Source organism: Hemiscyllium ocellatum, chromosome 18 (assembly GCF_020745735.1).
Source record: "Hemiscyllium ocellatum isolate sHemOce1 chromosome 18, sHemOce1.pat.X.cur, whole genome shotgun sequence".
Classification (NCBI taxonomy): domain Eukaryota; kingdom Metazoa; phylum Chordata; class Chondrichthyes; order Orectolobiformes; family Hemiscylliidae; genus Hemiscyllium; species Hemiscyllium ocellatum.
This window is the reverse complement of record NC_083418.1, coordinates 14,077,058-14,149,146: the sequence shown is the minus strand read 5'-3', so window position 1 is coordinate 14,149,146 and position 72,089 is coordinate 14,077,058. Positions and strand designations below refer to the sequence as shown.

General features: G+C 46.3%; 1 protein-coding gene across 1 annotated transcript; it reads left to right on the top strand.

Annotated features, from left to right (window-relative positions):
* The first annotated feature begins 39,188 nt into the window (after window positions 1-39,188).
* LOC132824346 (CD151 antigen-like) lies at window positions 39,189-67,261 on the top strand. Its single transcript, XM_060838706.1, has 8 exons — window positions 39,189-39,318; window positions 49,652-49,753; window positions 50,347-50,538; window positions 57,039-57,113; window positions 60,803-60,907; window positions 62,939-63,097; window positions 65,023-65,109; window positions 65,775-67,261. Exons 2-8 carry the CDS (start codon window positions 49,670-49,672, stop codon window positions 65,835-65,837), a joined length of 765 nt encoding a protein of 254 aa, XP_060694689.1. The 5' UTR covers window positions 39,189-39,318; window positions 49,652-49,669; the 3' UTR covers window positions 65,838-67,261.
* The last annotated feature ends 4,828 nt before the right edge of the window (window positions 67,262-72,089 follow it).

Sequence of the window (72,089 nt, the reverse complement as noted above, 5' to 3'; positions counted from 1 at the left end):
AACGTACACCGCACCGTGATTACAATCCTCTCACTGTCATAATACAAAGCGTACAGTGTGCTGTGATTACAATCCTCACCCTGTCATAATATAAAGCGTACACTGAGCTGTGATTACAATACTCACCCTGTCATAATATAAAACGTACACTGCGCCGTGATTACAATCCTCACCCTGTCATAATATAAAACGTACACGGTGCCGTCATTACAATACTCACCCTGTCATAATATAACACATACATGGCGCCATGATTACAGTCCTCACCCTGTCATAATATAAAATGTACACAGTGCCGTGACTACAATCCTCACACTGTCATAACATAAAATGTACACTGTACTGTGTCTACAATCCGCACCCTGTCATAATATAAAACATACACAGCGCCATGATTATAATCTTCACCCTGTCATAATATAAAACGTACACTGCGCCGTGATTACAATCCTCACCCTGTCATAATATAAAACGTACACTGTGCCGTGATTACAATCCTCACAATATTGTAATATAAAACATTCAATGCGCTGTCATTACAAACCTCACCCTGTCATAATATAAAATGTACACTATGCTGTGATTACAATCCTCACCCTGTCATAATAGAAAGCGTACACTGCGCCATGATTAGAATCCTCACCCTGTCGTAATATAAAATGTACACTGCACCCTGATTACAATCCTCACCCTGTCATAATATAAAACATACACCGCACCGTGATTACAATCCTCACCCTGTCATAATATAAAACGTACACTGTGCTGTGATTACAATCCTCACCCTGTCATAATATAAAACGTACACTGCACAATGATTACAATCCTCACCCTGTCATAATATAAAACGTACACGGTGCCGTCATTACAATCCTCACCCTGCCATAATATAAAACGTACACTGTGCTGTGATTACAATCCTCACCCTGTCATAATATAAAACGTACACTGCGCCATGATTACAATCCTCACCCTGTCATAATATAAAACGTACACGGTGCCGTCATTACAATACTCACCCTGTCATAATATAAAACATACATGGCGCCATGATTACAGTCCTCACCCTGTCATAATATAAAATGTACACAGTGCTGTGACTACAATCCTCACACTGTCATAATATAAAATGTACACTGTACTGTGTCTACAATCCTCACCCTGTCATAATATAAAACATACACTGCGCCGTGATTACAAACATCACCCACTCGTAATATAAAACACACACTGCGCCGTGATTACAGTCCTCACCCTGTCATAATATAAAACATACACTGTGCTGTGATTACAATCCTCACCCAGTCATAATATAAAACGTACACTGCACAGTGATTACAATCCTCACCCTGTCATAATATAAAGCATCCACTGTGGTGTGATTACAATCCTCACCCTGTCATAATATAAAACGTACACTGCGCCTTGATTACAATCCTCACCCTCTCATAATATAAAACAAATACTGTGCCGTGATTACAATCCTCACACTGTCATAATATAAAACGTACACTGCACCGTGATTACAATCCTCACCCTGTCATAATATAAAACATACACTGTGCCATGATTACAATCATCACCCTGTCGTAATATAAATCATACGCTGCACCGTGATTACAATCATCACCCTGTCATAATATAAAACGTACACTGCACAGTGATTACAATCCTCACACTGTCATAATATAAAACGTATACTACGCCCTGATTATAATCCTCACCCTGTCATAATATAAAACGTACACTGCGCTGAGATTACAATATTCACCCTGTCATAATATAAAACATACACTGCGCTGTGATTACAGTCCTCACCCTGTCATAACATAAAACATACACTGCGCCGTCATTACAATCCTTACCCTGTCATAATATAAAATGTACACTGTGCTGAGATTACAATCCTCACCCAGTCATAATATAAATCATACACTGTGCTGTGACTACAATCCTCACCCTCTCGTAATATAAAACATACACTGCACCGGGATTACAATCCTCACACTGTCATCATATAAATCATACACTGCACCATGATTACAATCGTCACCCTGTCGTAATATAAAATGTACACTGCGCCGTCATTACAGTACTCACCCTTTCATAATATAAAACATACACTGCACCATCATTACAATCCTCACCCTGTCATAAAATAAAATGTACACTGCACTGTGATTACAATCCTCACCCTGTCATAATATAAAACGTAAACTGCGCCGTGATTACAATCGTCACCAGGTCATAATATAAAATGTACACTGCACCATGATTACAATCCTCACCCGGTCATAATATAAAACGTTCACTGTGCTGTGATTACAAACCTCACCTTGCCATAATATAAAACGTACACTGCGCTGTGATTACAATCCTCACCCTGTCATAAAATAAAATGTACACTGCACTGTGATTACAATCCTCACCCTGTCATAATATAAAATGTACACTGCGCCGTGATTACAATCCTCACCCTCTCGTAATATAAAACGTAAACTGCGCTGTGTTTACAATCGTCACCCTGTCATAATATAAAACGTACACTGTGCTGTGATTACAATCCTCACCCGGTCATAATATAAAACATACACTGCGCCGTGATTACAATCCTCACCCTGTCATAATATAAAATGTACACTATGCTGTGTCTTCAATCCTCACCCTGTCATAATATAAAGCATACACTGTGCCGTGATTACAATCCTCTCACTGTCATAATATCAAATATACACTGCACCGTGATTACAATCCTCACCCTGTCATAATATAAAACATACACTGCGCTGTGACTACAATCCTCACCATCTTGTAATATAAAACATCCACTGCGCTGTCATTACAATCCTCACCCTGTCATGATATAAAATGTACACTATGCTGTGATTACAATCCTCACCCTGTCATAATAGAAAGCGTACACTGCGCCATGATTAGAATCCTCACCCTGTCTTAATATAAAATGTACACTGCACCCTGATTACAATCCACACCCTGTCATAATATAAAACATACACCGCACCGTGATTACAATCCTCTCACTGTCATAATATAAAACGTACACTGCACCGTGATTACAATCCTCACCCTGTCATAATATAACACATACACCGCACCGTCATTACAACCCTCACACTGTCATAATACAAAACGTACACTGCACCGTGATTACAATCCTCACCCTGTCATAATATAAAGCATCCACTCTGCTGTGATTACGATCCTCACCCTGTCATAATATAAAACGTACAATGCGCCTTGATTACAATCCTCACCCTCTCGTAATATAAAAGATACACTGTGCTGTGATTACAATCGTCACACTGTCAGAATATAAAGTGTACACTGCGCCATGATTACAATCCTCACCTTGTCATAATATAAAGCGTACACTGCGCCGTGATTACAATCCTCACCCTGTCATAATATAAAACGTACACGGTGCCGTCATTACAATACTCACCCTGTCATAATATAACACATACATGGCGCCATGATTACAGTCCTCACCCTGTCATAATATAAAATGTACACAGTGCCGTGACTACAATCCTCACACTGTCATAACATAAAATGTACACTGTACTGTGTCTACAATCCGCACCCTGTCATAATATAAAACATACACAGCGCCATGATTATAATCTTCACCCTGTCATAATATAAAACGTACACTGCGCCGTGATTACAATCCTCACCCTGTCATAATATAAAACGTACACTGTGCCGTGATTACAATCCTCACAATATTGTAATATAAAACATTCAATGCGCTGTCATTACAAACCTCACCCTGTCATAATATAAAATGTACACTATGCTGTGATTACAATCCTCACCCTGTCATAATAGAATGCGTACACTGCGCCATGATTAGAATCCTCACCCTGTCGTAATATAAAATGTACACTGCACCCTGATTACAATCCTCACCCTGTCATAATATAAAACATACACCGCACCGTGATTACAATCCTCACCCTGTCATAATATAAAACGTACACTGTGCTGTGATTACAATCCTCACCCTGTCATAATATAAAACGTACACTGCACAATGATTACAATCCTCACCCTGCCATAATATAAAACGTACACTGTGCTGTGATTACAATCCTCACCCTGTCATAATATAAAACGTACACTGCGCCATGATTACAATCCTCACCCTGTCATAATATAAAACGTACACGGTGCCGTCATTACAATACTCACCCTGTCATAATATAAAACATACATGGCGCCATGATTACAATCCTCACCCTGTCATAATATAAAATGTACACTATGCTGTGTCTTCAATCCTCACCCTGTCATAATATAAAGCATACACTGTGCCGTGATTACAATCCTCTCACTGTCATAATATCAAATATACACTGCACCGTGATTACAATCCTCACCCTGTCATAATATAAAACATACACTGCGCTGTGACTACAATCCTCACCATCTTGTAATATAAAACATCCACTGCGCTGTCATTACAATCCTCACCCTGTCATGATATAAAATGTACACTGTGCTGTGATTACAATCCTCACCCTGTCATAATAGAAAGCGTACACTGCGCCATGATTAGAATCCTCACCCTGTCTTAATATAAAATGTACACTGCACCCTGATTACAATCCACACCCTGTCATAATATAAAACATACACCGCACCGTGATTACAATCCTCTCACTGTCATAATATAAAACGTACACTGCACCGTGATTACAATCCTCACCCTGTCATAATATAACACATACACCGCACCGTCATTACAACCCTCACACTGTCATAATACAAAACGTACACTGCACCGTGATTACAATCCTCACCCTGTCATAATTAAAGCATCCACTCTGCTGTGATTACGATCCTCACCCTGTCATAATATAAAACGTACAATGCGCCTTGATTACAATCCTCACCCTCTCGTAATATAAAAGATACACTGTGCTGTGATTACAATCGTCACACTGTCAGAATATAAAGTGTACACTGCGCCATGATTACAATCCTCACCTTGTCATTATATAAAATGTACACTGCACCATGATTACAATCCTCATCCGGTCATAATATAAAACGTTCACTGTGCTGTGATTACAAACCTCAGCTTGCCATAATATAAAACGTACACTGCGCTGTGATTACAACCCTCACCCTGTCATAATATAAAACATACACTGCGCCGTGATTACAAACATCACCCACTCGTAATATAAAACACACACTGCGCCGTGATTACAGTCCTCACCCTGTCATAATATAAAACATACACTGTGCTGTGATTACAATCCTCACCCAGTCATAATATAAAACGTACACTGCACAGTGATTACAATCCTCACCCTGTCATAATATAAAGCATCCACTGTGGTGTGATTACAATCCTCACCCTGTCATAATATAAAACGTACACTGCGCCTTGATTACAATCCTCACCCTCTCATAATATAAAACATATACTGTGCCGTGATTACAATCCTCACACTGTCATAATATAAAACGTACACTGCACCGTGATTACAATCCTCACCCTGTCATAATATAAAACATACACTGTGCCATGATTACAATCATCACCCTGTCGTAATATAAATCATACGCTGCACCGTGATTACAATCATCACCCTGTCATAATATAAAACGTACACTGCACAGTGATTACAATCCTCACACTGTCATAATATAAAACGTATACTACGCCCTGATTATAATCCTCACCCTGTCATAATATAAAACGTACACTGCGCTGAGATTACAATATTCACCCTGTCATAATATAAAACATACACTGCGCTGTGATTACAGTCCTCACCCTGTCATAACATAAAACATACACTGCGCCGTCATTACAATCCTTACCCTGTCATAATATAAAATGTACACTGTGCTGAGATTACAATCCTCACCCAGTCATAATATAAATCATACACTGTGCTGTGACTACAATCCTCACCCTCTCGTAATATAAAACATACACTGCACCGGGATTACAATCCTCACACTGTCATCATATAAATCATACACTGCACCATGATTACAATCGTCACCCTGTCGTAATATAAAATGTACACTGCGCCGTCATTACAGTACTCACCCTTTCATAATATAAAACATACACTGCACCATCATTACAATCCTCACCCTGTCATAAAATAAAATGTACACTGCACTGTGATTACAATCCTCACCCTGTCATAATATAAAACGTAAACTGCGCCGTGATTACAATCGTCACCAGGTCATAACATAAAATGTACACTGCACCATGATTACAATCCTCACCCGGTCATAATATAAAACGTTCACTGTGCTGTGATTACAAACCTCAGCTTGCCATAATATAAAACGTACACTGCGCTGTGATTACAATCCTCACCCTGTCATAATATAAAAAGTACACAATGCTGTGTCTACAATCCTCACCCAGTCATAATACAAAACATACACTGCACCGTCATTACAATCCTCACCCTGTCATAATATAAAATGTACACTGCGCCGTGATTACAATCCTCACCCTCTCGTAATATAAAACGTAAACTGCGCTGTGTTTACAATCGTCACCCTGTCATAATATAAAACGTACACTGTGCTGTGATTACAATCCTCACCCGGTCATAATATAAAACATACACTGCGCCGTGATTACAATCCTCACCCTGTCATAATATAAAATGTACACTATGCTGTGTCTTCAATCCTCACCCTGTCATAATATAAAGCATACACTGTGCCGTGATTACAATCCTCTCACTGTCATAATATCAAATATACACTGCACCGTGATTACAATCCTCACCCTGTCATAATATAAAACATACACTGCGCTGTGACTACAATCCTCACCATCTTGTAATATAAAACATCCACTGCGCTGTCATTACAATCCTCACCCTGTCATGATATAAAATGTACACTGTGCTGTGATTACAATCCTCACCCTGTCATAATAGAAAGCGTACACTGCGCCATGATTAGAATCCTCACCCTGTCTTAATATAAAATGTACACTGCACCCTGATTACAATCCACACCCTGTCATAATATAAAACATACACCGCACCGTGATTACAATCCTCTCACTGTCATAATATAAAACGTACACTGCACCGTGATTACAATCCTCACCCTGTCATAATATAACACATACACCGCACCGTCATTACAACCCTCACACTGTCATAATACAAAACGTACACTGCACCGTGATTACAATCCTCACCCTGTCATAATTAAAGCATCCACTCTGCTGTGATTACGATCCTCACCCTGTCATAATATAAAACGTACAATGCGCCTTGATTACAATCCTCACCCTCTCGTAATATAAAAGATACACTGTGCTGTGATTACAATCGTCACACTGTCAGAATATAAAGTGTACACTGCGCCATGATTACAATCCTCACCTTGTCATTATATAAAATGTACACTGCACCATGATTACAATCCTCATCCGGTCATAATATAAAACGTTCACTGTGCTGTGATTACAAACCTCAGCTTGCCATAATATAAAACGTACACTGCGCTGTGATTACAATCCTCACCCTGTCATAATATAAAATGTACACTGCACCGTGATTACAATCCTCACCCTGTCATAATATAAAACGTACACTATTCTGTGTCTTCAATCCTCACCCAGTCATAATACAAAACATACATTGCGCCGTCATTACAATCCTCACCCTGTCATAATATAAAACGTACACTGCGCCGTGATTACAATCCTCACCCTGTCATAATATAAAACGTACACTGTGCCGTGATTACAATCCTCACCTTGTCATAATTTCAAATATACACTGCACCGTGATTACAATCCTCACCCTGTCATAATATAAAACGTACACTGCGCTGTGATTACAATCCTCACCATCTTGTAATATAAAACATCCACTGTGCTGTCATTACAATCCTCACCCTGTCATAATATAAAATGTACACTATGCTGTGATTACAATCCTCACCCTGTCATAATAGAAAGCGTACACTGCGCCATGATTAGAATCCTCACCCTGTCATAATATAAAACGTACACTGCACCGTGATTACAATCCACACACTGTCTTAATATAAAATGTACACTGCACCCTGATTACAATTCTCACCCTGTCATAATATAAAACGTACACCGCACCATGATGACAATCCTCTCACTGTCATAATATAAAACGTACACTGCACCGTGATTATAATCCTCACCCTGTCATAATATAAAACGTACACTGCACCCTGATTACAATCCTCACCCTGTCATAATATAACACATACACCGCACCGTCATTACAATCCTCACACTGCCATAATATAAAACGTACACTGCACCGTGATTACAATCCTCACCCTGTCATAATATAAAGCATCCACTCTGCTGTGATTACAATCCTCACCCTGTCATAATATAAAACGTACAATGCGCCTTGATTACAATCCTCACCCTCTCGTAATATAAAACATACACTGTGCTGTGATTACAATCCTCACACTGTCAGAGTATAAAGTGTACACTGCGCCATGATTACAATCCTCACCCTGTCATTGCATAAAACATACACTGTGCTGTGATTACAATCCTCACCCTCTCATAATATAAATCATACACGCCACCGTGATTACAATCATCACCCTGTCATAATATAAAACATACACTGCACAATGATTACAATCCTCACCCTGTCATAATATAAAACGTACACTGCACCGTGTTTTCAATCCTCACCCTGCCATAATATAAAACGTACACTGTGCTGTGATTACAATCCTCAACCTGTCATAATATAAAACGTACACTGCGCCATGATTACAATCCTCACCCTGTCATAATATAAAACGTACACGGTGCCGTCATTACAATACTCACCCTGTCATAATATAAAACATACATGGCGCCATGATTACAGGCCTCACCCTGTCATAATATAAAATGTACACAGTGCCGTGACTACAATCCTCACACTGTCATAACATAAAATGTGCACTGTACTGTGTCTACAATCCTCACCCTGTCATAATATAAAACATACACAGCGCCATGATTATAATCCTCACCCAGTCATAATATAAAACGTACACTGCGCCGTGATTACAAACCTCACCCACTCGTAATATAAAACACACACTGCACAGTGATTACAGTCCTCACCCTGTCATAATATAAAGCATCCACTGTGGTGTGATTACAATCCTCACCCTGTCATAATATAAAACGTACACTGCGCCGTGATTACAATCCTCACCCTGTCATAATATAAAACGTACACGGTGCCGTCATTACAATACTCACCCTGTCATAATATAAAACATACATGGCGCCATGATTACAGGCCTCACCCTGTCATAATATAAAATGTACACAGTGCCGTGACTACAATCCTCACACTGTCATAACATAAAATGTGCACTGTACTGTGTCTACAATCCTCACCCTGTCATAATATAAAACATACACAGCGCCATGATTATAATCCTCACCCAGTCATAATATAAAACGTACACTGCGCCGTGATTACAAACCTCACCCACTCGTAATATAAAACACACACTGCACAGTGATTACAATCCTCACCCTGTCATAATATAAAGCATCCACTGTGGTGTGATTACAATCCTCACCCTGTCATAATATAAAACGTACACTGCGCCGTGATTACAATCCTCACCCTGTCATAATATAAAACGTACACTGCACCCTGATTACAATCCTCACCCTGTCATAATATAAAACATACACTGTGCCATGATTACAATCCTCACCCTCTCGTAATATAAATCATATGCTGCACCGTCATTACAATCATCACCCTGTCATAATATAAAACGTACACTGCACAGTGATTACAATCCTCACCCTGTCATAATAGAAAGCGTACACTGCGACATGATTACAATCCTCACCCTGTCATGGTATAAAACATACACTGTGCCGTGATTACAATCCTCACACTGTCATAATATAAAACGTATACTACGCCCTGATTATAATCCTCACCCTGTCATAATATAAAATGTACACTGCGCTGAGATTACAATATTCACCCTGTCATAATATAAAACATACACTGCGCTGTGATTACAGTCCTCACCCTGTCATAACATAAAACATACACTGCGCCGTCATTACAATCCTTACCCTGTCATAATATAAAATGTACACTGTGCTGTGATTATAATCCTCACCCAGTCATAATATAAATCATACACTGTGCTGTGACTACAATCCTCACCCTCTCGTAATATAAAACATACACTGCACCGTGATTACAATCCTCACCCTCTCGTCATATAAAACATACACTGCACCGGGATTACAATCCTCACACTGGCATCATATAAATCATACACTGCACCATGATTACAATCATCACCCTGTCATAATATAAAATGTACACTGCGCCGTCATTACAGTACTCACCCTTTCATAATATAAAACATACACTGCACCATCTTTACAATCCTCACCCTGTCATAATATAAAACGTACACTGCACCGTGATTACAATCCTCACCCTGTCATAATATAAAACGTACAATGCGCCTTGATTACAATCCTCACCCTCTCGTAATATAAAAGATACACTGTGCTGTGATTACAATCCTCACACTGTCAGAATATAACATGTACACTGCGCCATGATTACAATCCTCACCCTGTCATTATATAAAATGTACACTGCACCGTGATTACAATCCTCACCCTGTCATAGTATAAAACATACACTGTGCTGTGATTACAATCCTCACCCTCTCGTAATATAAATCATACACGGCACCGTGATTACAATCCTCACCCTGTCATAATATAAAACGTACACTGCACAATGATTACAATCCTCACCCTGTCATAATATAAAACGTACACTGCGCCATGATTACAATCCTCACCCTGTCATAATATAAAACGTACACTGCACAATGATTACAATCCTCACCCTGTCATAATATAAAACGTACACTGCGCCATGATTACAATCCTCACCCTGTCATAATATAAAACGTACACGGTGCCGTCATTACAATACTCACCCTGTCATCATATAAATCATACTTGCGCCGTGATTACAATCCTCACCCTGTCATAATACAAAACATACACTGCACCGTCATTACAATCATCACCCGGTCATAATATAAACGTACACTGCACAGTGATTACAATCCTCACCCTGTCGTAATAGAAAGCGTACACTGCGACATGATTACAAACCTCACCCTGTCATGGTATAAAACATACACTGTGCCTTGGTTACAATCCTCACACTGTCATAATATAAAACGTATACTACACCCTGATTATAATCCTCACCCTGTCATAATATAAAACATACACTGCGCTGTGAATACAGTCCTCACCCTGTCATAACATAAAAAATACACTGCGCCGTCATTACAATCCTTACCCTGTCATAATATAAAATGTACACTGTGCTGTGATTATAATCCTCACCCAGTCATAATATAAATCATACACTGCACCGTGATTACAATCCTCACCCTCTCGTAATATAAAACATACACTGCACCGTGATTACAATCCTCACCCTCTCGTCATATAAAATATACACTGCACCGTGATTACAATCCTCACACTGTCATCATATAAATCATACACTGCACCATGATTACAATCGTCACCCTGTCATAATATAAAAGGTACACTGCGCCGTCATTACAGTACTCACCCTTTCATAATATAAAACATACACTGCACCATCTTTACAATCCTCACCCTGTCATAATATAAAATGTACACTGCACTGTGATTACAATCCTCACTCTGTCATAATATAAAACGTAAACTGCGCCGTGATTACAATCGTCACCAGGTCATAATATAAAATGTACACTGCACCATGATTACAATCCTCACCCGGTCATAATATAAAACGTTCACTGTGCTGTGATTACAAACCTCAGCTTGCCATAATATAAAACGTACACTGCGCTGTGATTACAATCCTCACCCTGTCATAATATAAAATTTACACTGCACCGTGATTACAATCCTCACCCTGTCATAATATAAAAAGTACACTATGCTGTGTCTACAATCCTCACCCAGTCATAATACAAAACATACACTGCACCGTCATTACAATCCTCACCCTGTCATAATATAAAATGTACACTGCGTCGTGATTACAATCCTCACCCTCTTGTAATATAAAACGTAAACTGCGCCGTGATTACAATCGTCACCCTGTCATAATATAAAACGTACACTGTGCTGTGATTACAATCCTCACCCTGTCATAATATAAAACATACACTGCGCTGTGATTACAATCCTCACCCTGTCATAATATAAAATGTACACTATTCTGTGTCTTCAATCCTCACCCAGTCATAATATAAAACATACACTGCGCCGTCATTACAATCCTCACCCTGTCATAATATAAAACGTACACTGCGCCGTGATTACAATCCTCACCCTGTCATAATATAAAACGTACACTGTGCCGTGATTACAATCCTCACCTTGTCATAATTTCAAATATACACTGCACTGTGATTACAATCCTCACCCTGTCATAATATAAAACGTACACTGTGCTGTGATTACAATCCTCACACTGTCAGAATATAAAGTGTACACTGCGCCATGATTACAATCCTCACCCTGTCATTATATAAAATGTACACTGCACCGTGATTACAATCCTCACCCTGTCATAATATAACACCTACACTGCACCGTGATTACAATCCTCACCCTGTCATAGTATAAAACATACACTGTGCTGTGATTACAATCCTCACCCAGTCATAATATAAAACATACACTGCGCCGTGATTACAATCCTCACCCTGTCATAATATAAAATGTACACTATGCTGTGTCTTCAATCCTCACCCAGTCATAATATAAAACATACACTGTGCCGTCATTACAATCCTCACCCTGTCATAATATAAAACGTACACTGCGCCGTGATTACAATCCTCACCCTGTCATAATATAAAACGTACACTGTGCCGTGATTACAATCCTCACCTTGTCATAATTTCAAATATACACTGCACCGTGATTACAATCCTCACCCTGTCATAATATAAAACGTACACTGCGCTGTGATTACAATCCTCACCATCTTGTAATATAAAACATCCACTGTGCTGTCATTACAATCCTCACCCTGTCATAATATAAAATGTATACTATGCTGTGATTACAATTCTCACCCTGTCATAATATAAAACATACACCGCACCGTGATTACAATACTCTCACTGTCATAATATAAAACGTACACTGCACCCTGATTACAATCCTCACCCTGTCATAATATAACACATACACCGCACCGTCATTACAATCCTCACACTGTCATAATATAAAGCATCCACTCTGCTGTGATTACAATCCTCACACTGTCAGAATATAAAGTGTACACTGCGCCATGATTACAATCCTCACCCTGTCATTATATAAAATGTACACTGCACCGTGATTACAATCCTCACCCTGTCATAATATAACACCTACACTGCACCGTGTTTTCAATCCTCACCCTGCTATAATATAAAACGTAAACTTCACCATGATTACAATCCTCATCCTGTTGTAATATAAAATATATGCTGCCGCGATTAAAAACCTTACCCTGTCATAATATAAAACACACACTGCGGTAATAATAATCCTCACCCTGTCGTAATATCAAACACACTCTGTGGTGAGTATGATTCTCACGAACAGATCCCGGTATCTCTGCAATCACACAGCCTCCTTTCTTTGAAGTACAAAGTGCTACACGATTGAAGGCAGTTGAATCTTGCCAGAGGACGAGAGGGGGTTACATGGAAGTTTTTGTCGAACAGCCAACATTGAGCAATGGATTTGCAATGCTGAACACTGATCATAGCCTTCCGCTTCTTCTGCTATCTCAGTATTCTGTCTGCCAGTACTCTCTTCTGACTTTTAAATGGCCAGCTGAGGAACACACATATTGCTGTCCCCCTTGCCCTCCATCCACAACCTGACCTTTGTGTGTGTCTCCTTTCTAATAATAGAATCTGGCTGGCTGTCACTGGGGGGACCCTGAGCTGGTTCTGGATTTTACTCAGAGCTCAGGACCTACGCACTAACCCTGCACATGTCTTGACACATTATGTACCATTTGAGTAAAAACAGAAAGAATGGTGGATGCTGTAAATCAGAAACAAAAACAGAAGTTGCTGGAAAATCTCAGCAGGTCTGGCAGCGTTTTTGGAGAGAAATCACAGTCACCATCTCAGGTCTGGTGACCCTTCCTCGGAATTGTAGTAACCCCAACTGTTAACTTTGATTTCCCTTCCCAGATACACCATGTGAATCTCCCTCCATTACCTCATGACACAGTGCTTTTGTAATCTCCCCTAACGATAGAAACTCACCCAGGGTATTGTTGTGTTTCAGGAGGAACAGGAGGCCAAAGTGTCTAATAAAACCAGGAGCTTTGTTAAGAAGGTGTCCAATCTGCAGGCAGCAAGGTTAGAGCTGAGCTATCTCCCTCCAAAATGGCTGACAGCTTCATTATGCTGTCAGGTAATCAGATTGTTAAAGTGACAGTCCGATGTGTTTATCAATTCCTGATGAAGGATTTTTGCCCAACACATCGATTTTCCGGCTCCTCGGATGCTGCCTGAGCGACTGTGCTTTTCCAGCACCACTCTTAATCTAGACTCTGATCTCCAACATCTACAGTCCCCACTTCTGCTCTGCACTTATCACATACTCAACACAATGATTCCAGAAGAAACTAAACATGGATATTATGGCATTGAAGAAGTTTATAGCTGTCTATCACAGCTAACTATATGTACAAGCATTACAGTAATGTAAGTATCTGGCTAATATGAAGCTACTTGGTTACAAGAGAGAAGCCCACTCCCAGTACAGTGGCTTGCTTCAACTGGTCAGAGGTTAAGGAGGATTTGGAGACATTTTTACTCTTAGCTCATATGTTATGATACAGCGTGTGGGTTTTGGTCATCCTGTTAGAGGAAGAATATTATTAAATTGGAGACAGCTCGGAAAAGATTTCTTAAGATTTGTCGGGACTGGGTAGTTTGAGTTATAAGGATTGGCTGGGACATTTTTCACTGCAAAGGAGGCTGAGGGGGTGACCTTAGAGAGGATTATAAAATCATGAGGGAAATAGATAAGGTGAATAGCAAGGGTCCTTTCCCTAGGGTGTGGGGGTTCAAACCTAGGGGGCATATCTTTAAGGTGAGAGGTTAAAGAGTTACAAAGGCCACAAGGGGCAACTTTTTTTACACAGAGAGTGGCTCATGTGGGGAATGAACTGCCAGAGGGCGTACTGGAGGTAGGCACAGTTATAACATTTAGGAGACATTTGGATATGTACATGAATTGGAAAAGTTTGGAGGGATATTGGCCTCCACTTGCAGACAGGTGGGACGAGTTTGGTTTGGGATTATGTTCAGCGTGGACCAAAAGGCCTGATTCCGTGCTGTATGACTCTACGACAACTCTCTGCAATAATGCAATGGAAATCAATTCCCCCTGTATCCCCAGAGTCATGACAGATGTGAGGATTGGATGAAACGACTGAGTTGCCCGATTTTATATAACGGTCTAATTCAGGTTAGAAGAATATGCATATCAGGATTTTCATTAATAAGAAAACTACTGGTTATAATGAAACAATTTTTAACCAATGATAAGAAAGAAATATGCACCACCCATTTATAACACTCAAACTCTCACTTTTTTCTACAATTCCTGTACACATACAAGCAGACACACAACCATCCTGGGTTTTATTTCAGAGGGACACAGTTCCAGCCCAGTTCTGAGAACAGACATCAATGAGTTATTTTCTTCCAGCTCCTTTCAATTCCTCCTGACTTTTCGATGAGAATACGAGACTGTGGTTGTACATGATTCTCAGTCTTTCCATCACTGGTTAAAGATTCCCTCTCTTGGTGTCGCTAAAGCTGTCTTTTCTCCCTCGATCCCTTTCAGCAGGAGAGATTTTCAGACAGCAGTGGGCAGGAAAATGGTGAGTAAGAAGAGCCACTCTGGTGGGAGGTGATGGGGGATTTTTCTGTGACTTCTGTACACAGGAGGAAGGGGGAGAGATTGACAGGCTTTCCCTTAGCAGCCTGGATCTTTCTGTCACGAGAAAAGGCGATTGCCACTTGCCCAGAAACCAATCACAAAGTTGTCACCAGGCCGAACACTCCTGAGCAGCACTAACTGATGCCACTCGGAAGACATCAACTGTCTCGGGGCAAAACTGCCATGAACACACACTGGACTCTTTCAGCCAAGGCTGGATGCTGCAAATAGCACTAACAAAACAGCCCCTGCTGCTGGCTCACTGTATTGAAAACAGACACAAATTAACAATCAAACAGAAACTCATTAGACTGAAATAACAGTGCCCGGGACAATGATGTCCCATTGGTCACTGTGTGCTCCTGTTCCAGGGACACCTGAGCACAGACGTAACTGTGAAAGAGGGACAGACAGTCAGGAACAACAAGCCCCTTCCTGGCCCACTGCTTCGATCTGTTAATGGCCACCTTGGCCAGGCCCAGGATCTAAGCCATGAGAAGAGTCTGAGACATCCACCTCCAGCCCTCCTCCAATCCCCGCGGTGGGGCTGAAGTGTAACCAAAACTAAAGGAGTAGCCGCTTCCACAAAACTGAAAAGGGGCTGAAGATAGACATAGAACACAGAACAGTACAGGCCCTTCGGCCCTCGATTTTGTGCTGGCCTTTTATCCTCCTCTAAGATCAAGCTAACATACATAACTTTCATTTTACTATCGAAGAGTCTCTTAAATGTCCCTAATGTGTCTGACTCTACTACCATTGCCGGCAGTGCATTCCATGCACTCACATCCTGAAACCTTCCTCCAATCACCTTAAAATAATGCCCCTTCATGATAGCCATTTCCAGCCTTGGGAAAAAGTCTCCACTCCGACGCTCCAGGGAAAACAGCCTATTCAGCCTCTACGGGATCTTCACCAGATGGACCAATTGGGTTGAGGAATAGCAGATGGAGTTAAATCTGGAAAAACTTGAGGTGCTGCATTTTGGAAAAGCAAATCAAAGCAGAACTTATACACTTAATGGCAAGGTCCTAGGGAGTGTTGCTGAATAAAGAGACCTTGGAGTGCAGGTTCATAGCTCCTTGGAAGTGGAGTCGCAGGTAGATAGGATAATGAAGAAGGTGTTTGGTACGCTTTCCTTTATTGGTCAGTGTATTGAGTACAGGAGTTGGGAGCTCATGTTGTGGCTGTACAGGACATTGGTTGGGCCATTTTTGGAATATTGTGTGCAGTTCTGGCCTTCCTATAGGAAGGATGATGTGAAACTTGAAAGGGTTCAGAAAATATTTACAAGGAAGTTGCTAGGGGTGAAAAGCTTGAGGTACAGGGCGAGGTTGAACAGGCTGGGGCTATTTTCCCTGGAGTGTTGGAGACTGAGGGGGCACCTTATAGAGATTTATAAAATCACGAGGGGCATGGATAAGGTAAATAGAAAAGGTATCTTCTCTTGGGTTGGGGAGTCTAGAGGTAGGGGTCATATGTTTAAGGTGACAGGGGAAAGATATAAAAGGGACATAAGGGGACATTTCATGCAGACCGTCATACGTGTATGGAATGAGTTGCCAGAGGAGGCTGGTACAATTGTAACATTTAAAAGGCATCTGGATGGGTATATGAATAGGAAGGGTTTGGAGGGATATGGGCCAAATGCTGGCAAAAAGGACTGATTTAATTTAAGATATCTGATCTGCATGGATTGGTGGACTGATTCTGTGCTGTACATCTCTATGACTCTATGTGTTCCAGTAACTCATCATTAAAACCACAACATCTTCTTCCAAAGCTTCCTTGCTTTAGTGCAGTATCTACTCTTATTTTTAGTGCATGGTCCAAAAACATAAAAATGGCCTTTACAATGTCTTTCAAGGCATGACAACCATGGGACATAAGACAACAATAGAAGCAGAATTTGATAATGGGTCCACTGTTTTCAAACCAGGGGAGACAAATTGCGAGTGTCAATTCAATGGGGGGTGTGGGTCAAATCACAAACCAATACTGCTGTAAAAGATCAAGATATACAGCAGAAGACTGATCCTTGGTTTAATGGTAATGGTTGAGTTGGGCAATATGTCAGGCTATGGGGTTACAGATGGTGCTGGAATAGAATTCTGCTGCTGTTGATCACCCACAGCACTGAATGGATGCCCAGTCTGAAGTTATCTCAGGGATTTGACTTGAAAGAAGTTCTGGGGCTAACATATCAATGAATCAAAACCTGCAACCCATTCTAAGTGATTAAAACTTAACAGCAATCGAGGGTTGTTCAATACATCACATCAGTTGTATGACACTTTGATCTTTTACTTTAAATTCTGCGTGTGATGGTCCTGCCTCACTGGCAACCTGACAAAGGAGCAGCATTCTGAAGGCTTATACTTCCAAATAAATGGGGCACGATAGCTCAGTGGTTAACACTGCTGTCTCACAGCACCAGAGACCCAGGTTTGATTCGTGGAGTTTGTACATTCTCCCCGTGTCTGCGTGGGTTTCCTCCCACAGTCCAAAGATGTGCAGGTTATGTGAATTGGCCATGCTAAGTTGCCCGTAGTGCACAAGGATATATAGGTTAGGTGCATTAGTCAGAGGGGAATGGGTCTGGGTGGGTTACTCTTCGGAGGGTTGGTGTGGACTGGTTGGGCCGAAGGGCCTGTTTCCACACTGTAGGGATTCCATGAAACCTGTTGGACTGTAACCTGGTGTTGTGTGATTTTTAACTCAGTTTTGAGTTGCTAGGTCTGTTTGAAGTCTGTCCCATTTAGCAGTGTGATAATGCCACACAGCACCATGGAGGTTATTCTCAATGTGAAGGTGGGACTTTATCTCCAACAGGACTGTGCGGTGGTCACTCTGACTAATACTATCATGGACAGATGTATCTGCAGCTGTCACATTGGTAAAGATGAGGTCAAGTATGTTTTTCCCTCTTGTTGGTTCTTGCCACAGACCCAGTCTAGCCGGCTATGTCTTTTCGGACCCGACCAGCTCGATCAGTAGTACTGCTGCTGAGTCACTCTTAATGGTGGACATTGAAATCTCCCAGCCAGAATATCTGTACCCCCTACCACCCTCAGTGTTTCTTGTAAGTGTTAGTCAACATGGAGGATTACTGATGCATCTGCTGAGGGAGTTTGGTATGTGGTAATCAGCAGGAGGTTTCCTTGCTCGTGTTTAACCTGAAACCATGAGACTTGAGGGGACCTGGAGTCAATGTTGAGGACTCCCAGAGCAAATCTGTCCTGACTGCATCCCACTGTGCCTCTGCTGGGTCTGTCCAGCTGGTGAGACAGAAGAATTTATAGTTGTGGCTTGGGAAATGACAGGGGATTGAGTAAATAACTTGCCCTGGTCTTCACATTTGAAGGTACAAAATGTACCCCAGGATTAGAGCAAAGGGCTAGGGAAGAAGAGAAAGTGATTTCAAATTAATATTAGAAGAGAAAAAAGTATTGGAGAAACGTAGGGGTTAGAACCTGAGAAATTCTGAGGGTCTCAGAGTCGAAAAGCGATAGCTGTAGATTGTTGAAACTCTGGCTCCATCTTTCCAACAAACTTATTATTAACTCATGAAAGTATTTGAATGAGCCTGTACCTGGATTTAGTCTTGCAAGGTTAAGAAGGGTTAGGAATTGATATACAGAGTTTCAAAACTGGTGAGAGGTCAGAGGTCCATGCTCCTGACATCTTTAAAATCTAGCTGCCATAACTGCACACGTGTGGTAATGCCATCCCTAAGGACAGACCCAGCAACAAGTGGCAGTAAAAAAATCCACATACGTGCCATCCTTGAGTGACACCTGTAATAAGGAGTGAACATGTGCCCAATTTCTCAGCTGGATTATTGTCCTCGGAAATGGGACACTCAGGGGAGATTGTTCAATATCTGCTAGAGTTTTAATAAAGGAGTGATTGCTTCTTCCAGGTTATAGGCAGCCAGAGAAACAGGGAAAGGAGGGGGACAGGGAGAATATTCTCATCCAGTAAGGTATAACCTGGAATGAAAAACCAAAAAAACTGCTGGAAATTTGGAACACAAACAGAAATTACTGGAAAAGCTCGGCAGGTCTTGCAGCATTTGTGGAGAGAAATCAGAGTTAATGCTTCAGATCTGATGAGTCTGCTTCAGAATTCTGCAGATCATAAGGACCAGAAGGGAATTAGATAAAGACTCAAAAGGACAATGTAGTTTCAGAATTAAATGAAAGAGCCATGGAGTGGGATGACAGGAAATTCCTGCCATTTGTGGGATGCATTGCTGGAGAACTTTATAAAGCATGTTTTATTACATGAGCAAACAGGATAGTTCCCCACCAATCGAAATGGCAATATGTTTGAAAACAATCTCTTTATTAACTTTTCCAGTGGACAAAAGAATGATCCTGTTCTTGAGTCTAATTATTTCTGGGCCTGAATAGCATCCTTCAATCCTGAACCATGATGTGAATCAGAATGGGTCTTCATCTCTCACTTGTTTCAGCTCTCTGTCCACTTGGTCAAAGATGTTTCAGCAGTACAGAGCCAAGCAGGCCGAGGAGAAGGCTGAAGGCTGGTGACCCTGCACCCCAGTAGGGAGGAACTGGGCAGCTGAGGCCAGGGCTATGTGTGAGGACAGCTGAGGCTGAATATCAGAGCCCTGCCTACAAGTGATCAACAACAGCCACAGAATGAAAACACAAAGGCCTGTCTTTGTGTAAATACTCCACAAAACATGTCATTGTACCACCCCTGCTCTGGCAGTGGGTTAACAGTTTCTTTGACCGTGTGTGGGTTGAATGGTCTGCTCCTGTTCTTTCAATCTTGTTTTTTCAATCTCTGCCTCTTCAGCTTTCAAGTTGGCTATCTGTCTCTGTGTGTTTGGCATTAACACTTAAGGAGTTCGACCAGGTGCCCTGGCTAATATTTCTCCAAGCATATACGTAATCAATCATTTAGCACATTGCTGTTCGTGGGAACCTTCATATAATGCTGACTTGGCTTCAAGGAGTATTTCATCGACTGTAAAGCACTGTAAATATCCTGGGATTGCAAACATGCTAGATCAATACAAGTTTGATGTTTTCTTAATCTCAGCCCGTGTATTCACACCTCTGCCTCGTTGGCCAAGCCTTTAAAGCAACTGCTCAAATCTCTCTGTGTGGATCGGTATTAAAGTTTGCTGGTGTGTAACACCTTGGGAAGTCTCTCTGCGTTAAAGGTTCTATTTAAAAGCTATTTGTTGTTGTTGTTTGTGTCTTTCTCAATATGGTTTCCTATTTTGCTTTTGTTTGAATTGTGTCTGTACCTCTCTCGCTGCTTCTCTATGTTTCTGTTTCACTCTGCCTCTCGCTCTCTCTCTACTTTGTTCCACACACTGTCTTTTCACCCCTCTCTGTACTTTTTCTATCCTGTGCTTCTGTCTCTGATTCTCTATTTCCTGGTGTCTCTCTGCCTCCCCCCTTCTCTTCTCTTTCCTTGGGTTTCTCTCTCCCGTCTCTCTTTTGTATAAAGATCCACAGCACTGAAAAAGGCTCCTCGGTTTGACATAACTCCACAGAGGCTGGTATCCCAACAATAAGTCCCCCTTTATTTACAGGTGGGGAGAGTCCTTGACACTGATCCAGCTCCCTCAGAACCAGCTCTTACAGTGAGCAGATCCCCTGACTCTCCTGTTTATATCTGTCAGCCAGGGCTTCCTGATTGGACCAGGTGAACAGCCCCAATCAGGGAACTCATAAACAAAGCTTTTCACATTACATCAAAACAAAACAATGAGGTCCACCCGGCTGACCTCGTTCCTATCACTACATCCCTCCCTCTGATTTATGGGATGTAGGCCCATTCTTTATCCTGCAGCCTCTCCTGGGGTGTTTTTGCACCAGGTTGTGTTCCTCTCACACTGCCTTGGATATTGGTGGCATTTACCAGACTGTAGGTCACATGATGCACCCCCAGCATCTCTGCCGAAACTCATCTTCAGGCGGTAACAGTGTCAAGGCTGTGACATCTGTTGTGTCCATCTTGTCCTCTGAGATGTCTTTGACGGTAGGTGGAGGAAGACAGCCCACGAATCCTGACAGCTTTGCTGATGTTTTGAAAGGCCGGTAATGTTTTGCTCCTGCCCCGTTTGCAAGGTTGCAGCTTTCATGTGGTCCACCTGCTTGTTCAGGGTCACCTCCCCAACCCATACTTTATACCTCATGGGACCTGACCACCCGTCAACCCCGCGCTCCTTACACATGCAGGGCCATTCCTGTGGTTTCAGCGCCAAACTTCATTCCCTGAAGTAAACTGCCTCTCTCACTTCGAGGGGTCTTGTGTCTGGCATTGGTGTTTGTGCTGCTGTTTCCCCCTCCCCACCAGGACTAGGAAGACCAGATTTAACCTGGTGCAGACTCCTCTCCCCATTAGAAACTCCGCTGGGAGCTGTACCTGTAGTTGCATGAGGGTCCTGTAACCAAACAGGAACCAGGACAGTTTGGTATCGAGTGAAGCTGCAGGCTACTTCCTTAAGCCTGCTTTCAAAGTCTGGACTATTCTTTCCACAGGTCATTGGGTAATGGATGGTGTGGAGCTGTCCTTATATCCTGATTTCCATTTGACCTTAGGAACGACTCAAACTCCCTGCTGGGAAATGATGACCCACTGACAGTGACCAACACCTCTGGGAATCCCTGTATTGCAAACAATACTCACAAACTTTCAATCACCATCGTTGTGTTTGATGAATAAACTCTATGCATGTCCAGCCACTCTGAGCTGGGTCCATAATGACCAAGAACGTAGAACCCATGAAAGGACTGGCAGAGTTGACATATAACTGAGTCCGTAGTTTACACGGCCATTCCTATAAATGTGGAGGAGCTTCCAGCAGGTAATCTTTGTCCTGTTGGCACTCAGGCACTGTCCCACCAACCCAGCTGTATTGGCATCCAAACCTGGTCACCAGACTTAACTTCTTGCCAGCTGGTGGAGTTCAGCCAGTATCAGGCTGTGACCTTTACTCCGGACCATCACTCTTGCTCCCCATAATAAAATGCTGTCCTCCTCGGTGATCTCACTCACCAGATTCAGAAATGTATCAATGCTGGTTGTGATAGCTCTTTTGTTTCTCCCATCAGCACTAGCTGTTTTAGCTTTGCCAGGACAGAATATTTTAACATCCTCAGTCTGATATTGTCAGTGGTAACTGGAAAGGTGTCTAGAAAGTTGAAATCTAGAATGAACCCTTCCAGAGGAGGCTCCGTCTCATTTCACTGTTAGTTCCTGAGCTGAGTGTGGTCAAGTAGAGGTGCCAGTGGCATTATGGTTAGGCTCTCATTGGCTAAAACCTTACAGCAGAGGAGATTGAGAGGGGGCATGATTGGGATGTATAAAGTTAGGAGGGGTATTGAAAGGAAGACACTTTCCTCTTGAGAGAGTGGGAGGTGGCTCAAGGCATTGCCACTTGGCCTTCTCGATCATGTTCCAACTTGAAATTGTACGCATTTAGAATAAAGGCCCACCACTGAATTTGACTGAAGCTATGGTAGACGTGGCCCTGTCCTCTTAAAGTAGACCTAACAAGGATTTGTAATCCAGTACAATGACAGAGTTACATCCATAAAGGTATTGGTCGTTCTGTGTCTTACAACCTTATACTCCACAACCACCTGATGAAGGAGCAGCGCTCCGAAAGCTAGTGCTTCCAAATAAAAGGTAACCTGGTGTTGTGTGATATTTAACCTTGTCGAAATATTTCTTCAATGTGATGAGAGTTTCTGCCTGTCCCCCCCCTTACAGACAGTGAGTCTCAGATTCCCACCACCCTCTGGGTGAGAAAGCTTTTGCTCACATCTCCTCCAAACCTTCTGCCCCTTACCTTAAATCCCTGTCCCTAGTCATTAATCTCTCAAGAGGAAAGTGTCTTCCTTTCAATACCCCTCCTAACTTTATACATCCCAATCATGCCCCCTCTCAATCTCCTCTGCTGTAAGGTTTTAGCCAATGAGAGCCTAACCATAATGCCACTGGCACCTCTACTTGACCACACTCAGCTCAGGAACTAACAGTGAAATGAGACATTATCTAAGCAGGTTCCATGACTGAAGGAATACACTACCTGGATGATCTGCTAACTGGTTTTCCTATCTCACAAGAGTATCTCTGCTGCTGATACCCCAAGGGCATTACCGGTCTCCCCAGGTTCTCAATCCCCACAAAGCCCACACAGACTAGGTGGCACCAAGATACCTGACAAGAAGGAACACTACTCTAGGCACCTATTGAAGCCAGGATGCTGGCCATTAGAACCCATTTCTGCAGATTGGTTAAACCTCCTGTTACAGTTGTTAATGATGGATACAGCCAGACAAGCAATTGTTTCCCATTAACAATAATCAAAACTGCATTGTCTTGTAATTGACGTGACGGTGCTGTAACCCTGTAAAACTGACTGTACCTACTGCTCAGGGAGGAGAATCCTTAACGTAACTGTGCAAAGTGTCTGTTTGTATCAGTCCGGTTAATTTCTCCTCCCCACAATATCGTGTTCATCAATTTCACAAGATCCGTATGTAGTCTCGATTTGTAATTGGGCAATTCTCTGACAGAGCCCCTGCTAATTCCACCCTTGCCTCAGTCAAAGATGCATTTCGTCTGGCCCTGGAGATTGACCCGCTTTTAAGACTGACAGACCACTCAGAACCTCCGTTCTGGCTTTGCTAATTTCCTTATTTTTATCATGGACCTTCTCCCTGATTTCTATACCCATATTATCTCTCTCATCTAGTCAACCCAAAGTTGTCATTTAGAAGCCAATTTATCTCTTCTGGCTCCACAGACAACTTACCACCATGATCCTTAAATACACCTACTCTTTCCCACGTTATCACTAATTGTTAAATAACTGTTTTTTTCACTTGCCAGTATCCTTTCATATCCTCTGTTAGCACCACCTAATTCCCATTTAAGTTCCCTCGTGCACATTCTATACACATGTTGTGACTCTGCTGTATAGAGCCATCTGTATCTGCCACCAGTCTCCCTTTTTCTCTTAACCCAGTGTTGGATATTCTTTGATGTCCATGGTTCACAGGATTTTGGTGGGTCTGCCCTTTCTTTTAATCAGAAAACATTGGTCCCATACTCTCCATATTTCCTCCCTGAATGCACCCCATCGTTCCGAGGCAAATTTACCTGAAAGCATCTGCCTCCCTGCCCACTCTGGCAAGACCATTTCTGATTTTATTAAAACCAGCCTTCCCCAAGTTGAGAGCTTTGATTTCAGGCCCATCCTTGCCCCTTTCCATAACAATCTTGAATCTAACACAGTTATGATCGCTGGTCGCAAGATGCTCTCCCACTGACACGTCACCCACTTGCCCAGCTTCATTAAGCCCAGAACCGGCCCATTCCTTACAGGCCTTCTACACACCAGCTTGAAAAACTGTCCTCAATTCATTTGAAGAATTCAGCTCCCTCCAAACCCTGCACACTGTGGCTACCTCGGATAGTGTTGGGAAAGTCAAAATCCCCTACAATCTTTACTCTGTAACTTAGACACTTGTCTGAAATTTGCCTACAGACACGCGCCTGTATTGCTCTTAAACAGAGAGCCTGCAGTCCACTGCCAGCAATGTGCTAGCTCCTCTTTCGTTTTTAAGTTCTACCCATAAGGCTTCGTTTGAGGAGCTATCTAAGATGTCATCTCTCTGTTCCGCTAAGACTGATTCCCTGATTAATTTTAGAACACTCCTCCTTCTTTTATCTCCTTCCCTGTCACACCTGAAGATGCTGTATCCTGGAATAGTGAGCTCCCAGTCCTGCCCCGCTCTCCACCATGTTTCAATGATGCCATTATTCCCCTTTGCCTTAATTTGTGCCCCCAACCCACATTCCTGTTTAATGCAGCTGGCCCACACTGTGGGACTGGCTGCCATTGCTTTGTTCTGCACAGTCATCTCCTCTAACGGTATCCCAAAGGATTTATCTGTTTGAAAGTGGGGTGGCTGCAGGGGTCCCCTGCTCTATTCGTCTTCCTTTACTCTAGCTGGAGCTCACCCATGCACTTACCACCCGATCAGTCTTCACCCGCAGTGTGACCACCTCACTGAACATGCTCTCCACATCATAGTCAACGTCACATATACTTCACAATGAACTTGCCCACAACTCCATCTCGGAAATGGAGCTGCATCTAGACACACTTCCTGCCCACACGGTTACCAAGACAACTAAAGCTTCCATGATCTGTCACCTAGTGCAAGAGGAGTGTACTACGGCTGCCATGACTTCCTTCAAGCCCCTGAGTAACTCTCTTCTCTCAGAGAATATAATAATGCTAGTGTAAAAATACCATTACATTACTTCCCTTACCCTACTTTACTTACAAATGTTCCTTTATTATATTCACCCTGACTCTCACTTCTTCCTGTTGCTTCTCAGTTAATTCCTTCTTCTGAAGATAATGTCCTATTTAAAATTATAAACAATTCCTGTACCACTCTTTCCTTCTGTTTGTCTCTCTATGGTCTCCCTTCCTCTCTTGATGCCTCACGAGGTGTATCATACTTACCCTCCATATCTCTTTCCTTCTCTCTGTTTCTTTGCCTCTCTGCATCTTTCATTCTGTCCTTCTGTTTTTTTGTTATCTCTGTCTCTCTCTCTCTCTCTGACTCTCTGTCTTTATCTGCACCTTCCTCTGTCTCTGTCTCTGTTTTTCTCTCTCTCTCTCACTCTGTTTCTCTCTCAGTCACTCTCATCTCTCTCTCTCTCTCTCCATTACAATGTAATTTGCCCACTAGAAAGATGATGAGAACATCAATAAAACCCACCATTGTGATATCTGAAGAAGTGACTTTGTACTTGACAGACTGACACACACTGGAGTAGTGGGTAGCAGAGATATCTCCAGTCAGGAGACGTTTGTTTAATCACTGAAACTTGAGAGGAGCAGACAGAGCAGAGCAAGGTGGTGCTGGAGCTAAGGGGGACGAGACCTGTCATCAGCTCATTTAATCAGCAAACAACTGTCTCTTTGTAACATCGCCCCAGCTTTCAGTTTCAGGCGTCCAATCAGTGAACAGAGAACACTGGGACAGATTAAATCACCAGCACTTTCCCAGTGTGCAGCGTGCAGGACAATCTCCTGATCAGCAGCAGTATTTTTGTCACAGGAGCTAGAGAACATGGGAACAGAACAACACCCCATCAAGCAAGCGCCATTATCATCACTGCAACTGAACAGAGCCATTCACTCAAACTTCCCTCTTAGCTTCAGGCCATGAGCAGGAACAGGCCATTCAGCCCATCAAATCTGCTCTGCCATTCAATGAGGTTATGGCTGACCTGATAATCCTCAATTCCATTTTTTCCCCATAACTCTCCATTTCCTTCCCAATTAAAAATCGTTCTCTCTCAGCTTTGATTATAGTTAACAGCCCAACTCGACAGCCCTCTAATGGTAAGATTTCCACAGATTCTTTCTGTTCTGAGAGAAGAAATCCCTCCTTATCTCTGTCCTCAATGTGTGACCCTTTATTCTGGGATTATTCCCTCTGGTCGTAGACTCTCCAACAAAGGGAAACAACCTCTCCACATCTCCCCTGTCAAATCCCCCGAAGTATCTTGTCTGTTTCAATAAAATCATTCTTCTCAACTCCAATGAGTACAGGCCCAACCTATTCAATCTCTCCTGATAAGTCCCTTATCAGCCGAGTGAACCTTCTCTGGACTGTCTCCAATCCCAGTCTATCTTTCCTTAGATAACGCAAACATACCTGTTCACAGCCTACTCCAGCTGTGGTCCGACTTGGGCCTTGTATCGTTTTAGCATCACCTTCCTGCATTTATTCTCCGTTCTCTTTGAGATACTGGCCGACATTCCAGTTACCTTCCCTATTCTCCTGCTGAACTCAGAGAGATTCCCAAATCCCTTTGTGCTGTAGCTTTCTGCAGTCTTTCTCCATTTAAATAGTAGCAATCTCTGCTAATCTTCCTGCCAAAGGGCATATCTTCACATTTACCCATACTCCATTGGCCAAGTCTTTGCCATTCACTTACCCTCTCTATATCCCTCTGCAGAGTCTTTGTGCCATCCTCACCACTTGCCTTCCCACCTACTTATGCGTCACCCACAAACTTGGCTACAGTACATTCACTTTCCTCATCCAGGTTATTAAGATATATTGTAAATAATTGTGAGCCAAGCACTCATCCCTGTAACATTCCACTGGTTCCCATCCTTAAAAATGTCTTCCTTATCCCAACTCCATTATTAGTTAGCCAATCCTCTATTCATGCTAATCTACCACCACCAACCCGATGAGATCTTAATGTGTCACCTAAATATGGTCTTTTAGCCAATGGCTTTATCTTATCCAAATATATTATTTCCACTGCTTCCCCTTTCTCTATCCTGTTTGTTACATTCTGGGAGAACTATAATAAATTTGACTGGAATGATGTTCCCTCTGTGAAGTCATGCTGACTCTGCTAAATCATGTTATATATTTCTAAATGCTCTGCTATTACTTCCTTTCTAATAGACCCTCACATTTTCTCAACAACAGGTGTTAAGCAAACTAGCCTTTGTGAGATGTTTTCTGTCTCGCTCCCTTTTTGAATAAGGGTACATGAATGAGCAGTTTTCCAATTCTCTGGAATTTTTCCAGAGTTAATGGATTTCTGGAAGATTGCAACCAGTGCATCCACTATCCCCGTAGCTGCTTACTTTAATATCCTCAGATGGATCCCATCAGGTCCAGGGGACTATTAGTCTTTAGTCCCAGTAGTTTCCCTAACACATTTTCTCGACTGGTAAGTTACTGTAGTTATTTCATCTTGTCCAAAGCCTCCACATCCTTCTGTGGTGACCAGAACTGTACACAACATTCCAAATGTGGCCAAATTAAAACTCTATACAGCAGCAACGTGATTTGCCCTTTTTTATCCTCTAAGCCCTGACTGATGCCATCTGCCTCCTTGGCCACTTTATCCATTTGTTTTGCTATTTTCATGGAACTGTGGACCTGTATGCCTAGATGCTACTAAAGGTCCTGTCATTTACTGTAAAACAATATATATTTACTTTTCATTTGCTTTTTTTTCCCTTGCTCATTCCTATCTCTCCCTCTTTTTCCCCTCCTGCTCTCACCTTCTTCCCATCTTCCCTGGTTTTGCTCCCCCTGGCTTCCTCCCAATCTCCTCCTCCCTCACTTCCCAGACTTTTCCTGCTCTACTTTTTTATCTTGTCTCTATCTCTCTCTCTCTCTCTCTTCCCCTCTTCCTTTTGTCTCCATTCACTTTCTCCCTTTTCCTTCCCTCTTCCCCCACTCCTTCTCTCTCTTTCTTACCTCTCCCTTGGCCTTTTCACTGGGAGATGGATTATTTCCCTAGCCCACCCAGTGACCTCCTCTGGGTGAAGGACAATAATGGTCCTCTCACAGATTGCATTGCGATCTGTGCTAGGCTCATAATAACACGGCCTGCATCTCTCTCCCACGGCCTGTGCATTCCAGCCAGACCCAATCATACACTGGCATTCTCCAACCCCACACACTGCATGTGAAACATGGCCCTGTTGTCTGCACAGACAGAGAAAGTTCTTTCTCTTGTTGTGCTCCTCCTCAAAACACAACCACTGATAGAGGCAATTCCTCTGTCATTTCTATCACATTACAATCCACAGTCCTTGCCTCCTCCCTCTTGTGTCACCTCCCCTAACCTGTTAACTAATATCCCTACCCAGTTGATTCTAGACGCGGGAAAACAATAGTCAGAAATTCTTGGGTGGTGAGTAATAATCTGGAAAATTTCCCAAAAGTCTAACAGTTTAAATCTGTCAACATGCACAACTGAGAATGGAACAAAGTCCGCCAAGATGGGCTTGTTTTCCCCTGGAGTGTCAAAGGTCGAGGGGTGACCTTGTAGAGGCCCGTGAAATCATGAGGGGATGGGATAGGGTGAAAAGCCAAGCTTCTTTCCCCAGGGCAGGGAAGTCCAAATCTAGACGGCATAGGTTTAAGGTGAGACAGGAAAGATTTAAAAGGGCCCTAGAGGACAATGTTTTTGCACAGAGGGTGGGGCACGTATGGAGTGAGTTGCCAGAGGAAATGGCGGAGGCTAGTACAATTATAACATTTAAAAGGCATCTGGATGGGTATGTGAGTAGGAAGGGTTTACAAGGATATGGGCCAAGTGCTGACAAATGGGACTAGATTAGTTTAGGGTGCGTGGTCAGCATGGATGAGTTTGACCGAAGGGTCGGTTTCCATGCTGTAGGAGTCTATGACTCTGTCACATTTGCTGCAGAATAAGGCAGTAGACTGGGACTGTGCAGGAATCCCTTGCCTCTGTTTTCTCAGGGTCCTCTTCATGTAGTGTTGTGCTGTCTGTTTCTGCTTGCTTCTCCAGTGTCCCTGCAGATAGTCTGGATCAACAGACCATGCCCACTGGCAAGTGTCTTCCATTTGTCTGGGGGAGAAAGAATCTCCTTAGGCAGGGAATGTCAACGACGCTGGGACTTGCTGCCTTGAAGGGGGGAGTGGGAGGGAGAACCGGGAATGATTACAAAAGTAAATGGGATGGGTCAGAGGAAGATCAATGCACTGAACTGCAGGGAACTGACTGACTGGATTACTCTACAAAGAGCCAGCATAGACTTGATAGACCAAATGGCCTCCTAGTGGCTCTATGACTATGATAACATGATGGAGGGTATCTGTAAACTAGGATTTTGTCACAAGGACTATGTGGTGGTCACTCTTACTGTTACTGTCATGGTAGTTTGGTAAGGATTAGGTCAAATATGTTTTTCCCTCTTGTTGGTTCCCGCAGACCCAGTCCAGTAGCTATGTCTTTTAGGACCTGACCAGCCCGGTCAGTAGCTATGTCCTTTAGGACCTGACCAGCCCGATCAGTAGCTATGTCCTTTAGGACCTGACCAGCCCGGTCAGTAGCTATGTCTTTTAGGACCTGACCAGCCCGGTCAGTAGCTATGTCCTTTAGGACCTGACCAGCCCGGTCAGTAGCTATGTCCTTTAGGACCTGACCAGCCCAGTCAGTAGCTACGTCCTTTAGGACCTGACCAGCCCGGTCAGTAGTCCTGCTGCCGAGTCCCTCTTACTGGAGTACATTGAAATTCAGAATATATTTTGTGCCCTTGTGACCCTCAGTGCTTCATCCACTGGTGTTGAACCCGGAGCTGACGGGGGGGGGGGGAGGTGGGGGGGGGGGGAGCTGGGATGGGATGGGGCAGTGGGTGGTGGTAATCAGTACTGAAGGAGGGCTGCACTGTTGGAGATACTGTCTTTCAGATAAGATGGTAAACTGAGAATTTATTTGTCTGCTTGGCACTGTGAAATGATCCCATGGCACTGCAGATCCGAGGAGCTCTCTCTAGTGTCCTGAATAACATTTACCTCCCCCTCCCCCCTCCTCCAGTCACGGTGACCGAGGTAGTGGACAGGGGAATGTCTATAGATGTCATTTATATGGACTTCCAGAAGTCATTTGATGAAGTCCCAATGGGAGACTGTTATTTCAGGTAAAAGTCCATGGGGTTGAGGGCAAATTATTTACAAGCTGGGAAATTGAGTGAGGGGTGACAGAAAGTAGAGCTAATGGATAGGTAACTCCAATGGGCAGGATCTGACCAGTGGTGTCCCACAGGGATCTGTGTTCCAGCTTCAATTAATCACATTATTTAATAACACCTTGGATAATGGTATCGAAATTTATATATCCAAATTCGCTGATGACACAAAGTTCGGTGACATTGTAGAGAGTGTAGATGGTCGCATAAAATTATAAAGGAATATTGATAGACCAGGTGAATGGACAAAACTGCAGCAGATGGAGTTCAATATAAGCAATTATCCATTGTGGACTGAGAAAGGATAGATGAGGGTATTTTCTAGAAGATATGAAGTTAAATACAGTGGTTGTCCAAAGACACTTGGGGGTTCAGGTATGTAGGTCTGTACAATGTCATAAAGAGGTACAGACAATAATAGAACATAGAACATAGAACAGTACAGCACAGAACAGGCCCTTCAGCCCACGATGTTGTGCTGACCATTGATCCTCATGTACGCACCCTCAAATTTCTGTGACCATATGCGTGTCCAGCAGTCTGTTAAACGTCCCCAATGACCTTCCTTCCACAACTGCTGCTGGCAACGCATTCCATGCTCTCACAACTCTCTGTGTAAAGAACCCGCCTCTGACATCCCCTCTATACTTTCCTCCAACCAGCTTAAAACTATGGCCCCACATGTTAGTCATTTCTGCCCTGGGAAATAGTCCCTGACTATCGACTCTATCTATGCCTCTCATTATCTTGTATACCTCATTAGGGTCCTTCTCCTCCTTTTCTCCAATCAAAAAAGTCCTATCTCAGTCAACCTCTCTTCATGAGGTAAGCCCTCCAGTCCAGGCAGCATCCTGGTAAACCTCCTCTGAACCCTCTCCAAAGTATCCACATTTTTCCTATAATAGGGCGACCAGAACTGGACGCAGTATTCCAAGTGCGGTCTAACCAAAGTTTTATAGAGCTGCAACAAGATTTCACGACTCTTAAACTCAATCCCTCTGTTAATGAAAGCCAAAACACCATGTGTTTTCTTAACAAACCTGTCCACTTGGGTAACCACTTTAAGGGACCTATGTACCTGCACACCAAGATCCCTCTGTTCCTCCACACTGCCAAGAATCCTATCCTTAACCCTGTACTCAGGTTTCAAATTCGACCTTCCAAAATGCATCAACTCGCATTTATTCAGGTTGAACTCCATTTGCCACCTCTCAGCCCATCTCTGCATCCTGTCACTGTCCCGCTGCAGCCTACAACAGCTCTCTATACTGTCAACGACACCTCCAACCTTTGTGTCATCTGCAAATTTGCTGACCCATCCTTCAATCCCCTCATCCAAGTCATTAATAAAAATTACAAACAGCAGAGGCCAAGGACAGAGCCCTGTGGAACACCACTCACCACAGACTTCCAGGCAGAATATTTTCCTTCTACTACCACTCGCTGTCTTCTGTTGGCCAGCTAATTCTGTAGGGAAAGTGAGGACTGCAGATGCTGGAGATCCTGGAAAAGCGCAGCAGGTCAGGCAGCATCCAAGGAACAGGAGATTTGACGTTTCGGGCATACGCCCTTCTTCAGGAATGAGGAAAGTGTGTCCAGCAGGCTAAGATAAAAGGTAGGGAGGAGGGACTTGGGGGAGGGGCGTTGGAGATGCAAAAGGTGGAAGGAGGTTAAGGTGGGGGTGATAGGCCGGAGTGGGGTGGGGGCGGAGAGGTCAGGAAGAAGATTGCAGGTTAGGAGGGCGGTGCTGAGTTCGAGGGATTTGACTGAGACAAGGTGGGGGGAGGGGAAATGAGGAAACTGGAGAAATCTGAGTTTATCCCTTGTGGTTGGAGGGTTCCCAGGCGGAAGATGAGGCACTCTTCCTCCAACCGTCGTGTTGTTATGTTCTGACGATGGAGGAGTCCAAGGACCTGCATGTCCTTGGTGGAGTGGGAGGGGGAGTTGAAGTGTCGAGCCACGGGGTGGTTGGGTTGGTTGGTTTCTGGGTGTCCCAGAGGTGTTCCCTGAAGCGTTCCGCAAGTAGGCAGCCCGTCTCCCCAATATAGAGGAGGCCACATCGGGTGCAGCGGATGCAATAGATGATGTGTATGGAGGTGCAGGTGAATTTGTGGCGGATATGGAAGGATCCCTTGGGGCCTTGGAGAGAAGTAAGGGAGGAGGTGTGGGCGCAAGTCCGGCTAGGAACCCTCCAAACACAAGGGATGAACTCAGATTTCTCCAGTTTCCTAATTTCCCCTCCCCCCACCTTGTCTCAGTCAAATCCCTCGAACTCAGCACCGCCCTCCTAACCTGCAATCTTCTTCCTGACCTCTCCGCCCCCACCCCACTCCGGCCTATCACCCTCACCTTGACCTCCTTCCACCTATCACATCTCCATCGCCCCTCCCCCAAGTCCCTCCTCCCTACCTTTTATCTTAGCCTGCTGGACACACTTTCTGCCAGAAACGTCGAATCTCCTGTTCCTTGGATGCTGCCTGACCTGCTGCGCTTTTCCAGCAACACATTTTCAGCCAATTCTGTATCCAGACATCTAAATTTCCTTGAATCCCATTTCTCCTGACCTTCTGAATGAGCCTACCACGGGGAATCTTATCAAATGCCTTGCTGAAGTCCATATACACCACATCCACAGCTTGACCCTCAACCTGCCCCTCACAAAGCCGTGTTGACTGCATTTAATCAAGCCATGCCCTTCCAGATGGTCATAAATCCTATCCCTCAGAATCCTTTCTAACACCTTGCAGACGACAGACGTGAGACGGACTGGTCTGTAGTTGCCGAGGATTTCCCTATTTCCTTTCTTGAAGAGAGGAATTACATTTGCTTCTCTCCAGTCCTCAGGTACGACTCCAGTGGAGAGTGAGGATGCAAAGATCTTCGCAAGTGGCGAAGCAATTGCATTTCTCGTTTCCCAAAGCAGCGAGGACAAATCTGGTCCGGGCCTGGCGACTTGTCAATCTTAATGTTTGACAAAATTTTCAGCACATCAGCTTCCTCTATCTCTATCCATTCCAGCATACACACCTGCTCTTCAAAGGTTTCATTCACTACAAAGTTCATTTCTTTCGTAAAGACAGAAGCAAAAAACTCATTTAGGTTTCCCCTACCTCCTCAGACTCCACACACAAGTTCCCTATGCTATCCCTGATCGGCCCTACTCTTTCTTTGACCATTCTCTTATTCCTCACATAAGTGTAAAATGCCTTTGTGTTCTCCCTAATCCGTTCTGCCAAGAAAGCTAAAGGCAATGCTGGCCTTTATGCCTCGAGGACTGGGGTACGAGGATATAGATGTTATGCTGCAGTTATTAAAACCCTGGTTAGACCCCACTTGGAACACTGTGAGCAGACATGAGCAACATATCTGAGGGAGGGCATATTGGCCTTGAAAGGAGTACCACAGGTTGATAAGAATGATGCCTGAGGTTATGTTATGAGGACAGATTATACAAATTAGGCCTGTTTTCTCTAAAATTTAGAAGGATAAGGAGTGATCTGATTGAAATCTTCAAGGACTAACAGAAAAAAGACAGGGTAAATAAAGATAAATTTTGTCCATTGATTGGGGGATCCTAGAACCAGGGGGTATAGTCTGAGAATTAAGGTGAAACAGTGCAGGAGAGATGTTAGCAGTCACTTCTACATATAAATGGAAATCTCTTCCAGACTGCAGTAGATGCTGGATCAGCTGTTAATTTTATTGTAAGATAAAACCTAACATTTTATTTCAAATCAGGGATTGACAATTTTTTTTAAGGAAAGGACCAAAGGCATATCTATGGTGCCAGGTCACAGATCAGCCATGATCTCATTGAATGATGGAATGGGCTCAAGGGGCTGAATGGCCTCCTCCTGTTTCTTTGTTCCTATACTGTCACACAGCTTCTGGGAGGATGTTGTTGTGTACAAACTGTCTGTTGTTCTTCTTACCACAGTGACAACATTTCCAAAACACATACACGGCTCTAAAGTGTTTCTCTATGTCCGCCACACCTGTACAAAATGCCGATGCTTTCTCCTTCCTGACTGCACACCACTGGGCTACACACTTCTGCCGGATCCAGGCAGGGTTGTAAAGTCATATGGCACAGAAGAGGCCTTTCGGCCCATTGAGTCTGTGCCTACCTATCTACAAGATCCCCACTTTCCCACAATAGGCCCGCAGCCTTGAACATTGTAACATTTCAAATGCTCATCCAAGTTCTTTTTAAAAGTGGTGAGGTTTCCTGCTTCAGTCTTGAAGAAGGCTTAAACCCAAAACGTTGACTTCTCCACTTCCTGATGCGGCCTGGCCTGTTGTCTTCTTCCAGCCTCCTGCCTGTCTACTTTCAACTACTCTCCGAGACAGGGAAGTCCAGGCCTACCCCATTCTCTGGGGGAATCAAGCTGTTATCTCAAATCCCATCTAAAATTCCTGCCTTTCACTTTAAACTTACACCCTCTTGTTATTGACCTATTGACTAAGGGTACAGCTGCTTTTTATTCACCCTGTCCTTGCCCGTCATAATCATATACACTTCAGTTAGGTCTCCCTTTAACTTCCTGTGCTCCAAAGAAAACAGCCTAAGTTTATCCAGCCTCTCTTCATAGTTAAACGGATCCATCTAAGGCAGCATCCTAGTGAATCAGCTTTGTCCACCCTCCAGTGTAATCGCATCCTTCTTATAGTGCAGAGACCAGAACTGCACATAGTACTCAAGCTGTGGCCTAACTAACGTTCTGTACAGCTCCAACGTTACCTCCCTGCTCTTAATACCTAGCTTCCACTGATAATGACAAGTGTCCCATACTCCTCTTAACTCCTGAATTAACCTGTCCTGCCACTTTTAGGGATTTGTGGACAAGCGGCCCATAATTCCTCTGTTCCTCTGAGCTTCCTAGTGTCCAGTCATTCATTGAGTACTCCCTTGTCTTGTTCTGTTTTTCAAAGTGCATCACCTCACACCTATCGGGATTCAATGCTATCTGCCTCTGATCTTCCCCAATGACCAACCCATTTATAGAAAAGATTTACGAAGATGTTTCCTGGGGTGGGGGAGTCCAGAACTAGAGGCCATAGGTTTAGGGTGAGAGGGGAAAGATATAAAAGAGACCTAAGGGGCAACTTTTTCACACAGAGGGTGGTACGTGTATGGAATGAGCTGCCAGAGGATGTGATGGAGGCTGGTACAATTGCAACATTTAAAAGGCATCTGGATGGGTATATGAATAGGAAGGGTTTGGAGGGATATGGACCGGGTGCTGGCAGGTGGGACTAGATTGGGTTGGGATATCTGGTCAGCATGGACAAGTTGGACTGAAGGGTCTGTTTCCGTGCTGTACATCTCTATGACTCTATGTTGCCAGGGTTGGAGGGTTTGAGCTATAAAATCATGTAAAACTCCATTATCTCACTTTTTAGATTAGAATCAATCTAAACATCAGGTCACAGACAGTGAACACAGGGGGCCAACACCTTCAACATATTGTCTAGTTATCACCATTGTTAGCAGCTAACCTGAGAATGCAACTTTTTAAAAAAAAAAGGTTTTGTGATTTACACATGAAAGAAGTGAAACTATCACAGTATTCGAACAGATGAAAGGCTTAACAGACAATCAATTTTTCAATGTATAATTTCAGTTCCATCACACTGCAAATTTTTGTATAAATTCTGTTAAGATTGAGCCCTTCACAATCACTTGATGAAGGAGCGTCGCTCCGAAAGCTAGTGTGCTTCCAATTAAACCTGTTGGATTATAACCTAGTGTTGTGTGATTTTTAACTTTGTACACCCCAGTCCAACACCGGCATCTCCAAACCACAACATTTAAAAGGCATCTAGATGGGTCTATGAATAGGAAGAGTTTAGAGGGATATGGGCCAAATGCTGGCAGATGGGACTAGATTAGTTTGGGATATCTGGTCAGCATGGATGAATTGGACTGAAGGGTCTGTTTCTGTGCTGTACATCTCTAAGACTCTATATCCTCCTGTAAGCTAACACCATCCTCCTCACTGTTAACCATCCAGCCAGTCATTGTGTCATCTACAAAATTATGTACCATTATCTCCCCACCTTCTCAGCAGTTTCTTTATATATTAATCACAAACAATAAGGGTGCCAGTGGGGTATGGAACAATAGGATTCCACGAGTATGGCTATGTCCAGCTGTTACTTGACTAGCCTGTGAGACAGCTTTGCTAATTCTGGCACAGGGTCCATCCCTCACAATGTCAGTTTGGAGGGCCCCATGGGGTGTCCTCTCTCCAGAGGATTGTGGGTATTTCTGTGGCACATGGCTGTATTGCTGGGTCCTTTCCGAGGGCAAACACAGGGAGGGGCTGACTTCTTACCTTAAAGTGCACTAATAAACCAGATTATGTGCATGTTTTTCACTGTGATCTCTCTCTGTGCATTCACTAGGTGTCTTGGTGGGGGTGGGGTTCTGCCTGCTGGGTTTCACTAGGTGCTAGATGAATACAGTTACGTTAATCTTGCCCTGTGCTCTCTCTGCGTGTATACAGTCTGTATCCCTGACATTGCTGTGTTTCTCTGGGTGCTAGATGAATGCAGTCACATTAGTATTGCCCTGTGGTCTCTTTGTGTGTGTCAACCAGGTGCCAGATGAATGCAATTACATTAGTATTGCCTTGTGGTCTTTCTGTGTATATTGATGACATGTCCTGGTGCTGGCCTGACATTGCTCTGTTTCTCTGGGTGCTAGATGAATGCAGTACCATCAGTATTGCCCTGTGCTCTCTCTCTCTCTCTCTCTCTCTGTACAGTCTGTGTCCCTGGGTCAGCCTGACATTGCTCTGTTTCTCTGGGTGCTTGGTGAATGCAGTACCATCAGTATTGTCCTGTGCTCTCTCTCGCTCTCTCTGTGCGTGTATGTGTGTGTGTACAGTATGTGTCCCTGGATCAGCCTGACATTGTTGCTGTGTTTCTCTGGGTGCTAGGTGAATGCAGTACCATCAGTATTGCCCTGTGCCCTGTGCTCTCTCTCTCTCTCTCTGTCCCTGGGTTAGCCTGACATTGTTGTTGTGTTTCTCTGGGTGCTAGGTGAATGCAGTACCATCAGTATTGCCCTGTGCCCTATGCTCTGTCTCTCTCTGTGTCCCTGGGTCAGCCTGACATTGCTGTGTTTCTCTGGGTGCTAGGTGAATGCAGTACCATCAGTATTGCCCTGTGCTCTCTCTCTCTCTGTGTCCCTGGGTTAGCCTGACATTGCTGTTGTGTTTCTCTGGGTGCTAGGTGAATGCAGTACCATCAGTATTGCCCTGTGCCCTGTGCTCTCTCTCTCTCTGTGTCCCTGGGTCAGCCTGACATTGCTGTTGTGTTTCTCTGGGTGCTAGGTGAATGCAGTACCATCAGTATTGCCCTCTTCCCTGTGCTCTGTCTCTCTCTGTGTCCCTGGGTCAGCCTGACATTGCTGTGTTTCTCTGGGTGCTAGGTGAATGCAGTACCATCAGTATTGCCCTCTTCCCTGTGCTCTGTCTCTCTCTGTGTCCCTGGGTCAGCCTGACATTGTTGTTGTGTTTCTCTGGGTTTGAGGGAGGGGTTAGTTTGGGGCGGGGCGGGACGGCCTTGTCGATCCTTTGTCATTGTTGGCGAGTGCGATCCGAGTGAGTCAGTCGGCGGGCGGCCCCGGACCCAGGGACACACAGACACACGGAGAGAGTGAGCGAGCAGACCGAGCCTACAGCACGGGGTAAGAGTCTGGGGCAACAGGGAGGGCAAACTCCACACAGCGGACCTTTCCGAGCTCAGAGTAAACTCCCCCAGCAAGGGGGGAGGTGTGATCCTGCTTTGGGAAACCAGGGGAGTGCCTGTGCACCTGGTTATAACTGCATATGGGATTTTGTTCTCTTAAAGCCTGGGAGTCTCTGGACCCAGTTATTACTGGGTGTGGGATCCTGCTGTGTAAAAATGGCAGTCCCTGTTGTCCGTGATTGCCTATTTCTGGGTAAGACAGCTATCTGCTTGTAGTTATTTTGGGTCACTGAATCAGAACCACCCGTGAACAAACTGCGGGAGTGTTATCCCAGTCTCCAAAGAGGCTGTTTCAGTCAGACCTTGTGCACTAAAGTGGGCTTTGTCAGTTGGAGCAGTGTTTTGACCCATTGTTGGTATAATGTGGTCGGGAACACTGAGACAGTATATAGGGCTGTTATGTCTGACTGTGAAGATAAAGTCCAATATTCCAAACAGTATGGGTGTGCACACATCCTGGGATATTAAAACTGGAAAATATGTTGGTGAAGATAACAAGCCAGTTACTGTGCTGATAATCCGGCATTCAGCCTGTCTAAGATAGCAATCAAACCACACTTCCCCAGCATTCAGTCCTGGGAAATTCTGACCTCATCTCCCCACCCCACACCAGCTCCCTCAAATCTAAATGCTGCATTGAATATCAGATTGATAAAAGGGGCAACAGGGTACTTACAAGAGTGGAACTAGGCAGATTGGGAAGTGTAGAGAGCCTTATTCTGTATCTAACCCCATGCAGTCCATGTCCTGGGAGTTTGTTGATAACAGCGTGGAGAAAGCTTTACTCTATGTCTAACATCATGCTGTCCCTGTCCTGGGAGTGTTTGTCGGGGACAGTGTACAGGGAACTTTACTCTGTATTTAAGCCTGTGTTGTCCCTGTCCTGGGAGGTGCAGAGGGAGTTAGTGTGGCTGGATGAGGTCGTTGAAGTGTGCTCCTTTGTTATCTGTCTGACCTCTGCTCCAGGATTTTCCTGTTGTCCTAACTGGAGAGGTGTTGATATAGCAGGTGGGGCTTTCAGACTTGGTTCTGTGCACTGTGCAGCCTGATGACAGCTGGTGGTGTTCACCAACAGTCTCGAAAGAAGCTGTGTGGGCCTTATTGGATAAGGCCCTGAACTGGAGTAAGGTGCCTGTGTGTTTGTGGCCTTTGGGGTAGAAACATTGCAAGTTCAGCGATCGCAGTGACTGTTGGAAGCCTTCCCCTGATAAATGCTTGTTTTGGCAGTGACGTTCTGTGAGCAGGGTGTCATGTTTTTGTTGGATTTTCTTTGGTGGATCATGACACATGCTGGACAATCGAAGAATAGAACCCAGATCCTTGAAATGAAGAGGTTATGTGGATAGATGGGTGAACGGAGATCATATCCAGTTTGTAGGGTTAGGGAGACTCATGAGAATTGATGTCAGAACTGGACGATAACTTGTGTTGGTCTTTTCACACTCTGGGAACATCCGGTTAGGGGAGTTGATGGGTTAAGCCAAGATTTGGGTTACTGAGGAGGGGGAGTTTGTGTGTAACAACACGGTGTGTTATCATTCCCCTCACGTTCTGTTTCTGCAGCCTACTCTCAATCCTCCTGTTTGAATGTCTAAATGTATGAGAGCTGTAGTCAGTGATGTGTGCTGTAAATCTCTATCCCCAGCACCCAATCATGTCTGAACTTGACCTTATATTAACCATACTGACCTATTGTGACTGGATACAGTGTCTCAGGCTGCACAGTCACTCTCTCCACCCTTTGGGAAGGGTGATTAAAACAGCCCTTTGCCAACAGGCTCACTGTGGGAGAGTTTACATTGTCCTCCACTCTGTCCAATAAATACTTCACCATCTGAAAGCTGGAGAGAGAGAGTGAACGAGGCACAGACACACTGCTCCTCACTGATACACTCCCTCCCTCCTGCTCTGGGATGGCTGGAATGCTTGGAATGGCTTTGTGTTTGGGAGAGACAGTTAAAGGGACGCCCAGAGAATTCTGTGAACCAATTGCCTTTCTCAAGTAGGCCGAGAAGTTGGGAGCAGGTATCGGCAGTGTGATTTCAGTGAGATGTCCTCTACCCACCCCCGACATTGTTCACCCTCAGCATTGCCTGGCTGTGATCACAAACATGCTGCCATCTTGGATTGTGTATGCTGCCTTTGGTAATGGAGGTGAGCTCATCTCGAGACACTGCCTGAGGCCCTGTCTACATCCACTGGGCCTTGTTTAAACAAGGACCTGGGGATTACTGAGGAGGAAGCTGCCAGTCTGCCCCTGCATGGCTCCAGGCATTAGTATTTTACAAGAAAAGCTTCAGGAATTTGAATCCATGGAAATAATCCCAAGAGCTATAATGGTGGCAGGCACAGAGAGAGACTGGGAGAGAGGGAGAACAGTACACAGCCTAGTAGCAGCACGAGGGGGTATGAGCAACAGTAAGAGGGACTGAATGAAGGGGTGGCACGGTGGCTCAGTGGTTAGCACTGCTGCCTCACAGGACCATGGACCCGGGTTCGATTCCAGCCTCGGGGCGACTGTCTGTGTGGAGTTTGCACATTCTCCCCGTGTCTGTGTGGGATTCCTCCGGGTGCTCCGGTTTCCTCCCACAGTCCAAAGATGTGCAGGTTAGCTAAATTATCCATAGTTGTTAGTCAGAGGGGGGTGGGTTACTCTTCAGAGGGTCAGTGTGGACTTGTTGGGCTGAAGGGCCTGTTTCCACTCTGTAGGGAATCTAATCTAATCATCCACTGAGGCGGGTTTACCTGGGAACTGCAGGCTAATTCCACAGTGAACTGTGTGTGAGAAGGTGACTGAGCCCACTGCTAGTGCTGTGATTCCATCACTCCACCCAACTGCTGTGCCCAAGTTCAGAAGGAGAGGAAGAGGATGAGCTGGTTAGCGAAAATTGGCCTCACACACCAAGTGACAAGGGGGGGCTGTCCGTGTTTAGTTGTTAGGGGGTTAGTGAAAGGTTTGTCTAACGTCACTAAGTCAGCAAAGCGAAAGTGATGACTGCTGATGCTGGAGATTAGAGTGGTGCTGGAAATTCCTGATGAAGGATCATTGCCTGAAACGTCGATTTTCCTGCTCCTCAGATGCTGCCTGACCTGCTGTGCTTTTCCAGCACCTCTCTAATGTAGTCACTAAGTCAGCACTCATGCAGACACCAACCTGTATTTTATAAATTCATTGACCACTTCCACTATCATAGGGGTCTTTTACCAGGAAGCTGGGATCTTGTACAGATCAGCGATTGAACGAGTAGTGGTTGTTCTGGCTAAATAGAGACTTCCTCCCAAGTTATTTCAACCTGTTTTACAGAGTGTTCTGGTTTGAGCATTTGTCAAGTCGGCCCAACAAGCAGAAATGGTCAGGGCTGTTGAGCAGACCCACAGGAAGCAATTGAGAAAGTGTGTCACAGGCTGGCGTTGTGGAGCTAAATAGTCTTTGTCAGATTGTCAAAATGGAGCTTGTGGAATCTGTGTAAATTTCTGTTTAGACAAGGCCCAAGTCAGGAACTCTCCACTTCCCTGGATGGGGGCAGCTCCCATTCAAGACCGTTAAGAAGTTTGACACCATCCAAGATAAAGCACCAATTCACTCCCTCCACCACCGACACCCAGTAGCTGCAGTGTCTACTGTCTCCAAGATACACTGCAGACATTCACCCAAAACCCTCAGGCAGCACCTTCCAAATACCTGCCATTGTTTCCATCTGGAAGGACAAGGACAGCACATATATGGGAACACCGTCCCCTGTAAGTTCCCCTCCCAATCACTCACCATCCTACCTTGGAAATATATCGCCATTCCTTTCCTGTCGCTGGGTCAGGATCCTGGCATTCCCTCCCTAAGGGCATTGTGAATGTGCTGACAGCACGTGACTATAAGATAGAGGGACAGAATTAGGCCATTCACCCATCAGGTCTTCACCATTCAATCCTGGCTCATATGTTTCTCAACCCTATTCTCCCACAACCCTTGATCCCCTTACAAATCAAGAACCGATCTGTCTGTCTTGAAAACACTCAGTGACATGGCCTCCACATCCTTCTATGGCCATGAGTTCCACAGATTCACCACTCTTTGGCTGCAGGAGTTCCTCCTCATCTCAGTTCTAAAGGGCCATCCCATCAAGGCTTTGCCCCTCAGGTCCTCTGCTCTCCTACTCGTGGAAACATCATCTTCATGTCCACTCTATCCAGGCCTCTCAGTATTCTGTAAGTTTCAATCAGATTCCCCCCTCACTCATCTTTTTAACTCCATGGAGTACACGCTCAGAGTGCTCAACTGCTCCTCACATGACAAGCCCTTCATCCTCAGGATCAATCTTGTGAATTTCCTCTGAATCCCCTCCAAGGCCTGCACATCCTTCCTTAGATACAGGGCCCAAACCTGCTCGCCATATTCCGAATGCAGTCTGACCAGAGCCTTGTACAGCCTCAGCAGTACATCCCTGCTCTTGTATTCTAGTCCCCTCGAAATGAACGCTAACATTGCATTTACCTTCCTAACTGCAGACTGACCTTAAGAGAGTCCTGAACTCTGGTTCCCAAGTCCCTTTGTACTTCACATCTCCAAAACCTTCCACTGTTTAGAAAATTGTCTGCATCACTATTCTTCCCATTACCTCCCGGTTTCCCATCCTGCATTCCAGCTGCCACCGCTTGGTCCACTCTGCCAGCCTATTGGGTGTTGCTTGGAGCCAGGATCAGCCCTCAGTTGAGTTAGTCACTCAGGCTCACAGAACGGATTAATGATGGTTAGTGGACTGCAGTGATTCAAGAAGGCAACAGTTCACCCCCTCAGCTAGGGACAGGCTAGCCCAACTGCTCCCCGGATGCTGCCTGAACTGCTGTGCTCTTCCAGCACCACTAATCCAGAATCTGGTTTCCAGCATCTGCTGTCATTGTTTTTAGCTAACCCAATTGCTAAAGAATTAAAAAAAAAACCTCTTGTCTGTGCGTAAAATGATTAAAACTCCACAGAGTGACATTAAGCAAGCTTTCCAGATGTCATCCAGTTCTTTTGTGGAGGAGGGAACATTAAACAGAATGTGAGAGGGGCTGAGGTGGGCCAGGAGTCTGGGAGATAAATGGGAGAGTGGGGATGGGGCTTGGGGGGATGGTAACTGGGAAGGCGATAGGTGGATGCAGGTGGAGGGGGGATGATGGTGATAGTTTGGAGAGGAGGGTGGAGTGGATAGGTGGGAAGGAAGATTGACAGGTGGGACAAGTCAAGAGGAGGGCACTGCCGAGTTGGAAGGTTGGATCTGGGATGAGGTGGGGGGAGGGGAGATAGGAAAACTGGTGAAGTTGATGTTGATGCAGTGTGGTTGGAGGATCCCCAGGTGGAAGATGCGGCATCTTTCCTCCAGTAGTCAAGTGGGTTGGGAATGGCGATGGAGGAGGCCCAGGACTTGGATGTCCTTGGTGGAGTGGGAGTGGGAGGGGGAGTTGAAGTGGTCAGCCACAGGGCGGTGGAGTTGTTTGGTGTGTGTGTCCCAGAGATGTTCCCTGAAACACTCCGTGAGTTGGTGTTGGTGTCCTGTCACTCCAGTCTACAGAAGTCCACATTAAGAACAATGATGTTAACCCAGAGACCCAGGTAATGTTCTGGGGATGTGGGTTCAAGCCCCATCACTGCAGAAGGTGGAATTTGAATTCAATAAAATAAATTTCTAATTCAGAACCTAATGTCAATCGTGAAACTGTTTTTGATTATTGGAAAAATCCATTTGGTTCAATAATGTTGAATAAATCATTGCAGATGCTGGGATCTGTACTGAAAACAAAAAATGCTGGAGATCACAGTGGGTCTCGGTGCATCCATGGAGAGGGAGCAAGATCACATTTCGAGTCTAGATGACTCTTCATCATCATCGATCTCCAGCATTTTTTGTTTGGTTCACTAATGTCCTTCAGGGAAGGCAATCTGCCATCCTTACCTGGTCTGGCCTACATGTGACTCCAGACCCACAGCAATGGGGTTGACTGTTAACCCCAAATAGGGCTGAGAATAAATTCTGGCCGAGCGAGCGACATCCATGTCTTGTGGATGAATTTTAAAAGCCTTGGAAATGAGGAATTGGAGAGGAGAAAGTGTGGGATGTCTAATGGAAGTGTTCAACATTAGGAAAGTGTTCAGGAGGTTAACGGATGTTTCTGTAGGTTCCTGATTTGAATATTTTGGATGTCGAAAATCCGGGGAATGTTTGTGTACAGCGGGTTATTAGAGTCCGCGTTCTCCCAGTGCTCGTTCATAGCTGAGCCAGTAGAGGAGATCTCTTGGAGAAGCAGTGTGAAGGTTGGAGAGGAATGAGGGAGCTGGTAATGGCAGTATTGTGGTAGGTGCACAGAGCAGTGGAGGGGTGTTGGGGGGGGGGGGGAACTGAATGGCTTCTTTCTGTGTGCTAACATCTCCGATTGTATCTTGGCGGGGTCTGCTCCACTCGGTGTCACAGCCTCTGTGTTGGAGCTGCCCCCTGTTTACTCATGCTCTGAAAACCTTCCCTTGTGTTGTTCGCTGGTGACTGGTGCTGGGTTCCCGTGCCAGCTGTGTCCTGGCCAAGTGCCCACTGCTGAGATCGAGGCAGTGGGAGTTACAGGCGTGTGAGAGGGGACCTGACTCCAGCCAATGTGGTGGACACAATCCTAGCACCATTCTCGGAGGCTGGACTCTTGTGCTGTTTTGATCTTTTTAAATGTGTCTGATGTCTGAAAGCAGCTCCTTTGTCTTGAGCTGTGGGTGGGCAACGATAGATCACTGGAGAGGCGTTACTGCTGGTATTTGAGGGTCGATGGAATCAGTATTGTTGGGCATTGAATCTGTAAGAGGCAAGATGGCAGTCCTTCCTGTGTGCGGCTTCTCGATGGCCTGGAATTAGCACAGAAAACAATGAGAGGGAGATCTTATTGAAACCTATACAAATTCTAACAGGACTAGACAAGTAAGATGCAGGAAGGATGTTCCCAATGGTGGGACAGCCAGGGGTCCTTAAAGATAAGGGGTGACCCTTTAGGACTGAGATATTGCAGAGGCTGGAAATCTGGAACACCCTGGAGTCTCCCAGCAGGTCTGACAGTGTCTATGGAGAGGGAGACAGAGTCAGGTGTGTATGGCTCTTCAGCTATCTCTCTCTCTCTCTCTGCACAGGCTGCCAGACCTGCTGAGTTTCTCCAGCATTCTCTGCCTATCTTGGTTGAGTGATTTTGTTTTTGAAGGATTTCTCAGTGGAATAATCGTGTGTTCTTAGGTGTTGAGACCTCTTTGAACCTCCGCTGTTTCTATCTTTTCACGATTGAGAAGGAAGTCGATAATACTTGCTGTCTGACCCTTCCTGTTTGCCTTCCATTACAACCCAGTTGCCAGAGTTTTACCTGTTCCTGTCATCAGTAATACACATCATAAAATACTCCCGCAGAGAAGAAGGTGACCCTGAGGCAGCCCTCACAAAGAGTAATGCAAGGACTGAGGCCAGAGGGGGCTGTGATAATAAGCTACAGGACAGTGTCCAAGGAGAGATCACTGTGTTGAATTGTCTTGAATTGAATTTATTGTCACGTGTACCGAGGCACGGTGAAAAGCTTTGTTTTGCAACCAAATTTAGCGACAAAAACAAAAAACAGATACAGGTGAATGTTGGGAGTTTGTGAGCCCATTCAGGATTCTAACAACAGTAGGTAGAAACTGTTGTGAATCCGGCTGGTGTGTGTTCAGGCTTCTGTACCTTCTCCCCGATGGTAGATGTTGTAGGAAAACATTGCCAGGGTGGGATGGATCTTGGTGAATGCTGGGAGCCTTTCCTTGTCAGCAGGCCTAGTAGGTGGAGTCTATAGATGGGAGGTTGGTCTTTGTGATTGTCCGGGCCAAGTTCACTTTCTGTAACCGTCTCTGATCTTGACTGGTACAGTTGCCATACCAGGTAGTGACACATCAGACAGAATGCTCTCGATGGTGCACCGATAAAAGTTGACAAGGGTATTTGCCATCATGCCAAATTTCCTCAGCTGCCTGAGGAAGAAGAGACATTATTGGGCCTTTGTAACCAGTGCATCCACATGAAGAGTCCAAGAAAGCTTGTTGTGGATGACCACTTCCAGGAGCTTGATACTCTCCACTTGTTCCACCTCTGTGCTGTTAATGTGTGTGTGTGTGTGGGGGGGGGGCCTGAGTAACATCCCACCGAAAGTCAATAATGAATTCCTTGGTTTTGCCGGTGTTGAGAGCTGGGTTGTTCTCAGTGCACCATTTTTCCAGGTCTTCCACCTCCTGTCTGTAGTCTGTTTGTCACCAGCTGAGATTCGACTGACTTTGGTGGTGTCATCAGTAAACGTGGCATTAATAAATGGCATTGGTCTGGTATTTGGCGACGCAGTCATGGGTATACATCGCGTACAATAGCGGACTGAGTACGCACCCTGGGGGGGGCTCCAGTGTTGAGTGTTAGTGAGGATGAAATATTGTCCCCTGATTGTGGTCTGTGGGTCAGGAAACTGAGGATCCAGTTGCAGAGAGTGGGGCTTAGTCCAAGATCACTAAGTTTAGAAATCAGTCTCGAGGGGTAATAGTGACTGAACTGTAGTCAATGAGTAGGATTCCTATGTAGCTGTTCTTGGTGTCAAGATGTTCTAGGGAGAAGTGAAGGGCATCTGATATGGCGTCTGATGTGGGCCTCTTGGTCCGACAGGCAAATTGGAATGGGTCAAGAGTAGTGGGAAGGCTGGAGTTGATTAATGCCATGACCAGCCTTTCAAAGCACTTCATGGCCACTGAGGTTAGGGCCACTGGGCGGTAGTCATTGGGACATGCTGCATGAGCCTCCTTATGTACAGGGATGATGTTGGCCTTTTGAAACAGGCAGGGACAGTGGTTTGCTGCAGGGAGAGGTTGAAGATGTCCGAGAAGTCCTCTGCCAGTTGATCTGCGCATGCTCTGAGTGCACGGCCTGGTACTCCGTCTGGTCCCATTGCTTTCCTTGGATTCACACGAAGGAAAACTGATCTGACCTCTGATGCAGTGACCATACAATGTCAGCCATATGGGCTGGGTGGCACGGTGGCTCAGTGGTTAGCATTGCTGCCTCACAGTGCCAGGGTCCCAGGTTCGATTCCAGCCTCGGGTGACTGTCTGTGTGGAGTTTGTACATTCTCCCCATGTCTGTGTGGGTTTCCTCCCACAGTCCATAGATGTGCAGGAGAGGTGAATTGGCCATGCTAAATTACAGGTTAGGTGCATTAGTCATGGGAATTGTAGAGTAATAGGGTAGGGGAATGGGTATGGGTGGGATACTCTTCGGAGGTCCAGTGTGGAGTTGTTGGGCCAAATGGCCTATTTCCACACTTTATAGGCTAGAGAACTTAGAATCCCTAGAGACTCAGATGAAAGGAGGCCAGGGTGAGTATTGAAAGCACAGTAATCGATGCAGCTTTATACAAGACTGTCAGCGCTATAGGGTTGGCTTAGGTTAAACAGGATTTTAATGTAACAGACTGACAAACAACCATGGGCTAGAGAACTCTCCGATGTGAGAGAGCAGGCAATCATTAGCCTGGAGCATGGGTTCACTCAAGGGTGTATCCCAACACCATGACAACAGGCTGTAACCTAAACCACTCACTGTACACACCAAACCTGAGAGAATCCACACAGAAAGGCAGACAGTTCCCAGTCAGTTGGGTACGGGATGTGAGGAGAGGGAGGGGGCAGGGGACCTATACACCGAACAGACGGAATCAGAGAGGGAGAGGTGACCCTGGGCACGGTTACTGTACACAGGACAAGACAGGGAGTGTCTACCCCCGTGAACACAGTGGGGTCATGCGTGTATGCATTATCGGGGTGGGGCCGGTGCACGGGGTCGGGGTGGGGCCCTTACCCGGGGTCGGGGTGGGGCCCGTGCCTGGGTTCGGGGAGGGGCCTGGGGTCGGGGTGGGGCCCGTGCCCGGGGTCGGGGTGGGGCCCGTGCCCGGGGTCGGGGTGGGGCCTGGGGTCGGAGTGGGGCCTGTGCCCGGGGTCGGGGTGGGGCCTGGGGTCGGAGTGGGGCCTGTGCCCGGGGTCAGGGTGGGGCCTGGGGTCGGAGTGGGGCCTGTGCCCGGGGTCGGGGTGGGGCCTGGGGTCGGAGTGGGGCCTGTGCCCGGGGTCAGGGTGGGGCCTGGGGTCGGAGTGGGGCCTGGGGTCGGGGTGGGGCCCAGGCACAGGGTCAGGGTGGGGGTGGGGCCTGTACTCTGTGTTTGGAAGAAGCCTGTGTGTGTACACGGTGAGCTGATGTCTCTTGCCCTCTCCACAGAGTGAACAGGAACTAACAATGGGTGAATACGTTGAGAAACATGACACGTGTGGCACCATCTGCCTCAAGTACCTGCTGTTCATCTTCAACTTCTTCTTCTGGGTAAGTGGGAGAGTGTACGGCCCTGCTCTGAGCAGGGTGGGGCTGGAATGGAGGGGGGGGCTGCACTCTGACAGCTCACCAAGTGTAAAAGGAGACAGTGTGTGGTACAGGATGGAAGGCTGCCTGATGGGATAGGTGTTGTTTAATACCTGTTCGACACCGGGTACAGGCCCCAGCCCGACGCTGGGCACGGGCTGTCCTGGGAGTGTTTGATGCGGGGGGGGGTAGGGGTGGGGAGCAGTGTAGAGGGAGCTTTACTCTGTGTCTAACCCAGTGCTGTCCCTCTCCTGGGAATGTTTGATGGGACAGTGTAGAGGGAGCTTTACTCTGTATCCAGCAACGTCCCAGGGGTGTCGGTGATCTGAAGCTGAGGGGGCAGAAGGAAGCCATTGGTGTGAGGTTGGAGTGTACGTGTTGTCCCTGGGGATGGTGGAGTTTCTCTCTATGTTATGGTTATTAGTGCTGGATTAAAGCTGATATAACTCACTGCCTGCTCCAGACTCCCTGGGGATTTCTGCTGTGCTCGGAGCATCTGAACAGTAGTGACTCCACGTGCCCTCATGGTCTCCCTGACTGTGTGTCCTCTCCTGTAGCTGGCTGGTGGTGTGGTGATGGCGGTTGGGATCTGGACCCTGGTTGAGAAGAGTGACTATATCAGCCTGCTGTCCTCCAGTACCTACGCTGCAACTGCCTACATCCTGGTGGTGGCTGGGGTTATCGTCATGCTGACTGGGATCCTCGGCTGCTGTGCAACCTTTAAGGAGAGGAGGAGCCTACTGAGAGTGGTAGAGTAACCAGCTGCACTCTGACCTTTAACCTCATCTTGGCTGTGTGTGTGTGCGCATGTGGGTGTGGGTGTGGGGGGGTGTGTGTGTGTGTGCGCGCGCGCGCGCGTGCGTGTGGTGGGTGTGTGTGTCTGTGTCTGTGTCTGTGTGTGTGTGTGTGTGTGTGTGCGCGCGCGCGCATGGGGGGTGTGTGTGTGTGTCTGTGTGTGTGTGTGTGTGTTCACTGCTTTGTGCTAACAGGTCTGTCCTAATTTGAAATGCTGTTTGTTCTCTGACTAACCTTCCTGGTCAGGTGATCCTTCAGGCCCATTTTAACATAAAATCAGACAAATTACCAGCAGGAAGCTGTGATTCAGACCCTCGCTGTGACTCCCCCATTCCATTCTGAAGTGCTTTCAATCCCACTGTGCATTAAGGTCCCTGATCCCTTGACACCCCATTGATCAGAACACCCACCTCGGCCAGCCTCTCATCTCCCCCTTCCCCTCTTCCCCCTTCCCCTCCGTCAGCCTCTCCCTTGTCTGGTCATTCCCCCTTGTCTAACATTGATGGGAAAGCTGCTTATTGTGAAACTGTCCCCCACCCAGTTTCTCGATTTCCCCTGTAAGAGATACATCCTCTCAGTGTTCACTCTGTCCAAACTCCCAGCCCCCTCACGGCAGCCTGCTGTCATATTGCCTGTGGGTACCCCCTCCTCCCATAAAGGGGACAGTACAGCACTGTCAGACAGGTAAACCCAATGCTTCGGGAGAGTCTGACCTGTTTGTTTTTAATGGAGGGTCACAAACTGTGGAGATGAGGGTCTGGGTTTGAACACAGCTCAGCGTATTGCTGGGAATGATTGGTGAGTACACAGCGTTACTAACGACAGAATTACTGCACACTGAGCTGCAGACTGACTGAGTCAGTGAAACAGCCTCCTACTGCTGCCCTGTTACTGGGTGGAGGCCGGATATTAATCACTCCTCCTTTACTCACTGTCTGTTGGATTAGCGACAGTTAACCCATTTCCTCCCACTTCCCGTAGTTCCTTGTACTCCAGGGAATTATACAGTACCTGTAATATCAATCACGGAAAACATCATTTCTCAATTACTGTAAACTCTCATCTCCCGAGTTATCCTATTTTCTCAGTTACTACACCCCATCGATTCACAATTAGATTTTCAATTAACGCACCCTGCCGATTGTCAAATCCTGTACGCTGGAGGGGCACGGTTACTATGGCTACGGTATATTGTAGCAGAAAGTGAGGGCTGGCATCAGGAATTCCTGAGGAAGGGCTTATGCCTGAAACGTCGATGCTGCCTGACACATCGTGCTTTCCCAGCACCACACTCTCAACTACAGTATGTTGTAGTTTCATGTTTACTGTACACTGTAACCTGAGTCTCTCAGTTGCTGTACACTAGTTTCTTGGTTACAGGCGATAGTAGTTTGTGCTGCGGTACAGTAGCCTTGGTTACAGGAGATTGTAGTTTGTGCTGTGGTACAGTAGCCTTGGTTACAGGAGATTGTAGTTTGTGCTGCGGTACAGTAGCCTTGGTTACAGGAGATAGTAGTTTGTGCTGTGGTACAGTAGCCTTGGTTACAGGAGATTGTAGTTTGTGCTGTGGTACAGTAGCCTTGGTTACAGGAGATTGTAGTTTGTGCTGCGGTACAGTAGCCTTGGTTACAGGAGATTGTAGTTTGTGCTGCGGTACAGTAGCCTTGGTTACAGGAGATAGTAGTTTGTGCTGCGGTACAGTAGCCTTGGTTACAGGAGATTGTAGTTTGTGCTGCGGTACAGTAGCCTTGGTTACAGGAGATAGTAGTTTGTGCTGTGGTACAGTAGCCTTGGTTACAGGAGATAGTAGTTTGTGCTGTGGTACAGTAGCCTTGGTTACAGGAGATTGTAGTTTGTGCTGTGGTACAGTAGCCTTGGTTACAGGAGATAGTAGTTTGTGCTTTGGTACAGTAGCCTTGGTTACAGGAGATTGTAGTTTGTGCTGCGGTACAGTAGCCTTGGTTACAGGAGATAGTAGTTTGTGCTGCGGTACAGTAGCCTTGGTTACAGGAGATTGTAGTTTGTGCTGCGGTACAGTAGCCTTGGTTACAGGAGATAGTAGTTTGTGCTGTGGTACAGTAGCCTTGGTTACAGGAGATTGTAGTTTGTGCTGCGGTACAGTAGCCTTGGTTACAGGCGATAGTAGTTTGTGCTGCGGTACAGTAGCCTTGGTTACAGGAGATTGTAGTTTGTGCTGTGGTACAGTAGCCTTGGTTACAGGAGATTGTAGTTTGTGCTGCGGTACAGTAGCCTTGGTTACAGGAGATAGTAGTTTGTGCTGTGGTACAGTAGCCTTGGTTACAGGAGATTGTAGTTTGTGCTGTGGTACAGTAGCCTTGGTTACAGGAGATTGTAGTTTGTGCTGCGGTACAGTAGCCTTGGTTACAGGAGATTGTAGTTTGTGCTGCGGTACAGTAGCCTTGGTTACAGGAGATAGTAGTTTGTGCTGCGGTACAGTAGCCTTGGTTACAGGAGATTGTAGTTTGTGCTGCGGTACAGTAGCCTTGGTTACAGGAGATAGTAGTTTGTGCTGTGGTACAGTAGCCTTGGTTACAGGAGATAGTAGTTTGTGCTGTGGTACAGTAGCCTTGGTTACAGGAGATTGTAGTTTGTGCTGTGGTACAGTAGCCTTGGTTACAGGAGATAGTAGTTTGTGCTTTGGTACAGTAGCCTTGGTTACAGTAGATGATATTTTCTTAGTTATATACTGTCATCTCAGAAAACATATGGTTGCTGCCCACCAGGTTCTCTGTTACAGGACACTGTAGATTCTCATGTAAATATATTAGTTCCTGTACACTGTGGTTTTTCTGCAGTTATAGTACGTTGTAATTTATTGATGACAGCCGTGAGTTTTTTGCTTACCACGAGTACTTGGTAGTTTTACACTGACTACAATGCCCTTAAATATGTCTGAACCATTAGCTTGGGGACGAGGTGACAGAAATTGTCAGAGTGTTTGCTGTCTGCCTGACAGTAACCTGTTTGTCCAGCTGCCTGACCCACATGGGATGTCACTGACTGACTGACTGTGCGGTTACGTCTCCATGCTCAGTGCATGCTCCCCCTTCCCCACCAGCTCCCAGCGTTTCCTAACCAGCCCGGGCTGAGGAAGCAGGCTGAGACATCTCACACTGACAGTGCGGGGAGGAGGTAGGAGACTGCAGGATTCCCAGGGACAGGAAGCGCCCCCCCCCGCCTGCAGTTTGTTGGTACGGTCCCGGCTATATGAACAGATCCAATCTCAGATAGGAACCTGGCTGATGGATCAGTTTGTGTGTTTTTGTTGAAATGAACCGGTCTCCCGTTGGAAGTTCAGTGCACGATGCGTCAGATTTTATTCTGACATGAAATCAGAAGTTTATTCACAAAGAAAGTGAAGGTAAAATAGGATACACCAAACTATGTCACTTTGGGGACGGATTCATGGTAAAAATATAATCCCATCACTCCTAAAACGCTCCTTTATCAATGGAAAGGAAAAGCAGCAGCTTCTGGAAAGTTCCTACAAGCTCACCTTTGGGAATCCCCACAAGCAGCACTCCTACAGGACACTCACCCTATCCCCAACACTGCAGTGGGTTACGTCAGTGGGAGGCTGGGATAGTACAGCAGGCCAGACATCAGCTGAGGGTCAGGGGGGTCCACACTTTGGACTGAAACCCTTCATCTGGACTGGGGAGGGGGAGGGAGCCCAGGCGTATATAGAGGGAGAGGGGTGGGGCTGTGGTGTGCTGGTAATGCACGTGGGGGAGGGTGGGCGCATTGTGATTGGTCAGTGGGAGGGGTGGAGTGTTTAGATAAGTAGGAATATAGACAAGTAAGGTTAGGTCAGGAAGGCGAGGAGAAGGGTGGTGCTGGACATGGGATAAGTTTGGGGGTGGAGAAATGTTGAAGCTGGTGAAATCAATATTGACGCCATTGTGCTGTAAGCTCCCCAGTTGAAATATCAGGTGTTATTCCTCCAGTTTATGTATGGCCTCAATCTGCCATTGGAGGAGGCCAAAGATGGACATGTCGCTGGGAGTGGGAGGGGCAATTAAAATGGATGGCAACTGGAAAGTCAGGTTGGTTGATGCATGCAGAGCACAGATGCTCCACGAGCCAGTCCCCGAGTCTGCATTCGGTTTCACTGATATAGAGGAGACCACATGAGGAACAATAAATGCTGTGCTTTTCCAGCTTCACATCTATTGACATCAGTCCTTGCTGTCTCCAAGTCACTGCAGTACATTAAGTTATTCATGACTTCAATTCATAGATTGAGATTGTGGAGAGCTTCCTCTCAGCTTTGCATAGCCTCTTCAGGGTTTTATCCCAACACTACTGGCCTGGTAGTAACCCTTCACTCTAAGGTAGGCTAGTTTCACTAGGCCCTTCCCTTCTCAGAACCATTGGCCGATGAAGCCACCTTCTTGAGAATTCATCAGACAGCTCAAAACTCAAAGAAAGACAACAAAACCTCTCAAAGCGATGGGCATTTCCCCAAGACTTAAAAATGCTTTAGATATTCTCAGCTTGGCACTAAAAACCAAAAATATACATGAGGAATAATTAATAAACCCTAGGCTGCAATAACTGCTTTAAGAGAAATCACTATGCCTACGGAAAAACTTGTAACTGATTTACTAAAATCAAATAAGCACAAAATAAAACAGACCTACCACAAAGCTGGAACCATGACCTCAGGAGACTGGGATTGTGCTCAGGACCTGTGTCTGTTACAGGAGACTGGGATTGTGCTCAGGACCTGTGTCTGTTACAGGAGACTGGGATTGTGCTCAGGACCTGTGTCTGTTACAGGAGACTGGGATTGTGCTCAGGGCCTGTGTCTGTTACAGGAGACTGGGATTGTGTTCAGGGCCTGTATCTGTTACAGGAGACTGGGATTGTGTTCAGGGCCTGTGTCTGTTACAGGAGACTGGGATTGTGCTCCGGGCCTGTGTCTGTTACAGGAGACTGGGATTGTGTTCAGGGCCTGTGTCTGTTACAGGAGACTGGGATTGTGTTCAGGGCCTGTATCTGTTACAGGAGACTGGGATCGTGCTCAGGGCCTGTATCTGTTACAGGAGACTGGGATTGTGCTCCGGGCCTGTGTCTGTTACAGGAGACTGGGATTGTGCTCAGGGCCTGTAACTGTTACAGGAGACTGGGATTGTGCTCAGGGCCTGTAACTGTTACAGGAGACTTGTAACAGTGACTCAGCTCTGTGGAATTTTGTTTGGGGTTTTTTTGGGTGTGTACGTCTGTGTGCCAGTCTGCATTTTACAAAGCGTTGTCATGACGAGGTGATGTGAATCTGGGACAGGATTCATCTTTCTGTCTCTGTCCCTCTCAATCTCTCTTGCATAGTATTTCTCTGTTATGTGTGTATATCTCTCTCTCTCTTTCTCCGTCCCTCTGTTTGTCTCTCTCTATGTCTCTATCCCTCTCTCTCTCTGTCTCTCCCTGACTCACTCCCTCTGTCTCTGAAGTTCTCTTAATCCCATTGTTTTTTTCTCTATCTCTCACCGTCACTGCATTAATCTTGCTGTCTATGTTTCTCTCTGTGTCTCCCCCTGTCTATGGTTCTCTCTGTGTCTCCCCCTGTCTATGGTTCTCTCTGTGTCTCCCCCTGTCTATGTTTCTCTCTGTGTCTCCCCCTGTCTTGACAATATTTATTGGATGGTGTGGGAATGTTACAGTCCCTTACTCTTTCTACCTCCTGTGTTTTGAGGAACCCCTGAGATGGTATGTTACCGTGGTTACAGCTGCCTGTTGTTCTCGCTGTAGTGTCTCTGTCGCCTGGTGAAGCTACAATCGGGAATTTTAAACAGTGGGCTGTCCCAGGACATTGAAGTTGGTTGAGCATGTGCTGGAAGAAGGTTCTGGATCAATCCGGGTCATCAGGACAATCCCTGAGGAGGGGGAATGAGAAACTGTTTCCCCCTCGCCCCTCCCCAAATAGCCAATATTAACCCTTTAACAGCCAGTCAGTGGTAAACCTGCTCCCACTGTCTTCTCCAAGAGAGGGCTGTTTAAACAGTACTGAGTTACTCCTGCTCAGGTGAGGGATTAACCTTCACTAAGTCCCCCTCAATACTCACTCCGCGGTGTTAGACAAACGACTCTCACACTGTTCTCTCTTCATTCATATATTCACGGCCTCTTCCCTTGCTCCAGTGAGACATCCCTACAGCCCATATCCGATCCGAAATCCCAGCTCCTGACCAATCCCACAGAGGGGCTTTCACTGTCCCTATATCTCAGGGTTCACTCTCTCCCTCTCTCTCACACATTCCTCCTCCCTTCTCCCTCTGACACAGTCTCTCTCTCTCTCTCCCACACCCGTCTCCCCCCAGCCCACCCTCACCCCCTCGGGCTGATGTATGATGTTGATCTGGAACGTGGGTGTGACCTCTGTGTTTGAGCTGAGCTAAAATCTGTTGTTGTTTTCCCTCTCTCTCCCCCGCAGTATTTTTGCTTGCTGCTCTTTATCTTTGTTCTGGAGATCCTGGCAGGAATTCTGGCCTACGTTTACTACCAACAGGTAAGCTGCACTCTGGGAGACCCCACCCCACATTGGGAAGCCCCTCAGGGTGGGGCTGACTGGAGTCTGAGGGAGGGGAGTTGCTGGTGTCCCCGGGGGGGAGATTTGAATCCTTGGATAACTCATCGCCCAGACGTCAGCTGGGCCGGTTCGATGGTGACTAGATGGGGAGTGACTTGGGAAGGGCTGATTGATTGATCCCCCCCGCCCCTGTACGGTGTGTGGTTTGTTTTGTCTGTCGGTGAGGGAGCTGTGTATCTAATGACTGACTGAGTCATCTATGCAGAGGGTGTCAATGTTTCCAGGACCTGTTCACTGCCCCCTACTCCATCTGGGCTGAGGTGACTTGACTCTAGTACAACCGACTCCGATCTCTGAGAGGATCCAGCTCTCCCAGCTCCCAGGAGAGGAATGTATTACTACCCTCTTCCCCCTTTTCCCAGTCTGGATCTACCTCTCCTGCAGCCTCTCTCCCTCTCAACCTGCAAACCAGAGTGGAAATCTCCCAGCAGCTTCCTGTCCTCTCCTTGGAAAAGCCAGTTCTCCCAGGTTCGGGAGCATGTATCTGTTTCCAAGCAGTCTTCCAGATCCTGATCCCGCTGCCATTTAATAGACGGGAATCTCCAGATCCCTCTCCTCCCTCAAAGCCACTGTTTAGTTTCTATGTTCACATTCCCGTTCCAACCTAAATGTAACTCTTCACATGAGCTGCTCCTGAGAATGTCAAGACAGAATGATCCCACCTGGCAATGACCTGGGCATCGGACACAGCAACAGCAGAAGTAGCTTTGTAAACCCTGCAAAGTCCTCTTCACTAACGTCTGGAGGCTAGTGCCAAAATTGGGAAAACTGTCCCACAGGCTAGTCAAGCAACAGCCTGACATAGTCATCCTCACGGAATCATACCTTAGAGAAAATGTCCCAGACACCACTTTCACCATCCCTGGATATGTCCTGTCTCACTTGCAGAACAGACTGACCAGAGGTGGTGGCACAGTGGGATACAGTCAGGAGGGAGTTGCCCTGGGAGTCCTCAACATTGACTGCAGATCCTGTGAAATCTCATGCCTTCAGGTTAAACATGGGCAAGGAAATCTCCTGCTGATGATCACGTACCGTCCTCCCTCAGCTGATGAATCAGTACTCCTCCATGTTGAATAACACTTGGAGGAAGCACTGAGGGTGGCAAGGGCACACAATGTCCTTTGGCTAGGGGATTTCAATGTCCACCACCAAGAGTAGCTCAGCAGCAGTTCATCACCTGTCAACGTGCTGGGGTCGAACACTGACCAGAAACTCAACTAGATTTGCCATATAAATTCAGTGAATGGGTCAGAGGCTGCGAATGTTGTGGTGAGTAACTCCCCTCCTGACTCCCCAAAGCCTGTCCATCATCTACAATGGCACAAGTCAGGAATGTGATGAATTATTCCCACTTCCCTGAATGGGGGCAGCTCCAACAACACTCAAGAAGTTTGACATCACCCAGGGACAAAGCAACCTCTTAATAGACACCAATCCGCAAACACCCACTCCAATAAGCACCAATGCTCAGTAGCAGCAGTGTGCACTCTCTACAGGATGTGCTGCAGGAATTCACCAAAGATCCTCAGACAGCACCTTCCAGACCCACGGTCACTCCCATCGAGAAGGACAAGGACAGCAGATACATGGGAACACCACCCCTTGCAAGTTCCCCTCCAAGTCATTCACTATCCTGACTAAACCATTCCTTCTCTGTCCCTGGGTCAAAATCCTGGAATTCCTTCCCTGACAACATTGTCAGTCAACAGATGAACTGTATTGATTCTTCTAATTTGAAGTTTATTAATTGCCAATGTGCTTTAAGTTTCCTGCCTCCTCCTTTCCCATGATACTGACTCTCTTCCCAAATGAAGACAGACGCAGAGTCCTTGTTTCGGATTGGAGCCGTACTATTTGTTTTTATGGGATGACTTGCTGTTTGAACACGAATTACCAATACTCTGTGCCTCACAGTTTGTGTTTCTGGGTTCTGCGAATGCACTGAGAGGACATTGTGTTTGCTAACCTATTTCATAGATTTCTCATTACAGTTCCCGAGAACCTGTCCACAGTCACTCTGAGTAAAACTGAGTTCACATCATCAATCCACTAATCCCTGTCCCCTGGCCACTCAGCACTTGGCACCCACTGGGTGAATTCTGCAGATTGCCATCCACTTTCTCCTCAAAGACAAAACTCTGGAGGCCTCAGCCATAAGAATGTTTATAAAAATGGAACAGAGTTCACAAACACTGCCCCACCCAGTGTCCGAGTCCGGAACTGCAGCTCTGTGTCCCACACTGACACCCAGTGTCCGAGTCCGGAACTGCAGCTCTGTGTCCCACACTGACACCCAGTGTCCGAGTCCGGAACTGCAGCTCTGTGTCCCACACTGACACCCAGTGTCCGAGTCCGGAACTGCAGCTCTGTGTCCCACACTGACACCCAGTGTCCGAGTCCGGAACTGCAGCTCTGTGTCCCACACTGACACCCAGTGTCCGAGTCCGGAACTGCAGCTCTGTGTCCCACACTGACACCCAGTGTCCGAGTCCGGAACTGCAGCTCTGTGTCCCACACTGACACCCAGTGTCCGAGTCCGGAACTGCAGCTCTGTGTCCCACACTGACACCCAGTGTCCGAGTCCGGAACTGCAGCTCTGTGTCCCACACTGACACCCAGTGTCCGAGTCCGGAACTGCAGCTCTGTGTCCCACACTGCCCCACCCAGTGTCCGAGTCAGGAACTGCAGATCCGTGTCCCACACTGCCCCACCCAGTGTCCGAGTCCGGAACTGCAGCTCTGTGTCCCACACTGACACCCAGTGTCCGAGTCCGGAACTGCAGCTCTGTGTCCCACACTGCCCCACCCAGTGTCCGAGTCAGGAACTGCAGATCCGTGTCCCACACTGCCCCACCCAGTGTCCGAGTCCGGAACTGCAGCTCTGTGTCCCACACTCCCCCAGTAAAAAATGAGGTCTGCAGCTGAAAATGTGTTGCTGGTTAAAGCACAGCAGGTTAGGCAACATCTCAGGAATAGGGAATTCGACGTTTCGAGCATAAGCCTCCCACACTGACACCCAGTGTCCGAGTCCGGAACTGCGGCTCTGTGTCCCACACTGACACCCAGTGTCCGAGTCCGGAACTGCAGCTCTGTGTCCCACACTGACACCCAGTGTCCGAGTCCGGAACTGCAGCTCTGTGTCCCACACTGACACCCAGTGTCCGAGTCCGGAACTGCAGCTCTGTGTCCCACACTGACACCCAGTGTCCGAGTCCGGAACTGCAGCTCTGTGTCCCACACTGACACCCAGTGTCCGAGTCCGGAACTGCAGCTCTGTGTCCCACACTGACACCCAGTGTCCGAGTCCAGAACTGCGGCTCTGTGTCCCACACTGACACCCAGTGTCCGAGTCCGGAACTGCAGCTCTGTGTCCCACACTGACACCCAGTGTCCGAGTCCAGAACTGCGGCTCTGTGTCCCACACTGACACCCAGTGTCAGAGCCTGGAATTGCACTAACCAATAAATTCATTTTCCTCTCACCCTCCCTCTGGCAGTGCCACTTTCTCCCTCACCCTTTACGTCTCTATTTCACTCCCTCTTGTGTGTATGTCCCCCTCTCCCTCGCTAAGTCTCTGTGGCTCACCCTGCCTGTGCTCTGTTACAGCTGAGTGATGATCTGAAGACCAATCTGCGAGTGACAATGATCGAGAAGTACAGGATGCCAGACCAGCTCCATATCACCAAGGCAGTTGACAAACTGCAGCAAGAAGTGAGTTCACGTCTGGGGGAGAGGGGGACTGACCAGGGAAAAGCAGAGCCCAGCGAGAGAGAGAGAGAGAGAGAATGTGACAGAGAGAGAGTGTGAGGGCAGGCGTATTGTGGGGAGGGATGGGAGATGGTGAACACAGTGGGGAGAGAGAGAGAGAGACCACCACACACAAACAGGTAACGTGTGATGTGCAATAGTTAAACTAGTTATCTACATGAGTGGTGGGTAACGATTTAAAAAGGTTATGAGAGAGAAGTGGAAATTAACCTAGTTAGAAAGAGATGATAAATGGTTAAACTGAGAGTGAGTGCATTGGGCATGGGTTAAATAATTATCAGAGAGAGGGAGGGGCAGATGGTTAAACTAGTTATCTGAGTGAGAGGACATAGTGAGCTGATAAACTAGTTATCTGAGAGGGTGGAGATGGGAGATGGTTAAATTAGTTATCTGAGAGAGGTGTTGGGGTAAAGCTTAATCTAGTTACCCGAGAGAGAGAGGGGTGATGGAGAAGTTAAACATGTTATCAGAAACTGATGTGGTGGGGAACAGTTAAACGAGTTATCGGAGAGAGTGGGCAGGTGGGAATGGCTAATCTAATTATCTGAGCGAGGGAATAGTGAATGGTTGAATTGGTTATCTGAGAGAGATGTGAATTGGTAAAATTAGTTATGAGAGTGGAGTTGGATAAACGAGTTATCTGAGAAAGATACAGTGGGGACATAATTACTCAAGCTATCTGAGAGGGAGGGAGTGGGAGAATAGTTAAACTAGTTATCTGTGAGTTAGGGAATAGTTAAACTAATTTTCTGAGCAAGAGAGGGTGGGAAATGATAATCTGAGAGAAAATAATTGAGAAAGGATGGTTAAACTAGTTATCTGAAAGAGAGGTATGGGCAGCATTTAAATTGGTTATCTGAGGGAGTTGGGGGTAACTGTTAAACATGTCACCTGAGAGAGAAAAATGAAGGAAGGCTAAATTACTGACCGGAGAGGGAGGGGCTGGTGAATGTTAAACTAGGTATTGGAGAGAGAGAGAGAGAGCAGGTCGGGGACAGTTAAAACAGTTACCTGTGAAAGAGAGGATGTAGGACCCTGTTAAATTAGTTATCTAATTTAGAGAGCAAATAAGGACTGATTTAACTAGTTTTCTGAGCGAGAAGGTGTGGAACACAGTTTAAGTAGTTATCTTAGAGGGGAAGGGGTACAGATAAACTAGTTATCTGAGAGAGTGGTGGGGAATGGCTCAAGTAGTTATTTGAGGGGCTAGTGAATGTTAAACTAGTTATCGAGACAGTTAGTGAATGATTAACTGAAGGCAAGAATAAGGGAAGTAAAATCACTTTATTTGAGAGTGGAGAAATGGTTAAAGTAGTTGTTCGAGAGAAGGGGAGTGAGTGATACTAGTTATCTGAGAGAGGCCTTGGGAATGGATAAACTGGTTAGCAGAGAGACAGAGGAAGAAAGGATGGGAAAGAGGTAAACGAGTTAAATAAGAGAGAGGGGTATGGGGGGATGGTGAGTGGGGGAGGGGGAGTGGTGAACGGGGGAGGGGCGGGCGTTGTGGTTAAGTAGTTATTTGAAAGAGTGGGAGGAGGGATCACTTAGTTCTGAGTGAGAGGCTGGTGACAGCACTTGGGTGGGAGCAGACTGTCGCTGGGTACATCTCCTGTCCAAGGAGGGCAGTGCCCTCAGTAACTCACCCCACCCCTCCGTGCCCACTGCGTTACCCCCTCAGTAACTCACCCCTCCGTGCCCCCTGTGTTACCCCCTCAGTAACTCACCCCCCTGTGTTACTCCCTCAGTACCTCACCCCCTGTGTTCCCCCCTCAGTAACTTGCCCCCTGTGTTCCCCCCTCAGTAACTCACCCCCCTGTGTTACCCCCTCAGTAACTCACTCCCCTGTGTTCCCCCCTCAGTAACTCACCCCCCTGTGTTACCCCCTCAGTAACTCACCCCCCTGTGTTACCCCCTCAGTAACTTGCCCCTGTGTTACCCCCCTCAGTAACTTGCCCCCTGTGTTACCCCCCTCAGTTCCGGTGCTGTGGCAGTAACAACTCGAGGGATTGGCGGGAGAGCCGCTGGGTGACCTCAGGGCAGTCCGGGGATCGCATTGTACCCGACAGCTGCTGCAAGACCATGACGGTGGGGTGTGGGAAACGAGACCACCCATCCAACATCTACCGGGTGGAGGTGAGTGACCGGGGGGCAGGGGGTGGGAGAGGGAAGGGCCCGAGGCAGGGGGGTGAAGAGAGAGGAAGGGAGAGTGGGTGGAAAGGGGAGAGGCTGCAGAGACCATGTTTAAGGGAAATTCAGAAATTAAGGCCAACGTTTCCACCGTTTTTCCTGTGCCTTCACTCTGTGTCCCCGGATAGTTCGGGGCCGGTCCCAGACGTTGCCTTCATCAATCTTTAGCCCATTCAAGGATCTGAAGATCCTTTTCTTTCGCCGTGACTCGGGCAGCACCACCTTCCTCAGGAAAGGTGGTTGGGACCTCTCCATTTCACACCTCGGCCAACAACCCTGGCTCTGTGTGTAAAACCCCTTTCTGCTCCAAGTGTCGGTCTCACTCCTCCCCTTTTACTCCAGTCAAGGAGCCACAGACTATTTAGATCACCTTCCTGTTTGCTGCTGGTCTCTTCTCACGCACTCTCTTTGCTTCTCTGACATCTTTATTCACTCTCCCCTCCTCAAACCTTCTCCACCCAGCCTGGTTTGTGACTGCATCATCCCCCTGTCATCTCTCAAATGTACCTTTGCTCGATCTCACCTTCATCTCTATCTCTTTTCATTCTCCACAGGCAGCTTGAGGTTTGCTGACTGCGTCTTTTCGCCTCGTGGGGACATACCGTGACTATACTGTCTCCTCTGTAAAGACAGAATGGACCAAGCAGCTGACAATTCCAGTTTCTCTGGGTCAGATCCATTCTCAATCCATTGGCCCCTCTCCTGAGTCATCCTCCCGCTGGATTGCTCCAGGCCTATGGCTATCCTGACCCTGACAACGTTATGATCACTGTTGTCCATACAAGATCGTGTGGGTTTCATTCTCTGGAACTCCATCTTCTTCCTTGTTGAACTAGTGACAAACAAACTCCTAAGGGATTCTTTCTCTCTCGGATCTTTCTGTTATTACAATCCCAGGCTGCATTTGAGTAGCCAAAGTTGCACTATTGTTGTAACTCTCTGTACTGTCTTTCCTACAGGCCTGTTGCCGTGGGGAATGTGCCCATCTGTTTGATGGTAGCCCCATTGTTAGTGAGCTGTAACAAAATAAATCTTCCCCGTTCGCATCCTCTTGTCTTGCATAGTCTCCTTCATCTATATCCCGACCTTCCCTGAGTTTCCCAGGCAGTATTTGAGCTGGAATACTGTAAACCCAGCTTCTCGTTAACCCAGCTCTCTGTTACAGATCATGTACTTCCCTGTGTAATCTGTAGCTCATTTTACCCCCCACCTCACATACATTCACAATGCATCACATTTAAAAAATAGACACTGCAGAAAATACTAGGCAGTATCTGTGGGGAGAGTGAACCTTGCCGTTCTGTTAGGTTCCGCTAGGAGCCTTGTTTGGTCTTTATTGTCTCATTTCCTCAGCCCCCCTCCCCCCCTCCCCACCTAACACCACCTCCTCTCTACCCCTGGTGTGATCCCCCTCCCCACCCTAACACCACCTCCTCTCTACCCCTGGTGTGATCCCCCCCTCCCCACCCTAACACCACCTCCTCTCTACCCCTGGTGTGATCCGACCATGCCTAGTTCTCTGAACCTTGGAAATAGTATACTACCATTGTCTAAACCCTCCCCAGACAAATCCTAATCCGTTCAGGAGAGACTGGGCTGGTCGGTAAAGATCCCACATATTCCAGATCCGGATCCAGTCCCCTCGGAATCCCAAGTCGCCTTTCCCCTTTCCACACACTTTACTCTGGTGTCTGTAAGATAACCAGCAGATTGTCCTGGCATTAGCCCGGACAGTGCTATCGATGACGTCTTTTCCCCACCGTCAGGGCCATGATGTGGGATGTGTCCTGGACCCCACTCTCCTGGGGTCAGGCCTGTAGCCAGTGTAAAGGCCGTGTGTTCACTGTGTCTGAGATGTGCTCTGTTTACAGGGAGGCTGTATCACCAAACTGGAGGGCTTCATCATGGCCCACTTGAAGATTATCGGAGCAGTGGGAATAGGAATCGCCTGTGTCCAGGTAGAAGCACTGTTATACACGGACAACAGAGACCCATTTATCCCCCCGCGCCTGCTCCTCCAGCCAGGAGGATCACGTGATCCCACCTGGTCCCAGTGTAGAGCTCTCCAGTGATCTCCCAGTTGGTCCCAGTGCGGAGCTTACTGTGTCATCTCCCCCATGGTCCCAGTGCGGAGCTCTCTGCGTCATCTCCCCCATGGTCCCAGTGCGGAGCTCTCTGCGTCATCTCCCGCGTGGTCCCAGTGCGGAGCTCTCTGCGTCATCTCCCCCGTGGTCCCAGTGCGGAGCTCTCTGCGTCATCTCCCCCGTGGTCCCAGTGCGGAGCTCTCTGCGTCATCTCCCCCCGTGGTCCCAGTGCAGAGCTCTCTGCGTCATCTCCCCCGTGGTCCCAGTGCGGAGCTCTCTGCGTCATCTCCCCCGTGGTCCCAGTGCGGAGCTCTCTGCGTCATCTCCCCCGTGGTCCCAGTGCGGAGCTCTCTGTGTCATCTCCCCTGTGGTCCCAGTGCGGAGCTCTCTGTGTGATTTCCCGTATGGTCCCAACATGGAGCTCCCTATGCCATTGGAGGGAGGGGAGGGGAGGGAATGTGGGGAAGTGGGGGGTTAATGTGAAGATACAGTGAACACGGAGACTGTGTATGGCTGACACCACGTTCTGATCTTTGCAGATCTTCGGAATGATTTTCACCTGCTGCCTGTACAGGAACCTGAAAGCGGACACTCCCTATTAGAGCTGGGACTTACCGACAGCTTCCTGTCAGCATTCCCATCTCACCATTCCTGTTCCTCTGCTCCCCAACACGATGTGACACCAGAGGCCTTAGAAAGACCCTCACCCTGCAGCCCCACTGTCTCCACCCCTCCCCCAGCACGGGACGTTCCCCCCCCATTCCGCAGCCCCACTGCCCCTCTCTGGGATATTCCCCCTATCTACTCCCAGCATTACTCCATGCCCTGTGTTGAGCTCTGACACTGTGTCCCTCAGTAGCGACCATGTACAAACACCATTGGGGCATGTCACCATGGAGACGGTGGGCCTTTCGATAGCTGACGTCCTGGCGGAGCCCCCCGCTGGTTGTACATTATAACGTCACAGGAAAGTGAATCTGCCCCTCTGTCTCTCACCTCCCATGCTCTCTGAGGGGAATGAGAAGGGGAGAAAGGGAAGAATGCAGTGGGGGGGGGGAGGGAGGGAGAGAGAGAGAGATTAGCTGCTGGGTATATACCATGTCACACCCTCACACCCCTCTGTCAGGTACGGGTAGCAGCATTCATGCCAATGAGGATGCCCATTCTCCTTGGGTCACTTTGGCCTGATTTCACAGACCCCTGACACCCACATCCCCCACCTCCCCCACCAACCCAGGCCTCGACACCCGTCTACCCCTGCCCATTCCCCTGCCCCAGTGTCCCCCTCACTCTCTGCTCCCTCCCTCCAGACACAGAGACCCCCCTTCCCCTCCCCCTGGGTACAGGCACCTCTGTCCCCTTCTAGGGATAGATAACACCCCAGGTACTGACACCCCACCTCCTCTACCTGGGCACAGACGCTCCTCCTCCCCCGCCCCCCCCCCCCTCTCCTGGGCCTACCACCCCCTCCCCCTTCCCCTCCCCCTGGGAGACTGAGCTGTAGGGCCTCTTCCCCCTGACCCCCACCCCCACCCCCACCCCCCCACCAAGCCACCTGATTGGTCCACACCCTGTCCAGGACGGTGGGGCCACATCGACACTCCCCGCACCCCCGATGTGAGAGGGAGGACGATGAACGTGTATTGCTCAGGAGTCCTGGCCTTCTCGAGGTGAACACAGTCCCAAGTTACTGGTCAGCGCTTGGGCCCACTCAATGTCACCACACTCTGCAGGGAGGGAGGGGAACATGGTGGGACAGACCATTAACAAAACATTTAACATTTAAAATGGTGATATAAACTCTGCTGGCTCTGTGCCTGTCTCGATTGTGTACGGACAAGTGATGTGCCAGTCTGTGTGTGTTTAAGGTGCTGTGGAGCAGAGTGTGTACCCAGGATCTCTGGGGGTCTCTGCTCCTTTCCTCTAACCTTCTGTTATATTGTCTAGCTGTCGCTGATCACAGTCAGGGAGTTCTACCACGCTGTATTTTTATATTTACTGTAGAAATAAAACCAGTCTAACACCAGACTCTGTTCTTGTGAGATATAGCACAAAAACTCACTAACATGCCACAGTTCTGAGCAATAAAACATACATTCTGCCAAGGGCCCCCACACTGAAAACCAACACTCACATCAAAATACCGCACAGCCTTCCCTTCGGGCCCACTCCCCACAATCCCTTGTGCTTGGTCACTGAGAATCACCACACACTCACCGAAACACCCATTACAACAAAACGGCAGGCACAAGACAGGTTCTGTCTGACATTCCCCATTCCCAGGAATGCTGTGAAATACAGCAAACAAACACCACACTGGGTTTGTTTTTTCCTCGTGAAATAACTATTTCTCGATCTCCGTATGTCATTGCTACAGAGCACGCAGGTAAGAAGCAAATGATTACAAAACAGGCAACGTGTGCTTAAAATTACTTTTGGAAATGACCGAAAAGCCATAATTGTTCAGTAGTCGTTCAAGACAGAAGCTGGAAACAGCCAGCTGTATTTGTCAGACTGGAATAGGTCAAAAACTCCTCCTCAAGCCTGGTTTTCCTAGATTCCTGTCAGGCAAAGGAGTCCATTTACTCCCACTGCGACGCCCCCAAAGCAAACGTTTAATGAACCCCACTTTTGCCTCCCTCCCTCAAAAGGTGTGGGGGAGGGAGTTTGAAAGTGTCTGAACACTCTGAGAAACATTCTTCTGTGAAAAAGGAGTGACCCCTCGGGTTCTTGGCTTGCCCCCCTGTAAGAGGAGACTTTTTTTTAATGTTCAGCCATCCTATAAACCTTCATCATTTCCTGTTGTACCTGCACACTGACTTTATTTGTGACTCCTGCACAAAAAAAGCCTAGAACTCTCCAAACCTCAGTGTCCTGCGGTTGTTCTCTGTTTAAATATTCCTTTACCTGTTTTTTTGTTTATTCTGTCTGCTTGAGTGATCAATATCATATGCACCTCCCCACATTATAGTCCATCTGTCCATCTGTACGACTTGTCAGCGATTCCTCTTCACAACATATTTGCCTATCGATCTTTGTGGCACTGTCCCTTCACTCTCCTCCGCTCGACATTTTAAATAGTGACCAGTGCAGTACAGGGACAGGCCATTCAGGCCATCGTGTATGTGCTGACCATGATACCGTTCTTGCACATTCTCCACATCCCTCTATTCCCTGCCTGTTCGTTTGTCTGTCTAAATGCCTCTTAAACATTGACGTTGTATCTGCTTGCAGCACCCCAGTGACAGCACATTCCAGGCACCTACCACCCTCTGTCTCGTACACCCCTTTCACCTTAAACCTACACCCCACCCCTCCATCGAATTGAACATTTCCATCCTGGGACAGAGACCCCCTGACTATCCACGCCTCTTATTATTTTCTGTGCTTCTGGCAGGTCGTCCCTCAGCCCCCGACACTAACAATCTGGGTTTGTAGCTAACACACTCCAATCCGTGGCAGCACCCTGGTTAATGCCTCTAACACCCTCTCCAAAGCCTTCGTGTGGTAACCAGGACTGCACCTGCTGTTGGAAATGTGGCCTAGCTAAAGCTTATACAGCTGCAGCACGTTCCCAACGTTTATAATCAATGCCCTAGCTCATGGAGGCAAGCATAACGTGTGCCATCTTTACCAACTTATCCACTTGTGTCGTCACTGTCAGGGAGCTGTGTATATGAATGCTCCCTCTCATTTACTCTATACTTTCCTCTTACATTTGACCTGCCAAAATGCATCACCTCACTCGTGTCCAGATTAAACTCCATCTGCCATTTATCCACCAACTTTCCAACTAATTTCTATCCTACTGCATCCTTTGGCAACCTTCCTCTCTAGTCACAACTCCACCCATTTCCTGTTGTCTGCCAACCTATTAGTCAGACTCCCTGCATTTTCATTCAAGTCATTTGTATAAAATGCAAATCACTGTCCCTTGTGGAACGCCACTGGTCACAGACTTCCCGTCAGAAAAGTACCTCTCTGCAACTACCCTCTCTTCTGTCACCAAGCCAATTTTGTATTCAACTTGCTAATTCACCATCTTCTGGAGCAGCCTATCATGAAGGACCTTCTCAAATATAAAGTCCATGTGGATAACATCCCTCATCGATCATCATCACTTGCATCGAAAAGTTTGAGAGACTTCACAAAACCATACTAACCATCCCGAATAAGTTCATTCTTTTCCAAATGCGAGTGAATCCTGTTCCTAAGAATCTTCTCCAGTAAGTTTCCTACCACTGACTCACTGGCCTGTAATCTCCTGGATTATCCCTGTTGCCCTTCTTAAACAAAAGGACAACTTTAGCTGTTCTCCAGCCTTACTGCATCTTGTCTGTTGCTAAATTCTCATCAACCTGTTCAGAGATATTATGACACCTCTGTGGAGCAAGGCCTCGGAGCTCAGAAGTAAGGACAGGACCACTGCACTCCCTAAGTCCCCAATCCCCTTATCTATGTCATTGATACAAACTGTAAAAGCTGTGTGTGGTATGGGAACTGGTTGCTCTCTGCCAATCAGACAAAGGCCTGTACCTGCACACCACTCCCTGGTGAGTGCCCACCAGTAGTCTACACATCATAATGTATGATCCCTTACATCCTGAGCTGTTACACTTCGTACAATCACTTCTGATGTGAATGCCTTCTCGAAATCAAAGTACAGTCTGCCTTTGGGCTGGGCCTTATCCACAGAGTTTGTGGCCTCTCTCGAAGAACTCGCAATACGTTGGCTCGGGGTTACTCCCCTTTCACAAAACTGTGCTGATGTTTCCCAGTACTCTTGAGGTTTCCAAATCTGTAGCCATAAGGAAGTCTAACACGCTCCCCATGACGGATGTTCAACTGCTCTCCCTCCTTCTGGAATAGAGGGGTTATCGCTGCCACTTTCCAGTCGGATGGAACCTTCTAGAATCTAGCAACATTTGGAAATGTGTCACCAGTTCATCCGCAATTTCATTGTACGAAGATGAAATCCATCAGAATTGGAAATATTCCCTGGAATGTCTCCACCAGCTTCTCTATTGAGGCAGTCTAAATACACAACAAACACAGGCCAACAGCACTCCAGTCTAAATACACAACAAACACAGGCCAACAGCACAGCAGTCTAAATACACAACAAACACAGCCCAACAGCACAGCAGTCTAAATACACAACAAACACAGGCCAACAGCACAGCAGTCTAAATACACTACAAACACAGGCCAACAGCACAGCAGTCTAAATACACAACAAACACAGGCCAACAGCACAGCAGTCTAAATACACAACAAACACAGGCCAACAACACAGCCGTCTAAATACACAACAAACACAGGCCAACAGCACAGCAGTCTAAATTCACAACAAACACAGCCCAACAGCACAGCAGTCTAAATACACAACAAACACAGGCCAACAACACATCAGTCTAAATACACAACAAACACAGGCCAACATCACAGCAGTCTAAATACACAACAAACACAGGTCAACAACACAGCAGTCTAAATACACAATAAACACAGACCAACAGCACAGCAGTCTAAATACACAGCAAACACAGACCAACAACACAGCAGTCTAAATACACAACAAACACAGGCCAACAGCACAGCAGTCTAAATACACAACAAACACAGACCAACAGCACAGCAGTCTAAATACACAACAAACACAGGCCAACAACACAGCAATCTAAATACACAACAAACACAGGCCAACATCACAGCAGTCTAAATACACAACTAACACAGGCCAACAACACAGCAGTCTAAATACACAACAAACACCGTCCAACAACACAGCAATCTAAATACACAACAAACACAGGCCAACAACACAGCAGTCTAAATACAAAACAAACACAGGCCAACAACACAGCAGTATAAATACACAACAAACACAGGCCAACAACGCACCGGTCTAAATACACAACAAACACAGGCCAACAACACAGCCGTGTAAATACACAGCAAACACAGGCCAACAACACAGCAGTGTAAATACACAACAAACAGCGTCCAACAGCACAGCAGTCTAAATACACAACAAACACAGGCCAACAACACATCAGTCTAAATACACAACAAACACCGTCCAACAACACAGCAATCTAAATACACAACAAACACAGGCCAACAACACAGCAGTCTAAATACACAACAAGCACAGGCCAACAACACATCAGTCTAAATACACAACAAACGCAGACCAACAGCACAGCAGTCCAAATACACAACAAACACAGGCCAACAACACAGCAGTCTAAATACACAACAAACACAGGCCAACAGCACAGCAGTCTAAATACACTACAAACACAGGCCAACAGCACAGCAGTCTAAATACACAACAAACACAGGCCAACAGCACAGCAGTCTAAATACACAACAAACACAGGCCAACAACACAGCCGTCTAAATACACAACAAACACAGGCCAACAGCACAGCAGTCTAAATTCACAACAAACACAGCCCAACAGCACAGCAGTCTAAATACACAACAAACACAGGCCAACAACACATCAGTCTAAATACACAACAAACACAGGCCAACATCACAGCAGTCTAAATACACAACAAACACAGGTCAACAACACAGCAGTCTAAATACACAATAAACACAGACCAACAGCACAGCAGTCTAAATACACAGCAAACACAGACCAACAACACAGCAGTCTAAATACACAACAAACACAGGCCAACAGCACAGCAGTCTAAATACACAACAAACACAGACCAACAGCACAGCAGTCTAAATACACAACTAACACAGGCCAACAACACAGCAGTCTAAATACACAACAAACACCGTCCAACAACACAGCAATCTAAATACACAACAAACACAGGCCAACAACACAG

Excerpts from the sequence above, each read along its gene's own strand:
- LOC132824346 (XM_060838706.1), top strand. The coding sequence starts at position 49,670 with ATGGGTGAATACGTTGAGAAACATGACACGTGTGGCACCATCTGCCTC. Across the intron at positions 60,908-62,938 it reads TTGACAAACTGCAGCAAGAA|TTCCGGTGCTGTGGCAGTAA; the intron begins GTGAGTTCACGT and ends TACCCCCCTCAG. Across the intron at positions 63,098-65,022 it reads CCAACATCTACCGGGTGGAG|GGAGGCTGTATCACCAAACT; the intron begins GTGAGTGACCGG and ends CTCTGTTTACAG.